Source organism: Anolis carolinensis, chromosome 1, assembly GCF_035594765.1.
Source record: "Anolis carolinensis isolate JA03-04 chromosome 1, rAnoCar3.1.pri, whole genome shotgun sequence".
NCBI lineage: Eukaryota > Metazoa > Chordata > Lepidosauria > Squamata > Dactyloidae > Anolis > Anolis carolinensis.
Window position 1 is genome coordinate 30,418,684 of NC_085841.1, and position 60,948 is coordinate 30,479,631.

At 39.8% G+C, this 60,948-nt stretch overlaps 1 protein-coding gene across 1 annotated transcript; it reads right to left on the reverse strand.

Moving 5' to 3' along the window:
• Positions 1-24,825: 24,825 nt before the first annotated feature.
• Positions 24,826-36,797, reverse strand: slc30a1 (solute carrier family 30 member 1). Its single transcript, XM_008125816.3, has 2 exons — positions 35,973-36,797; positions 24,826-30,135 (listed from the first exon to the last, which is right to left on the reverse strand). Exons 1-2 carry the CDS (start codon positions 36,625-36,627, stop codon positions 29,210-29,212), a joined length of 1,581 nt encoding a protein of 526 aa, XP_008124023.1. The 5' UTR covers positions 36,628-36,797; the 3' UTR covers positions 24,826-29,209.
• Positions 36,798-60,948: the final 24,151 nt, after the last annotated feature.

Genomic DNA, 60,948 nt, shown 5'->3' on the forward strand with positions numbered 1-60,948 from the left:
TTACACTATAAATAAGATATGTACACTGTGCATAGGAATTTGTTCATTTTTTTTCAAACTATAGTCCTCTCCCCCCTTCCCCCCCAAAAAAAAGGCTTACAAAGGGACCATGCCCAAACAATATAAAAATACAACAGTTAAAACAAATCCAAACACAGCAATAAATACATCAAAAAAAGCATACAACAACAACAATTTAAAAACAATTAAAACATGTTCAATGCCTTGGAGCGGTATAGTTGGTACTTCAAGAAAAGAGATTCTACCTAAACAATAGGTAGAACTTCCTTACTTTAAGAGCAGTAAAATGGTGGGATATGCTGCCTCGGAATGTAGTGGAATCTTTTTCTCTGGAGGTTTATAAGCAGAGGCTGGATGGCCATCTTTCAGGAGTGCTTTGATTGTGTATTCCAGCGTGCCAGAATGGAGTTGGACTGGATGACGCTTGTCATCTCTTCCAACTCTTGATTCTATGATCCTTGGAACAGTAAAAGGAAACATTTATTCTGGCAATAACTCACAGAAGTGAATTTAAACCTGAAGAAAATTGATCCTGAACGAAATTGCTTTGACCTAGTTATGGATATGAGGCAACAACTAAAGTTTTATCCCTTATAGTCATGCTGTGGTTGATTTTTATCACAATCCCTGCTGAAGAATGGGGCTGGAGAGCAGAATAAGTCTGTCCACATGTGAGACAATTCCAGATTAAATTGGGAAAAGTGCTCTATAAAATATTATTAAAATATCCCATTTTATATCCAAAGGTCTTGGGTGCATAGGATAAAATCAATTTAAATGATGTAAAATGGAAACCAATACATTTCTTCACTTACATTTAAAAAAACAGAAGTAGTTCCTAATGCCACCTTAAGCATCATGCGTATTATTGACATATTTCCTCCAAGGATCTCCTGGCAGCAGCATCTCCCGCCTGGCGTTTAGGAAACAGTTTAAAATCTGACTGCGCAAGCAGTCATTCCACGAATAATAGCAATACGCAAGCAGCTGCAGGAAACCACAGGATCGATGCAATGTTTAAATGTCTTAATATTTAAAGTTTTAATGTTTATGGTATCTTTGATGATTTATATAGTTTTAATGAGTTAATTTATGGTTGTATGTGATTGTTTTTATATGGAAGTGAGGCATTGAATCTTTGCCATTTTACTATGTTGTAAACCGCTCTGAGTCCCCTTATGGGTGAGAAAAAGTGGTCTATAAATAAATAAATAAATAAATAAATAAATAAATAATCTCCTCCATGTTTTGTTCTCACAACAATCTTGCAAGGTTGGTCAGGCCAAGAAAGAGCACTGGATTTCATGGTTGGAAGGGAAGCAGAAGTCCCAGTGAAACCCAACCTAACTATTGTTTCACACCAGTTTTCCCTTAAACAAACTCTATTGTAGTTTAGCCCTAAAATTATCTAATTGTGCCACTTTGTACAACACGGCTGGGTCACCTGTAATTCTCCAAATGTCAATGAACATCATTCCTCATTGCTGATCAAGCCGATGGAGGCAGATGAAAACTAGGGTTCTAACATTATTGTGAGAGGCTGCAAGCCTACCCAAATCCTGACACAGCAAATAGGAAGGTAAGAAAATCTTTTCCTCAAGCATTGTACTGGCAGAAGCATTTTCCAATCACACGCTGGCTGATCTGTTTAACTGAGAATCAAACCTGGGACTTTCCCTGTGAGTCATTTTTCTTTGCACTCGGCTCCTATCAGTCAGATGAGGATACACAAAGACCGTGATTCATGGAAAACATCTTTTCGTGGTGGGGGTTGCGGTCCTTTGTGGGTCAGTGAAACCTTCCACAGGTATAAATGAATTGTAGGCATCAAATTCTAATGCAAATATCAAGAATTTAGAGAGCTCAGATGTATACCTTTTGAAAGACTGAAGTACCAGAAAGTTCAATTTGCATAACACTGCCTATATTTCTGTGAATAAACAAGCGTTACCAGCCTGTCTTTGAACCCAACCAGGAAGTGTTGCCAGAAAATCATATGAGCTCATGTTATGTGGATTGCGACTTATTCAGAAACCACAGGCTTCCCCTTTTGTGCATTAGCCTCTGAAAAAGCTGGCTATCACGTCCAACAGGCAAGTCAGATTATTTCAGTTGCAGTGTTTTCATCCATTTAGAAACAATTCCATTCAATCCATATAGACAGAGCCTGTGAAAGTAACTTTTGAAGGGCTGATCACCAAGAATCTACAGCCAGTTAATTGTATTCTTGTTGATCTGTAAATTTTTGTATATTGTTGTACAGTAGAGTCTCACTTATCCAACACTCGCTTATCCAACGTTCTGGATTATCAAACGCATTTTTGTAGTTAATGTTTTCAATACATCATGATATTTTGGTGCTACATTCATAAATACAGTAATTACAACATAGCATTACTGCGTATTGAACTACTTTTTCTGTCAGGTTTGTTGTAAAACATGTTTTGGTGCTTAATTTGTAAAATCATAACCTAATTTGATGTTTAATAGGCTTTTCCTTAATCCCTCCTTATTATCAAACATATTCGCTTATGCAACATTCTGCCGGCCCGTTTATGTTGGATAAGTGAGACTCTACTGTATTTGTATATTATTGCACTATTGAGTGCTTTCTGTGAGCTGCCCCAAGTCCTTCGTGGAGATGGTGGTGGGATACAAATAAAGTTGTTCGTTGTTGTTGTAAGACAATTACCTTCAAAGGGTCCTGGCTCAGGAGGGAAATCAGACAGAGAAACTTAGTCTCGTGAGAGATGCAAAAAGTAAAGTTTATTTTCACCACAACTGTGAGAAGGCGAACAGCCATACATACTCCAGAGGGCAGTACAATGCAAATGGCTGCCGCAAAGCATGTCGTAGCAAACAAAGAATTTATACCTTTTGTTTATCTAAAATTGACCAATGGCTAAGGGTCTTCCTCACCTTCCACACCTACTTGGCATAAGTGATACCAATGACCTAACTTGTTTACTCTGAGCTTTCTTCTCTCTCTGGAACTTCCTGAAGGAAGGCACCATCCCACAGGAAGGGAGGGGTATATGCAGGGGCAAAACTACATAGGCAATAGTTTACTACCTTCTGGCTTATGGTCCCTTCATTATTATTATAGTCCCAAAATGACACCACTCTGGGGAGTTATAGTTCAAGGTGTGTGCCAAGGTGTGAAATAGACAGAAATAGGTATAAAAATGCCACAGTAAAACCTAAACAATATACCTTTTCACGCTCCATTGTAACAGGACTCAGTGCTGGTCCTGTCATTGGACAGATTAAGCATTTGCCTCTGAGAAATAGTATACAAGGGAAGGACAAGAGGAGGTTATTCCTAGAGCAGTGGTTCTCAACCTCTGCATCCCCAGATGTTTTGGCCTTCAACTCCCAGAAATCCTAACTGCTGGTAAACTGGCTGGGATTTCTGGGAGTTGTAGGCCAAAACACCTGGGGACCCACAGGTTGAGAACCACTGTCCTAGAGACTAGGACATGGAACAATGTATTCAAATGTCAGGAAAAGAGATTACACCTAAACATTAGGAAGAATTTACTGATGATAAAAGCTGTTTGGCAGGGGAATATACTGCCCAGAAGTGTAGTGAAGTCTCCTTCTTTGGAGGCTTTTAAGCAGAGGCTGGATAGCCATTTGTTGGGAATGCCCTGATTGTGTATTCCATATGGTTGCAGACAAAACTGGATAGCCTTTGTGGTCTCTTCCCACCCTAGGATTCTATTATTCTAATTACAAATCCTCCTCCCAGTTTAATGTCCCACTGCAAAAATGTAATGCTTTGGTTAAACTTTCCAAATTCAGATTTAAACATGCAAGGAAAAAAGAGCGGGCACAGAAGATAGATTTCTAGGTTTGAACAGTTTTCAGTGTTCCTGGAATGCTATAAATCTAAGGGGAAATTACCTGCATGGAGCAGGATTCTTAGGTAAAGGTTTGCCCCTGACATTAATTCTAGTTATGTCCAACTCTGGGAATTGGTGCTCACCATTTGTAAGCCGAAGAGCCAGCGTTGTCCGTAGACACCTCCAAGGTCATGTGGTCAGCATGACTGTATGGAGTGCTGTTACCTTCCTGCCGAAGCGGTACCTATTGATCTACTCACATTTGCATATTTTTGAACTGCTAGATTGGCAGAAGCTAAGGCTAACAGTGGGAGCTCACCCTGTTCACCTCATGCAAACTGCCAACTTTTCAGTCAGCAAGTTCAGCAGCTCAGAAAAATGCTTACTTGGTAGAGGATCTTGTCTCATAGTCAATGTCCTGAAGCAAGAGTAAAGAAACCAGCTTTTGCACTTTCCCCAGATTAAATAAGGGAGGAAATCATATTGATCTTCAAATCAAATTCTTGAATTTTCTCTTAACTGTACAAAGTAACATTAAATCCAGTAGCCTAAACTGTGTTTGTTGTGTCTGGGCATGGCCCCATGTGAGCCGCCCCGAGTCCCTTCGGGGAGATGGGGCGGGATATAAGAATAAAATTATTATTATTATTATTATTATTATTATTATTATTATTATTATTATTATTATTATTAAACACAATCACTGATCTCAAGTAGAACACACCCATTGGATCAATGAAATTTAATGTGTAGCTAAAGTGTAGAATTAATGCAGTTTGACCCTACTTTACCTGCCACAGCACAATGCTGTGGAATCATGGAAGTTTGGTAAGGCATCCACACACTTCAGCAGAGAAGGGAAAACACTTTATAAAATCATTACTTTCAGGGTTCCCTAGCATTGAACCGTGGCAATTAAAGTGGAGTCAAAGCCCTATGAGGAGTGGCTTAAAGAGCTGGGCATGTTTAGCTTGCAGAAGAGAGGGCTGAGAGGAGACATGATAGCCATGTATAAATATGTGAGGAGAAAATCATAAGGAGGAGGGAGCAAGCTTGTTTTCTGCTGCCCTGGAGACATGGAGACATGGAACAATGGCTTTAAACTACAGGAAAAGTGATTCCATCTGAACATTAGGAAGAACTTCCTCACTGTGAGAGCTGTTCAGCAGTGGAACACTCTGCCACAGAGTGTGTGGAGGCTTCTTCTTTAGAGGTTTTTAAGCAGAGACTGGATGGGCATCTGTTGGGGGTGCTTGAATGTGGTTTTCCTGCTTCTTGGCAGGGGATTGGACAGGATGGCCCATGAGGTCTCTCTATGATTCTATTACTCTAAATGCATTCAATTTATAGTGTGCAGATTCACCCATAGGGCCCTTTCATACAGCCATATAACCCAGAATATCAAGGCAGAAAATCCTGCAATATCTGTTTTGAACTAGGTTATCTGAGTCCACACTGCTATATATTCCAATTCAAAGCAGATAATGTGGGATTTTATTCAGCTCTATGGAAGGAGCCCCAGATAACTCTTGATTTGCCAGGTTCCTTTTGTTCCATTGCAGCTTCTCTGTTTTGGTCTAACAGGTGGATTTAAGCCAGTGGGACTTACTCCCAGGTGAGCACCAAAGAACCCAAGTTGTTTCCTTTTCAAAAGAAAAATGAAAACAGGACAACAAAACGAAGCATTCAAAGAACAGGAAATACCAAGACTGTCTCATGCTGCAATTAGAGTGTCGTGTGACGGAAATAGCCAAGATTTAACACACCCAATCTAGTGATTTCATTATAAGCACAATCTGCTATTTAAAAGTGCAAAATGATAAAGATGATTACAGTAGAGTCTCGCTTATCCAAGCCTCGCTTATCCAAGCCTCTGGATTATCCAAGCCATTTTGGTAGTCAATGTTTTCAATATATCGTGATATTTTGGTGCTAAATTCGTAAATACAGCAACTACAACATAACATTACTGCGTATTGAACTACTTTTTTCTGTCAAATTTGTTGCATAACATGATGTTCTGGTGCTTAATTTGTAAAATCATAACCTAATTTGATGTTTAATAGGCTTTTCCTTAATCCCTCCTTATTATCCAAGATATTTGCTTATCCAAGCTTCTGCCGGCCCGCTTAGCTTGGATAAGTGAGACTCTGCTGTATATATGAAGCTGTATATACGGAGTTGAGACATTGGCCCATCTTGCTCACTGTTGGTCACAGCTCTTCAAGGCCATAGGTATCTGGGATAATGTTTTTCTGGAGTGGTGTGTAAGATATATATTCACTCATTGAGCCTATGCCCAATTAAAATGGGAAATATTAAGGATATTGAAGTGTACTGGCATCAGACTTGGGCACAAGTGACATGAGCTGTACTGTAGTGTCACTGGAGGTGGTGCATCTACACCAGGCATGGGCAAACTTGGGCCCTCCGTCCAGGTGTTTTGGACTTCAACTCCCACCATTCCTAACAGCCTCAGGCCCTTTCCTTTTCCACCTCAGCCACTTAAGCGGCTGAGGGGGAAAAGGAAGGGGCCTGAGTCTGTTAGGAATGGTGGGAGTTGAAGTCCAAAACACCTGGACGTGTTATCGACCGCGTTTCTAGGGGATCGGGCCCCTTAAGGAGAGAGCCGATCCGGTCCTGAGAGAACGGACCTTGGCGGAGCCGATAAGAGAATATGAGCCGCAATACAACCTGGAGCCGAAATGAAGAAGGTCCGCCAAAGATGAAGGAAAATCCGCCAAGGAGTCTTTATTGAGCGATTCAGCTGAAAAGGACACTAGTACCGATCATTCAGTCTACTAGCGTATCATATGTTTCAAATAAAGCCATATTTATACAATGTTTCGGTCTGACAGCCCTTTGAATTTCCCGCCCCGCTCCCCCGCCCATCTGATCGCGGATAGGCTAGAAGGTTGAACGAGGCGGGCTTTCGTTTCCCGCCTTGCTCTGCTGGCCCAATGGGGAGCCGCTTTTTTGTCCCCACTCGGGCCAATCAGAGAGGAGGAGGCGGGAGCTATTGAAACAATGAAGTGACAGGGCAGGAAATATCAGATTAGTCCTTGCCCGGCCGACTTCTAAAGGGATTAATGACAGTCATCAGGGGTTCCTGTCATGTACACTGATTTCAGATATGCCTTAAGGTGTCAGGGGGAAGTGGTGATGGGTGTTGATGAGCCAAAATTGATAGGCTCCACAGGGCGCCCAGCGTCCTGGAATTTCCTGAGATATGACAATGTTTGCCCTGGGGGCTGAATCACCTTTTAGGACTATACTCCGAATTTGGTGACTCAAGCCTTATATTGTCCATGCCATCTGAATTAGATTGGGTTAAGCTGTAGCAGATTATCCTTTTGTTTTTTTGGGAAGGGAGACCTGGGTCATAGGGGCTAGGGTTCATGTTGGGGTCAAAATATTTCCCATTTGATTTCATGATTTGACAATTATATGAGATAAAAATGAAAAATAAAATAAAGTTGGAGCGTAAACCCAGCTAGGAAAAACACATAATTTCCGGGGATCCCAAAGAGTACAAATACATATAGGCAGATAGACAGATTTCAAGGAAGTAAGGGGGGAATCCATAGAGGGGGGTTACATTGCATAAAGGGGAATCATGAATGATATAAACAATTGAAAACATTTGATAAGAACGAAGTTCACAACATCTGGGGAACCCAATATGGAAATTCATAAAAGTGGAGTTTTAGCAGCATGATCTTACAATTCATGAAGTTGTTATCTCTTGCCTCAGAGTGCCGGGATAATCCACAGTAAACTCCAGTAAAAAGGTCTCAATCACCTTCTACTATAAATATATGGAATATAGAACATAAAGTCTTGGTTTTTGAACTATCTTTTACAAAGTCCTGGGGGGGGAGGGTGGTCACCTCGATCACAGACGGAGGGCCCAAGTTTGCCCATGCCTGATCTACACTGCAGAATTGATGCAGTTAATTAATGACACTACTTTAATTGCCGTGGGACAAAGCTATGGAATCATAGGAGTTATAGTTTAACAAGGAGAGGATTACCAATAAACTACGTCAGATAGTTTGAGAAGGACTATCTTAAGGTATCCACCCACACTATCTTTGCTCATGAGTCTTGACGTCGCTTCCTTACTCCTGGATATAAAAATATAGTGACCACCAATGAAATAATTACCAGTTTCCTGGCTTTCGTGACACCTGAAATCTGCTCAAGGCAGCCACTTTGCATTGCAAAATAGTGGGTCTGGTCCTGAGAAGAAATAAATTGAAACATTTTGGGAGGTTTGCTTTAATGTTAGTTCTACTATATTTTAGTACTGTTTTAAGGCTCTGCTCCTGGTGGCACCGTGTGTTAAAGCACTGAGCTGCTGAACTTGCGGACCAAAAGGTCCCAGGTTCAAATCCCGGGAGCGGAATGAGCGCCCGCTGTCAGCCCCATCTCCTGCCAACCTAGCAGGTCGAAAACATGCAAATGTGAGTAGATCAATAGGTACCGCTCCGGCGGGAAGGTAACGGCGCTCCATGCAGTCATGACGACTACATGACCTGGAGATGTCTATGGACAACGCTGGCTCTTCGGTTTAGAAATAGAGATGAGCACCAACCCCCAGAGTCGGTCACGACTGGACTTAACGTCAGGGGAAACCTTACCTTTCTGACTTATCTTTTTGACTTCTTGCATTTTGGTGTTCTTTCACTCCCCACTCCTTCCCCCAGCCAATATTTAAAGCTGATTTCCCATCTTGGCCCTTGTGCCTTCTCTGTCTTGACGTTGATAGCTGCTTAGTAAATGATTTCATCATTCTTTGAAAAGATTGCAATCTAGATCCCAGTCTTGGTGTCAGCAACATGTGAGTTGATTCAGAAGCTGCACCTCTTTTTTAAACATTTTGTTGTTAGATGTATTGCCAGCTTCAAAGCTAGATAGAACTTCAAACACCTATAAATCGTCTTATTAAAACTGACTTTTCTTGTATTTTCTAGAGTCATCCGTATATGCCTCATGAACTTGAATGCATACTGTAGTTGTTTTTTCTTAATCTGTTTATCCTATTATGCTTATATTATTGATGTGCTGTGATTGTTGTTTATGTGATTTTAATATGTTGTAAGCAGCTTTGGGTCCCGTGAGGGAGAAAAGCGGGATATAAATCAAGATTTATTATTATTATTATTATTATTATTATTATTATTATTATTATTATTATTTTGCAATGCGATGCACATAGATTGCAACCTTGGAAGAAATACCCATTGCAGTGAATAAAATCTTCACTAAAGTTAAATCTGTAGAGTATTCCAACATGTTTAAGAACATGAAAATTTTCTTTTCAGGTGCAATTGTTTCAAGTTCTAGTTCCAAGAGATTCCAAAGTAGTTAGTTGTCCTAAACTGGTGACATAGATGGACTATGAGTTACATACGGTTCCCAGATCTGGTTCATCCATGTACTTTCTGTTGGAGTTCAACCCCATACTGCCCAAGTCTGTAGTCCTCAATGAGTTAGTTAGCTTAGAATAGACTGAGGGAAATCCCTTCCCTCTGTCTCCCGAACGACAGTTGGAATGTATCTATTTCTTCTCTTCTCTCTGTTTCTGCTCTCATTCTGTGCTTGGAGGTTTTTTCCCTCCCTTTGAACCCTACAGAGATAGAGTTCAAGACTAGCTCAGACCCACTTATTTACTATTAAGAAATGTAGTTCTTTATTTTTGTAAATAAACCTTGTGTAATCTTAAAGACTGAACTCTGGATCTTTGCCTCCTAAGCTCTACATTCTTTACAGCCGCACGGCACTTCACGCTCTGCTTGCTGTGAGCTGAATGCTCAACTATAAGTATCCTTGTTCTGTATTTTTGGGTGCTCTGCTGTTTTTGGGAGTTTTCCCTAACAAGAAAATCCTAACACTTTCTTTATTGTTATTATTTAATCATATTTAAAAATCTGCATTTAGCAAATTTATTTTAATCAGTTGCAAGCTTCCTTGAGTCCCAAGTGGGAGGAAAGGCAGGACATAAATATTACTACTATTACCAGTGATAATATAGTCACTATTTTAAAAATAATCCCTTTAGTTAATTTTGGGGGAACTATTTTAATATAGCAACATATGGCACACTTGAACCATGTGACTTCCCCATTCCACCATATATAGCGTGATCATATTCTCAAACCATAACATCAAATAAAAAGTTACAGTTTCACTGCAAATGGTGTAAAATTATTCCTCTTTGAGCTGCAATTGTAGCTTTAGTTATATCTTCATTTTTGGAGGGAAAAAAGAACTAATGGGAGGCAATTTATATGACATCGCAGCTCTGAACCTATTTCATATGAGTGTCCCGTAAAATCAGTGGAGCTTGGCTTTTAGGGTAAACATTATCTACAATCCAACTTATTGGCCTTAAGGCAATTCAGCTCATAGTCTTCAGATTAATTGTCCCAGTTTTGAGTTGTACAGAATTCTTAAACAAATTTCCTGTAGTAAAACATACTCTCTGGTTGCGTCTAATGTACAATTAAGCATTGAAACATGGGAGTTGTAGTTTTACAACTCTTTTGCCTTCTTTGCCAGAGCGTTGGTGCCTCACCAAACTACAGCTCCCACGATTCCATAGCATTGAGCCCTGGCAATAAAGTGGTGTCAAGCTCATTTAGTTTTATAGTGGAAATGCATTCTAAGTTGAGTTTTCCCAAATAAATAAAATATTTTCATGTTTGCTTCCCTGCCCTGCTTGCAAAACAGGCAGACGTTTCTAAAGAGAGGCTGGATCATTTCAAAATAGTGTTACAGCACAAAATTTTCTTGCTTCTATTTCTTGCTACTTCTTCATTTTCTCCACTTCTTCTTTAGCTTTTGTTTTCTCACACATCTTGTGCTGTGCTGTTTATTAAAATCAAGGAAGTTGCACAGATTTACAGCAGGAGCAGCAGATCTGGCAATGGCCTTTTATTATTGTTGTTTAAGGTCAGGGCAGCTTAAAGTTCCAAACAAAGGCTTGGTCCTCATGTCATGACATGCCGGATCCAGTCGGATTGCAGGTTGCCAGGGAAGAGTTTCCACTTTCTGGTTGCTCTCCTGCTTGTTTTTCATGGAGCCTGGATGTGGCGTGCTTTGTGAGTGCTCTACCTTGTTTCTTTCCCAACAAAGCTCATAAAAGAACCTCAGGTATACCTTTGATGTGTTTGTTTGGCTTGTTGGGGAAGAAATAAGTTGTAGCGCCGTTGGCTCTTGATCAAATATGCAGTAGACCCACTTATGATCATTGAATGCAGCTCCATTTGTATACAAAGAGCTTTGAATTCCAGAGAATTACTCTGGAGGACCAAGAAAATGCCTAGAGTATTGTTTTCTCTAGGCTCCCAGCACAATTCTATGGTCAATTTCCACTGGAAGTTCCTCCTAAAGTTGACCATAGAATCACCCTGGAAGGCTAGGATGCATGTGTACTGTAGAGATAATGCAGTTTGACACCACTTTAACTACTATAGTTTAATGCTATGAAATCCTGGGATTTGTAGTTTGATGAGACACCAGCGCTCTGGCAGAGAAGGGTCAAGACTTTGTCAAACTACAACTCCCAGGATTCCATAACATGATGCAAAGGTGGTCAAAATGGAGTCAAACTGTATTCATTCTGTTGTCGAAGGCTTTCATGGCCAGAATCACTGGGTTGCTGTGAGTTTTCCGGGCTGGGTGGCCATGTTCCAGAAGCATTCTCTCCTGACATTTCACCCACATCTATGATAGGCATCCATAGAGGTTGTGAGGTTTGTTGGAAACTCTTGTTTGTCTGAGGCAAGTGTTAGTGTTGCAACTGGCCAGCTTGATTAGCATTGAATGCCCTTGCAGCTTCAAAGCCTGGCTGCTTCTTGCCTGGGGGAATCCTTTATTGGGAACAGCACTCAGGAGACAGGGTAATTCCAGATATGAAACAATCAGGGCCAGTTAACACCTCCCAACAAAGGATTCCCCCAATTGCAACATTCACACTTGTCTCAGGCAGACAAGAGTTCTTTCTCCTTTCCTGTAATTTGAACACATTGCTCCAAGTCCTAGTCTCCAGGACAGCTGAAAATAAGCACCCTCTTCCTTATGACTTCCCCTCACATATTTATACATGGCTATCATGTCTCCTCTCAACCTTCTCTTCTGCAGGCTGAACATTTCCAACTCTTTAAGACACTCCTCATAGGGTGTGGTCTCCAGACCTTTGATCATTTTAGTTTCCCCCCTAATAAAGAAAAGTATTTGTAAAGATGGTCCCCAGAAGCAACTTGCAGTATGTTAACTTCTGACACAATTTTAAAAAAAAAACCCCGAGGCTATAGTTGCCATATTCCGGTTCCGCAAACCTTGGTGGCCTAATCCGCCCATCAGAGAGTTCCAGTGCCACAACAAACTACAAATCTCAGGATTCCATAGCACTGAGTGATGGCTGTTAAAGCAGTGTCAAACTGCTATAAATTCTGCAGTACGGTTGGTCTCTGGGTCATATGGCAGTATCAGCTGAAGTCCTCTTTTCACCATGTATAATAACGGTATTGCCCCTGTCTGTATGCGTAGCTGACTGTTCATAATAAATGGCTTTCTGCTACCCACTCAATTTCATTGTACACCTATTCTGATGCAACTTTATTGAAATCTATCATTCAAACCAGGAGTGTGAAACATCAGGCTCTGAGATAGCAACTGGCTTTCCTGGACACCCAATTTAGCCATCTTATGTTCCCCAGAAAGCCACATCTCCTTGCCCATGACATCCTCTTATACACAAAAAAAGCTTTACATGCCTCTTCTATGCTTAGTTACTAGTAGTAAGAACTTCAGGCTAAAATAGGTTTGATTTCAGTCTCAACCTCTTGCCTTTGGCCCTGCCTCTCGCTGGAATGCAATCTCTCTCAACAACCTCTCCGCAGCTGATTTTGGTGCTTGAAAGAGGTTCTCCACCCTCGGTTTAAACAAATAATATTCTGATTCTACACTGCGCAATTTTCTAAATAGCCTCTGTAAGTTAAATCTGAAAAACTGCTCTTGAAATGTTGTCATATCCCCACTGAAAACTGTTTATGGGAGAACATGGACCAATAATGGCATTGACGGAGAGTTTCACTATTTCATTAAAACACAATGAAGTATAAATTCTGTATTATTAATTCATCAGAAATAAAGTGACTAGTAGTTAGTTACCCATGAGTGTACATATTCGTATAAGCCCTTACTTGCTCTGATTCATAGACATCTTGAATGTGGTCCACAGTTTGCCTGTTTAAAATAAATACTGGTTGTCTTTTTATTCAGATACCATCCTGCCTGATCACACAAGTCAATGGTACAGTTGGCTCTCTTTAGCCATGGATTCTATATCCACAGATTCCACCGTCCATCAAATGAAATATTATCTCCCCCCCCCCCCCAAATTTCCAAAAAGTAAACCTTGATTTTTCCCATTTTATATAAGAAACTCCCTTTTAGAATGCTGCTGTATATTATGGGAGTTGAGCACACAGATTTTGGTATCCTGGAACCAAACTCCAAGGGATATCCAGAGCTTACTGTATTACCAATTTATTTGCATTTTTATCTGCCATTCTTCTCTAAGGCCCCTTCCACACTGCTCCATATCACAGGATCTGATTCTAGATTATCTGCTTATCCCAGATTATCTGGCAGCGTAGACTCATATAAACCAGTTCAAAGCAGATAATCTGGGATCAAATCCTGTTATATAGGGCAGTGTAGATCCATCCTCAGGCACTTAAGACAACACATACACTATGGCCCAAAACAATTTTTAAAAGCCAAATTTTTAAAACTCTTCAAAGCCTAGAAAGAACCATCTACGAAATGTAAATATAGCTCTTGTTAGCAGTGATGGCATCATATCTGCTACAAATGATGGGACTGGGAGGAACAACTAAATTTTAAGAGTTAGTCAGAATAAAGGTATTTTCAGTAGCTGTCAGAAAATGATGAGAAATGAAATCAGACATCCTAGAAATGTTACTATTTGTGCTGAAATGGTTGTCATTCCCTTAATCAGAAAGACTTCTGAGGAAGGAGTTCCAGAATCTGGGGACTACTGTGACGTCATATCATGTGAAATAATAGCAAATAAGAAGAAGAATTGACAAAATTACGATCTGCCAACTGCAAAAAGCCACCTTACTGGGATCTACGCGCATCATCCGAAAATACATCACGCAGTCCTAAACACTTGGGAAGCGTTCGACTTGTGATTCTGTGGTACGAAATCCAACATATATATCTTGTTTGCTGTGTCATACTCTGTCTTTGTGTCAATAATAATTGCAGATAATAATAATAATAATTGCTGTTGCAATATTGTGTTATTATTGTTATTATTGCTGCCACTGTTGCTACAGAAAAGTAAATTTAGTAGGATGTTCCACTTCTGTTCTCAACTTGCACGTTCAGATCAAGCAAATTTCTATTACTTTCCAACCAGAAAATAGAGACCACCCTTCCTAATCTAACCCCCTATTTATTTTTAAATCCCCTTAATAGATTATTATAGGAGCCCCCAGAAATGCAGTGGGTTAAACCGCTGAGTTGCTGAACTTGCTGACCAAAAGGTTGGCGGTTCAAATCAAGGGAGCGGGGGCAGCTCCCACTGTTAGCCCCAGCTTCTGCCAACCAGCAGTTCAAAAACATGCAAATGTGAGTAGATCAATAAGTACCGCTCTGGCGGGAAGGTAATAGCACTCCATGCAGTCATGCCAGCCACATAACCTTGGAGACATCTATGGACTCTTTGGCTTAGAAATAGAGATGAGCACCAACTTCCAGAGTCGGACACGACTAGACTTAATGTCAGAGAAAACCTTTACCTTTACCTTTAATAAATTATTATGTCCGCATTTTTGCAACCCATGGACTGTTGTTGGAATCCCATGTTTTGCAACTGCAGGTGGATGTTGTGGGAATACAGATGACATGAATCGAGCTCATGATCTCATAATCTAGAAGATGTGATAAAAACTTTAACCTGAATGGTTTTTATGTGGTGATTGCAACATTGCTTGCTTATTGTATCCAGCACAAATGCTTATATGTTCAGGTCTAGCCAGATCCTTGGCTTATTAAAATGAGGCACAGGTTGTGGAAATTCCCTGCCACTCTCTTGAAGACAATGGATTTTTCATTGTCTCCATGCATTTTGCTATTAGAGATGTTGAGCTACTTGGAACGATTTAGTTGTTATTAATCATTTATTTAAATGTGCGTATATATACTTCTATTCATTCTGCGATACAGCTTGTGATATATATTAGAATGAGAAGCTGCAAAAAAGCTACCAACAGCCAATATTCCCCAGACAGAATGGCCAATTGCTCCTCTGGTCAAAACGTGCTGGGAGATTTAACCTAAGAAAGCAGCTTTTTCACACTGTTTATAGCAAGTTAGCTTTAACAAGATAAAAGGACTGCTTCCTTCAGGTCAGCTATATCTCCAGGTAGGTGAGAGGTAGTGAGAACTCCGGAAACCATGGCTATTTATTTATTTATCATGTCAGATCGTTTATTTACATCCTGCAAGTTGCTTCTGGTGTGAGAGAATCAGCCTTCTACAAAGACGTACCATGGCTATGAACAATGATTAAAAGAGCTGGGAGTGTTTTGCTTAAAAAATGAAGGTAACAGCCAGATGACATTGGCTTTCAAGTGCCTTAAAAATTGTGTCAAAGATGGAGCTTTTACTTTGGATGTCTATGGCTTGCATATATTCTTTGGCATATACAGCAAATGACCTTTTTTCTATGTTGGTTTGTCTCCTCTTGATCCATGTGTTCATTCTTTTCTTTGATAACCAGCATTGTTTTGGAATTGCAGTTATCAACACACCTTTCTGTAACGATATCGGCTATGCATTGGTTTTTCTTTGGCTGGTTTTGGTTTTTGTTTTATATGCAAAAATGTTGCATTTTGTGCCACTGGTTTTATATTCTGCATTGTCAGTAAGGAAATCCATGTACAGACATAGACTTCCTATGGTTGGGAATACTCCAGTTTTTTTTTTTTCAAAGTGGGGTCACTCTGTTTCTGATTAAATTCTCATAGAGATTCAGATTTTGGTTGCCATGTGCCTTCAAGCTGATTCCTAACTAATGAAACCCTATCAACGTTGAGATGGCATTCAGCTTGGCTGTTGTTTTGTGCCTTCCAGTCACTTCCGACTTACAGTGACCCTAAGGCAAATGTATAACATATTTTCTTGGCAAGATTTATTTGGAAGGTGGCTTGCCTCCACCTTTCTCTGAGGCTGAGAGAGTGTGACTTAAGGCCATCCACTGGGTTTCCATGCCTGAGTGGGGAGGTAAACCTGGTATCCCACAGTCCAGACTCCAAACTTAAACCATTGCACCATGCTTTTTATTCTACTTTTGGGGAAATTCCCATTGGTTTACATTCTTTCAAAGTGGTAATAGTTATGGCCATGAATAATTCTGTCTGTGCCACTTACTGCTACTTTATAATGTTGCTATCCTAAAAAAAGATCTGATGCCAGCAACCTTTTTTGTATCCCCACCATCCAAAACAATAAAGGAAAAGGAAAAGCAAAGAAAAACATTGCTCCCAGACTAGAGTCCCCAAAAACAACTTCCTAAAGCATTCAACTCATTGAGGAAGCCTGTCTCGAACCCATCTTTTGGATAAAAGAACATCAAAAGCAGACACATGCACACACCCTTCTCCTAAAGAAACCCCCTTGCACTAAATCCTACACATTGTGTAGAAGTTTATGTGTTGGACTAAGATTTAGGGTTGGTGCTCATCTCCATTTCTAAGCCAAAGAGCCGGCATTGTCCGTAGACACCTCCAAGGTCATGTGACCAGCAAGACTGCATGGAGCGCCGTTACCTTCCCCCCAGAGCGGTACCTATTGATCTACTCACATTGGCATGTTTTCAAATTGCTAGGTTGGCAGAAGCTGGAGCAACAGCAGGCGCTCACTCCGCTCCCGGGATTTGAACCTGGAACCTTTCGATCTGCAAGTTCAGCAGCTCAGTGCTTTAACACACTTCGCCACCGGGGCTCCTTAGAGAGAAAAGCGGGATATAATTTTTTTAAAAAAAATAGTATTTATCTTCTTCTTATTATTATTATTATTAAAAATTCCATGATAGGTTCATCTGAGGGTTATTAGTTGTCAGAAATGACTTGAAGGCACACAAGGATAACAACAAAGCAACGCCTCTAAGTACAAATGCAGAGAAGCCTTAACCTTTGCCTCAGGCAGCAAAGTTCCTTGTGATGGCCCTGCTCATGTGTGTGTGGAGCCATTTAGCACTTTAATTGTTCATTCATTCCTTTAACACGATAGAGAGAAACTTATCAGACATTGTTTCATGGGAAAAAGAGGTACTTCTTCAACTGACACATGGGGTAGCCATTAAATTCTGTACATGGCCTCTGTAGCTCCAAAGAAACCCAGTTCTCCTGATTTAGGTAATGTAATGAATGTATTGATATCGAGAAATCAGATCCCAGATTATGAATTATTTGGATCCATTGGAAAACATGGTAATTTAAATTACCCTAACAAGTAACCTTTCTATGAAATTCCTTGGAAATTCCCCAAAATGTGAATTCACCTTGCCCTTGCTTCACCCTTACCCAGAGAAAAACCACCATAATCTCCATACAATAAATTAGAAAGAATGGAAGAGGGTCATAAAATAAATTTGAGCCAGAGCATTTTGGGTTTCCTTTCTCTATCTGGCATGCTATGTTCTAGGCTAGCGCTCAGAACCTTGCCTCACCTATAGCACCTACCTGGACCTCTTTTGTGAATCCTCTCTGCACCTTAAACACCTTTTGTCCATCGGTCAGCACCTCTTTTGTCCAGCTGGCATTGGACCATCAGGCCCCATCAACCATCCATCAAACTGCATTCCACCAGATGCACCCAGTTTCTGGGAAGGACTCAAAACACACATGTGACTTCAACTTCATAAATGACAGTTTATTACATTTCCCGCCTCACCGCTGATTGGCTCAGAAGCAGACTCGTGCCTCCTCCAATGAGACTGTGGATCCTAGCCGGCACCCTCCAGGACAGACAGTAAACAAATGTCGCAATTTTCAATTATTCTGTACTGCTTCGTCTTTCTGTCAAGCGTACTATAAATAAACCCATGTGTTCACAGTTGGGGTATATCAGTACTTTGGAGTTCTTTCTCTGCTGACATCCTCTTTGACCATTGAGAATAAACCTCTAGTTTTGCCTTCTAATCTGTCTGTGTCCGATTGGCCTTCTGAATTAGCTAGATATGCCAGGCTTTCGAACCTGCAGTTTTGCAGTAGCTGAAATCATTCAACGATATTGCCCTCATGAACTCACCATAAAATATTAAAATAATGTGGACCATAGTGGTGTAATTGGTTAAACCATTGATCTGCTGAACTTTCTGACTAGAAGGCTAGCGGTTCAAATCTGTGGGGTGGAGTGAGCTCCCACTGTTAGCCCCAGCTCCTGCCAACCTAGCAGTTAGAAAACATACAAATGTGAGTAGATCAATAAGTACCCGCCTTGGCAGGAAGGTAAAAGGCTCTTCATGCAGTCATGTCAGCCACATGACCAGGAGGTGTCTTTGAACAACACAAGCTCTTTGGTTTAGAAATGGAGATGAGTACTACTCACAGAGTAGTGAGCACTACTCACAAAGCTTTTACAATTTGTGTGTCTGTGTTTCATTGTTTCGAGGCATTTAATGTTTGCCTTGTGTCTCTGTATGTGTTGGAATCTGCCTTGAGTCCCCTCGAGGAGATAGGGCAGTATACAAATGAATTACTATTATCATTATATGAATTACTATTATTATTATTATTATATGAATTACTATTATTATATTATTATTATTATTATTATTATTATTATTATTATTATTATTATTATTATTATTATTATGCTGTCTCACCTTTGCAGCATTGGATTCTCATGCCCAGCCTCCCGGAAATTTTCGCTAACATTCTCTATGCTCTATATTCCAATTTATACCGCAGAATGAATGCAGTTCCACACCACTTTAACTGCTGTGGTTCAATACTATGGAATCATGGGAGTTGTAATTTTACACGGTCTTTAGCATTCTCTGCCAAAAAGTGGTAGTGACTCACCAAACTACAAGTCCCAGGATTCCATAGCATTGCACAGCTAAAGTGATGTCAAACTGTGTTAATTCTACAGTGTAGATGCACCCTAACAGTGCAATCCAATATATGCTTACTTGGAAGTCAATTGTTTTCTGTAATGGGACTTAATCCCAGTTCTGACCAAAGTACAAGAGCAAGGTTCATGTGGAAGAAGATATTCACTAAGGTACTTGAAAGCACAAGGCTCTTGATCTCAGAAAAGTGTTTATTTGCATTGAGCAATCGCAGTAGCTTAGAAATGCCTGATTCTTGAGAGCAAAAAGGTCAGGCAAGGCGCCATCATTTTCAGGCAGAAAATATTGTCTGCAACAATCAGCAGCTACTCGAATGAGCAAAGTATAGCTCCAAAAAGGAGCAAAGCAATTCTGAAAATTGTAAGCAACTATCTGATTGATGTCTGTTAGAGGGGAGCCAAGAAGAAAGCATTACCTTATTATGAACCAAACTGGAAAATCACAAAATAGCAAGCGATTGTATGAATTTGCCAGAGCTCTTCCTCAGAATGATCAAAGCAAAACAAACAAATACTCGGGTCACTCCCTGACACTGGAATTCCCTGCGCTTTTCTTTCTGTTGGCAGGCAAAGACTTCTTTATTCTGGTATCGCTTTGGCAAGTCAGCTGGTTTGTGATAGAAAGGGCTTTGGTTCTGTTTTATTCTGTTTTAATAAATAGCTTGTTGTATTTCGATCAAGTTTCTCTTTTAAAATCTGCAACTGTAGCATTGTTAGCTGTCTTTGAAGAAAGGTAATGTCCATTTAAAAAAAAAAGGATAGGAAAAAGTGCCAACCTTGTTGAACCCCTCTATCAATGGGGAAATAGAGAAGACACATTTCAGTCTTATTCAACTTTGATTTAATTCACTGCTATGAAGTCTCACTTAATGAACCGCCTAAAATTCATATCCAGTATTTTAAATGTAAGATCTGTGCCTCATTCTTACCAAGGACTCATGGCAATCATAACCTTATTGAAAAGGAAAAATGATGTCATATCCGTTTGGCAAATGTGAATCTCTATGAACATGTGGAGACTACCTTTTGAAAACCACTGGTCAAGAAAAGCATGATCTTGTTAGAAGTCAACCCTTTGAACAAGTGATATTCATAAGCATTCATGGCACACAGGTAACCTTTTCAATAAGGTTATGATTGCCATTGATTTCCAAAGGGATATGTGCCCAGAGACTGGGTGCAGTTCTTTCCAAGAGGCAGAAGTTCATCCAAATAGTTTGAGAGGAAGAAAATGTAATGCAAATTTCCACAATAAGATCATAATGTAAAGAAAGAAAACCTATTGGCCACTTCAGGACTTCATATCATGGTGTACGACTGATTCAATTTTGTATTTTGCATTTCCATCACATCTGCTGTTCATGCTTTACTTTCGCAAGAGGCCGAATGACTAGGCCAACTAAGCCTGCAGTCTCACACCCTCTTCTCAGAAAGTAAATCAAAATGAACTTAACGAACCTCCTCCTTCGAAGGTGACATTTATAAGATTGCATACGAGCCTATAAAGCTGCTTGTTTTCCATCTTACAACCTTATCTTTCAAAGAGGGAAGCTTTTCTATCCAGCTCCTCAACATTATACCTCTCCCCCATACACATAACATACATTTCATTTGTTTAACATACAGTCTGAATAAGAGTTTTATTAACCTGAACGCTCCCTCGCCACTTTACAGTGTCTCAGCTGGTCCTAATGGAAGGTTTCTGCTGGTATTTGGTCCCGGGGTTCTCTGTAGATAGTAGATATCAAAATCTGTGGATGCTTAAGTACCATTATATACAATGGCATAGTACGTCCCTTACGTAAAATGGCCAAATCAAGGTGAGATTTTTGGAGATAGATAGATAGATATATTTCAAGCAGTGGATGCATCTATGGATGCAGAATGTGTAGATATCGAGGGCCGACTATATTACACTACTGCTGCTTATGGCTATAATTATTTTCCAGCTGTGGGGATGTCTCTCTTTTTCATTACCTTTAAAAATGAAGTCTTGTGTTTGCCTTCCAACAGATATATAGTAATAAAAGAAAAACAGCAGTATATACATTACCACCCATTCATCAAGTCTACATCATGGGAAGAGAACCTCTGCCCACCTCAAACCTAAGCTGGCCCACACAGATTCATTGTCTCTACTACAGAGTAAAGCCAGTCCTCCACTTTTGCTGCTTTTAGGAGCATAGGACCCCTATGAAAGTGAAAAAAAGTGAATGGCTATTTATTTTTACCTGAGAGAACACCAGGAATGTCTAGGAAAGTCTTCAAGAGTGAACATTTTTATTAAATCCGTGAATAATCAAATCCACAAAAGTCTAACCCACAAATGTGGATGGCCATCTGTATTTGGGAGTGTTTATTCTCCTCTCCTGGTCCAAATTGCACTCCAAACTCTGAAGCCATGCAGTTCACAGGGGAGTCCTAATCTTCAAAATGCCCTTGCTATTTTCACTCTCATTGCTACAAACTCTTAATTTTGAGAGTAATACTTCTACAGAAGGCAGATAAATCCTCCATCTTCCTTTGCATTCCCCGGGATGAATTCTGCCACTGCTTTCATGTACATTGTGTTTCAAAGTCCCGAACATTTTAGCCCCGTTTTTCCTGTTCTCCCTTGGCTTATACTGTGCAAGGTCTTGTACTGTTTTCTTTACACACCTGGGTATTTGGGTGTGCTTATGGGTTACGGTGAGCGAGAACCCCACTTCTACTGGCCTTTGCTGCCAAAGACATCCAGTGTGGTGTTGACAAAGTGCTACAGGCTTAAGAGGAGAATTGCTGAGTCTGCCACATTGCCTCGCCTTTAGACCTTGTACCTGCTCACTCAGCATCTAAGTCAACCTGTGTTAGACAAGGAAAAATGTGTTCAAACAGCAGCAAGGAAAGGCTATGCTATTTTCCAAAAAGAATCTGGCTCATGTTAAAGGATTGGCTGCTTCCAAATCATTGTTTCCCTGCTGATTCAGTTTGTTCACATATGCTGAGACATGGGCAGCCCAAGACACATTTCATTGGAGATGTGCTTCTGCTGAAGAGAGACCATATTTATCAAGCAAACGTGCTCATAATTAACTGTGGCGGACAAGAAAGGACAACAACATCCTTCTGTATCGAAATCACTTCTTCAAGTGTCCCACTCATCTAACAACTGCTCCTGGGAGTGGCAGCGGAGGAGGAAGGAAGTATCTTTCTGCACCTATTTGCCACTTAGAGAATATTGTGCCAGGGAGGCTGGAAAATGTAGTTATGTCACATTGCTTGACGTCCTTAGCATCGAAAGTTACTCTATACACCCTGGGAAAATTACAAGGCATCATAGCAGTTGCAGCACTGCAGCAGGAAAATTATGAGGAATCCAAGTTGTAGAAAAACTACTGTGGGAGAGGATGCATGGTATGGAATAAAAGAATTCTTTACATCTGTACGAAATCCCTATATTTCAAATTAGGTGATTACAATGTACTCTGTGCACCTAAAGAAGTAACTTTAGAGTTCATCTGCACTGTAGAATTAATGCAGCTTGATACTACTTTAACTGCCATGGCTCAATGCTATGAGATCATGGGAGTTTACCCTTTGGCAAAAAAGGACAAAGTCCTTGTAAAGCAACTACTCCTATAATCCCATAGCATTGAGCCATTTAAAGTGGTGTCAAATGGCATTAATTCCATGGTGCAGCACAAGAACTTCCATCTCTCAGCTAGTCTTTGTGTTACAAGATGCATATGGCTCATTATAAGTTCTTATGCTATCAAAATCCAGAAAAAAAGAAAAAAACACAAGTTATAATTTTCTGTACGCTTAGAATACAGCCACTGATGTACGTAAAGATACATAAACATATCTAGATGTACTAAGACAATTGTCTCTGAAGGACTATCACACAAAGAAAGTGATGCTTCCAAGTCCAAATGCTTCTATTTTGCAATCACTTTCTCATTTAGAAAATTTGATTGGAGGAGAAATTTTGCTGGAAGAGAAGAAGTCTAATGCTTCAATTTTTTTCATTATTAATGCTAGAAAGCATCAATCTAGAAGCTTTTTCAACTATGTCTTTGCTTAATTGTCAGTCTACAATAGCAATCTTCCATTCAGGTTTAGTTGTCTGGACTTTATAATCTATTGTTTACAATAAGTGTATACAAATAATATACAAATAATATAAATCCTATTAATAGTGCAACCGCTTCAAAGTGTCTTCGGATCATGCCTGTGGTTTTGGCAGCATCCCTATGGCATTTTAAAAAGCTTTGTTGAAAGGGGCTCCAAGTACATAATGTGTTCCGGTCATACAGCTTCAACTGTTATCAGCCCAAAGAGCTTGCCTGGTTAAGATATTTACACCTGAAGAATTTTGTTGACATAAAAGTAGACACAGAAGCCACATGAAACACAATGAGACTGGAGCTCTGCTTAAACACTGGCCTATGTCATTTCATACCTTGAAATGGGCAAACCAGTTTGGAATTTTCACTAATACAAACAAATCCAGTGCAATGAAAAATGACATGGTAAGAAAATAAAAGGGTTTTTCTTTTATACATGATCAAGATCTGGTATCCCAGTAAATGCACAAAATGCTTTAGTTAGCACAAATTTTTGGTTTTAGCTAACGCAACCATGGGAAAACTTTGGCCCTCCAGATGTTTCGGACTTCAACTGCCACAATTTCTAACAGCCTACCGGCTGTTAGGAATTGTGGGAGCTAAAGTCCAAAACACCTGGTGGGCCAACGTTTGCCCATGCCTGGGCTAAAGCATACCTTTGTACTTTACCTGAAATGTTGTATGCATTGATATTTATTCTCAGAGCCATTGGAGCAAGACAACTACCTGAGGTGGTGAATGCTGGGGGATAGAGGTGGTTTTGCCATTCCTGTATTTGGGAAGACAGAGCTGTATGTGCCTCAAGGCATTTCTTGGAGCCTCCTGAGGTCACCTACTGCCTTCATGCATCGTGGAGGACAACATCCCTTTGCTGGTGTTGAAAGACATTTAATTACCAATCCAGCTTGCTTCTGTAGGAGGAGTGAAAAGTGCCATCTTGTTCTTTGCCTCCAGAAGCAAAACATCTTGAGCTGACTCTAGTCTCATAGTTTAAGAAAGCCCACTGGGTAAGGGTAGGATCTTTTTAAAAAAATATAACCTGTAGGTAAACTCAAATCAAATGAAAACCTAACCAGGAAGGGACAAAGTAAGCTGTAACTGCTTTTACAACTCTCTTGTTATTTCAAGAATACTTTGGATTAGAGTAAGAGAAGGAAGTGCTATTGAGAAATCAAAATATCTTTGGGTCCATTGGCCAAGTTGATCAATAATAGTTCAGTGGCCACTACCTATTGTAAAATCCTCTCATTTAAAACAGGATGTACCAACCAGGGCATTACAAGAGTTGCTTTCAGAGTGAAAGTAAAGTCTTCAGTTATCTCATAGGTTGTTTTATATGCAACCTGGAGAAAAGTCATAGTAGCATGCGGATGTAATAGACTACATGGTATATAACCTCAATGTAAGGATAGAAAGGAAGAATGGAAAGATATAATTTAGCTTCTATATTTTTGGACTGGACCAAGCAGCTAAATTAGTCTGTGGAGTGAATGTCTTTGTCTAAGAGATATGAGCATAGAAGTCAGTTCTACACATTTGGATTGGTGTTTGAGGTATATTGAAACCTTTTTACCCAAACACCATCTAATTCTGCATCATGCTACGTGTGACTTGGCCTCTAAAATCATTTCAATAAATGAATGGGAGGAAAAAAACAAAGTACCATTTCCAGGTTTCATAGTTTATATAGCAACATTTATTTCCTTCTCAGTCTTTAGTGTATATGTAAAGAAACACAGTAGCATCACTGATTTAACAGAAGCCCATTGTCACTGGTACGATGTCACCAGATACAGATATGCCATTATGTCCCCTAGACATTGGTTTCAAACACAACCCTTATGAAGCAAGAGGCGAGGCCTCTCTAGCTACCACAAAGCAGATGGATTTGGAGACGAAGCTCAAGAACACTTAAATACATACATACAGCAAGTGGGGTGGGGAATAAAACAGGCCCACACATTTGTAAGACATGGAAGTGTTCTTAAACACAGGCAGTTTAATGACACAAACCCAAGATCGCACAAAGGAATGAAAGCTCCTGTTATAAGTAAGGCTGCATTTGGCTTACAAAAAAAATCAAATAGGTATTTCAGGCACATGAAGCATTAGTACCTTTCAGTCCCTCAAGAGCTGAAAAGATGGTGCCAAATAGAACCAAAACAGAATATTTCTTGCAATATTCAGTAATTGTTATGTAAACATAAGCCAGAGTCCCAGAAGGCTACATTGATGCTGTTATGAAATTAAAGCAGCATAGTTAAATATTGTACTCAATATCCTTAAATATGTAATACTCCTTTCACAAGAAAACTAACCAGTCAAAAAGTAGGGGATGCAGTGCCAAAGCAGTTTCCTCCTCCTTTGCAGTCAACGAGAAAGCCGGAAAGTGCATTGAAGTCAAAACAAATAAGTTTCCCATTAACTGAATGGAGGCCATGCTCATCCATGGTTTGATCTTCAAGGCTCCAGACTGCAACTTCATTTGCAGATGGCAAGAGCCACAACCCAGGAGAGACAAAAGAGAATGCACACCTTAACAAAACGTCCTGAGCACTACTTGCCTCTATAGCAGAAAGTGGTTTCAAAACATTCACCAGAACTTTAGGTGACATTTTTAAAAACACCATTTTACTCTAAAAAAGAGTGCCCCCCCCCCCCAATTCAAATCCTTGAGTAATGCAACCACCATCTGTTCCCTTGGAACTGCTTCACATAACCCCTGAGTTGATGTTAGAGGACAGAAAGTTACTTTTTTTGAACTAAAGCTCACAAATTACTCCAAAGAAAAACTTTTTCAAGATCTGCACTTGCTCAGCTGTGTGCAAACAGTGAAACATGAAGATTTTCAGTTGGCAACACACATTTTTTTTCCTAATGTATTTACTGCAGTTTCCCAGAAAGCCCCGAGCACAACTTTTGCTGGGAAACAAATTCCCATCTCCAACTCAGGCCCATTAAAAGAGTCCGCCACAAATGCCCATGCTGAGCACAGTGTGTGATCATTACCTCTGGCCTGAATGGAAAGCCCTCCACAACAATGTTGGTGCCGAGGAGAAAAGGACAGTGTTTACCCTATACAGGTTTTTGCAAAGCCAACATCAATATTCATGTCATCAAGTAAAAAAACGCCTCCTGGAATTGGGAGTTATTCAAGGTGTTCAGTTCTGTTCCAAACATATACAAGAAATTAGCTAGCTGACATTTCCAAAAACTATACTTAAGTTTACAAAGAAAATTGATACAACATATTCTGCCATAAAAGCAAGCTGTTGCATAACAAATATAATCAGGATTACACCTGGCATAAAATTAACTGCTTTTCTCTCTTATCACTGCAGTGCACACTCAAAATGAGACCTGAAATTTGCGCTTTAAAGAGAGATGCAGCAATTTTGGAGGGGAAAGGAAAACAATTTATAATATTCCTAAATATATACCCAAGAAAAAATCCAAATAAAGAAAGGGTCCCATTAACTATTAGACAGGGTTAAAGAGGAGAATGTCTTGGTCAAGCATGTTATATAGGATACGGAAATCACACTTTTCAACAAAAAGGAGTTAGTTCATCCTTATAAGCACTGAAGTTGCTATGCCTTGCTTGGCATCAAGTCCTGAAATGTATAGTTGTAGCCTTTTTGGCCTGTTTCTTAATACTCTTAATAGTTGAAACTTTTAAAACTATTATATTGTCCCAATTTAAATTATAACTGCATCAAATTTTTACAGCAGAGCTACTGCATGTTTGCAATAATCTATGGAAGCCAAATTATTAGGATGAACTAACTGGCAACCTCTATAATAAAAGGAACCCCAAAAAGCATTGCCAACTCTACTTGATCATTTTACAAGTACAGGTTTATCACACTTCATGCTAGTTATAGAATGGGTTTCTATTGCAAAAACAAGGTCTGAATGCAATACTATTGGGGCAAGGGACATGACATCCGCTGCTCGCTGACTCACTTTTTTCTTAAGTTCCATGCTAATAAAGACAAGAGCAAATTAGTTAAGTTTTTCTTTGCATTTTTAGAGGGAGGAAATAAACCTCAGTTTCCACTGACTGAGACATTCATTATCAAAGAGCCTGCATTTAAATAATGCAAGATAACTCCCAGAAGTACAGGAGAAAATAAATTAATGAAGTTGACTAAAGTCTTCTGTTCCTCTGATAGTACTTGGTACTACAGTAACTGTAGTTAGTGCTCAGACCACAGCTAGAATAATGTTTTGCTATCCTGCAGTCATCAAACTTGGGCTTTCAAAAATGCTTTAGAATCCATTACATTAATGCCACCACAGTCAAGTGTTTACTCTGGTCTTTTTTAGAACAGCAACGCGATTCTGAAAAAAATTCACCTAGCAGCTTTGCATTCAACACTGGGTTACTCCCCACAAAGTTTCTTGTTTTTAAAGAGGCTTGGGCAAGCGGCTTGAGTGCAATCCATAAATGTATACAACAAGTGACTATTAGAAAGGAGAAGCCACTTCCTCCCACTACTTCATTCACTAAAGATTTGGCATTGTGACAATCAATTGCATGCAACAAGATTGAACTGGGCTAGGACTTGGCTCCATACTGCATCTTCAAGCTGTTGCAAGCAAAAGAAAAATGCCCGTTTTGGACATCGCACCATTCCCTCAGTGCAGTGAGAAGACCCAAGGCTTCTGCTTCTTTTTTCCCATTTACCACAATGGCTTGCTTCATCTCAAGCTGACAAACAATGGTTTAATTTTAACTTGGGTTGGCTTAAAACCCATTAACTTCAAAGCATGGGTTGTGAAGGTGGTTTGTTTCAAACACATCAGAATGAAAATTAACCTCAGAAGAATCTAGACAGAAAGTTAAATTCATTTTTTAACCCAGAGACAATAAACATTGAATCTTATCCTCATGGTTTGCCAGATGGGGGAATGCAAAGCCAGGCTCGCTGCAGCTCATTCCCATGATGACAAATGGAGGGTTTTACTGTAACACTCATGTCAGCTCAATATGTTGTTCCAGAGGTGGCTCCCTGCATTTTTTAAACATATGAAGCATTTCAACTGCCCTTTGCTTTACTTAATTGCAAAATGGCTCAGAATGAAACATAAATACTTTGAAAGAAAAATATATTAATTTTTCGACCGTATATAATGAGGAATTCTATTTGCCAGATTTCTTTAAGACTTGAAAAATCCTCTAGTAACCCATTCATCCTACCAAGGTAGAAAACATTGCCAGGATGGAGACCAACTCTAGTTTGCTAGTCCCAGCATGAGTCTATGTCAGTTCTATTAAACTATAATTATATATGCAACAACAAAAGTTGTTTAAAAGAAAAAGAGAAAGGGGAAGGAATAACAACTAATAAACCCCAAGAAAAGTGTGTCCAACATCCATCTGAAGAGTCAACCTTGCAACCCAAAAGAAATGTGCATCTATTTCTTCACAATTCCTATTTTCAAAGCAGCCAGGTTTCATTATATCACAGGCCCAAAAACAACACGACTGACATTTTTGTTGTTTTTGTCAACAAGTATTGGATATGTTTTAGGATGCTACCACTAATGCTACATGGTATATCTCTTTGAAATAGCATTCACTTTTGCATTTAAGAAGAAAGTCTGAATTTCCTCATTAAAAATCCTACCAACTTTGGTTTCTTCTCCTTCTTATGGTTTGTAAAATATTGAGAAAGACAACATATACACACAGCAAAAAGAGCAATTGCAACAAGAAGTCTATCACGGAACAGCTTCCATGTCTGAGGGTGTAGGGGGCTATTGGAATAATGTAATTTTAATTTGAAACTAAACTAAAGTTGGCTCTGCAGAGTTATTGCAGCATCTGCAAAATGTTCTGTGCTACTCAACAAAAAGTTAACATAAGCAAACGTTGGATCAGGACAGCACTACAATGTTCTTCCCAGCAGACAGTCTAGATTTAAGTTTTGTGACAAGAACAGGGACTTCAGCAATTACATTATTTTGCAACTTGTGTCTTTTAATGCTAGTCTGTCTTCTCACAGTCAACCTGTGATTGAATCCAAACTTCGCTCAGCACAACTTTCGGAATTACAAAGAAGATTCAAACTGTTTGTTGGGGTCAGATCCCATCTCTAGCTTTACGACAGGGATGCACTCTGATTTAGTCCTCCGGGTTTTGTGGTGTGGAGAGTCAATGACTATTTCTGAGCAAGAAATACTAATTGAGGGGGACTTTTCAGTCTTCTTTGCGGAAGTCTTTTCAGCAGCCTCACAACACTGCTTGAGAGCACACTGGGTTCGGCAGGGAAGCTCACATTTGCTGCTCACAGCCTCAAAATCCACACCTGAGCCCACAATGGCAAATTCTGGCTGAATGGTGGTTGCATGTATCCCTTCATCATGAAAGATCTCCTTTATATCCTTTGCCACTTTCATGTAAGTTTCTGGGTCTTTACATTTTATATGAGCGGTCCCAATGATCCTGCTTCCTGCTAGCTGCCAAACATGCAATTCATGAACCGCTTCAACTTCTTCCAGCTTGCGGAGTTTCTCGTTTAAAGAGCGGATATCAATTTGTTTGGGAACAGTTTGCAAAAGGATGAGAGCCGATTCTTTAAGAAGTGGATATGTTGTGTAGAGCAGAATGCAAACCATTATCAGACACAGGGCAGGATCTAAATATAGAACCCAGCAGGGACCAGCAATGGTAACTTCGTCTAGAACCATTGCATCCATTCGAGCAGACATCCGAGTACCATTTTCGGCACAGTGGTCGTTGATACATGGATTGATGCAAAGCCCATCATCCGGGCATGGAGTCCAATAAGCATAAAATACTAAGGCATTCACTACTACTATTACTGAACCCAAAGCATCTCCAAGGACATGAAGAAATACTCCACGCATGTTAAGTTGACCGCTAGTATCTACATCAACCTCCATATCAAGAGAGGAATGATTGCTAACATTCCCATTTGGCTGTAGTTCCATTTGGCTTTCTTTCGACGAATCACCTGCAAAAACAAGAACATTGTTAAACCAACAGGAAGCCTTGGTGGATGGTTTAACCAACTGCTAACAATATTTAGACAACAGAAGCATGGAAAACTAAACCCTCCCCCCTTGTGTGCATATCACATTGTGTGTATAAGTACGTACAAATCACCTCTCAACTTATGCCAACGCTATGAATTTCATAAGGTCTTCTTAGGCAAGGAATATTCAAAAATAGTTTTGCCAGTTCCTTCCTCTGAAATATAGCCCACAACACCAGGTACACAATGGTGGTCACCCATCCAAGTGCTTACCAGGCAGAATCTGGTGCCTTTAGGGTGTTTATATCATTAGCATGTGTCCACAGTATGCTGTATCACAGAGAAATGGCTTCTACGATCATCCAGATCAGTTTTCTTCAAAAACTATGGAGCTGATTACAACTGCTTCAAAGGTACCTTTGACAGCAGCATGTAATGTTTTTACTACATGTGCATTTTTCTCCTTGATTTCTATCTTAAAAGACGGGGGAAACAGCAACAAAGGGGTAGCATTGCTGCAAGTGGTACTGCTGCCAGGCTGGGCACATATATAACTCTCACTTCCTAAAGATCAACACTTGAGAATGTTCAAAGAATGTCATGTTCAATATCCCTTACGATAACTCTGTAAAAGTAGGTCACTATTACAAGAGAATGAATAGTCCATGCTGCAAAAGAAGAGCCTTGTTTATAGCACAAGCAAAAATTCAATATAGACTTCAAGGCTCATAACTCATTTCTGAGCCAAAATGCTACTCAACTTCTCCTGTTCTTTCTTAAGCATGGCGATGCAATGTTAAGATCCTAATAATTAAATGTGCAGAAACAAAAGGGAGGAGTAAGAGAACAAGCAGCTGTGTGTTGCAAGATTTGGGGAAAGAGAATTGAGAAATGGCATGTTATTGGGTTTTTTAAAATGCTCAACTTCCCTCCTCACACCACACAAGTCAAAGTTCATTACAGTAAACAGAAAACCTCTAAAGCAGCTTATGTGTGACCACGCTGCATGGAGCCAGGAAAGTGTATCAAAAAGACATGAAGTCAAACGCAGCTACTGTATTCAGTTTTACTAGTACTGCTCTCAATTTTAATTGTCATTCCATAATTGCATTTTATATTTTAAAATGTAATATGCACTAATCAACTCTCCATTATATTCTAGAGCAGGCATGGGCAAACACTGCCCCTCCAGGTGTTTTGGACTTCAACTCCCACAATTCCTAACAGCCTCAGGCCCCTTACTTTTTGCTTAAGCAGCTGAGGGAGAAAAGAAAAAAGCCTGAGGCTGTTAGGAATTGTGAGAGTTGGAGTCCAAAACACCTGGAGGGCCAATGTTTGCCCATGTTCTAGAGGGTCCTTCAATCTTTTGGAGCAGATGGGACTCCATATAAACCTGGATAAGGAGAGGAAATTGGTGAACACCTCCCCCCCCCTTTCCCATTCTACAAGCAGGAATACTTTACTAGAGGAGTCCTTCCATCAATGACAGACAGGTTCTGGATGCAATGCAGGTTGAGACACACCAAATAACCATGAGCTTTGAGAAACAGCAATGTAACCCCTTGATATGAAAACAGTTCTCTCACTGAAAAGCCACAAAGGGATTGCTAACCAAGACTTTATAGAAGGAGACTATTTTTTCTTTGAACTATATATAAAAAGGGGTTTGGAATATTTAATATACAGATATCTTTGATGAGTTAAATGCCACTTGCCCGGTGGTTTCAACAACACAACCGGTAGAACTTGAACCATCCCAACTCCTACATTTGTTTCACTAAGTTACACTCCACCTATATAATGAGTTTTACAAATGCAAGTGATGCCATCCTCAAAATAGAGATCAAGAATTAAGTTTGCATGTGCTGGAAAAAACAGCAGCAGCATGAAAACATTAGGCTGATGAATGTTCAACCGTGTGCTTTTAGGTGTCCAACATTTAAGTAAAAAACTTTCAGGCACCACTACAACAGCAGAATAGGAAGCCCCTCTTCTAATTTTGAACTAAAAATAAAACTCAATGTGCTAGCCTGGATGAATGGGCTAGCCATGATTACATTGGACTTCTTTTATCTATAGCTAAAGTTTCACTGCCTGGTGTAATATACACAATTATGATTCGAACACTCTGGCTAAACATTATAATATGAAATAACCAAGCTCACTGGCATAAATTAAAAGTGTATAATGCAAGATACTATCATAAGTTGAGGTGCATCTGTATTATAGAGAACACGTTCTTCGTTTAAGGTGTATCTAATACATGAAAGACCAATTATGTGTTCTAGTGGCCTGAAATTAAAAGATGGTTATTCAGATAACCTCACCTTTGATTTAAAAAAACCTGCTGACAAGGAAACAAAAGCTCAAATGACAATAGAGTTACAGATATATTGAAGCAAGGAGGGCAGATAACTTAGCAGAACAATAGCACTTGTACCACTTAGTTTTTTTATTTTCATGTGATCCCAGAAAACTGTCTTGAACTCAATAGGCTGCATAAATATTTTAAGTATATGAAAGTAGTGCAAGGCATGTAACCAAATAAAAGTAATGCCTAATATTATTGCATATTTGGAAAGATAAAAATATTGCCTTTGTTAAAAAAAAAAGACAGCATCCCAGAGCTAACTTAAAGATGGTTGTCATTTTGGGGTGAGATAATTCCTTTAATTTCTAGATTTAATTTAAAGTCCTGGTTACAGAAATTCTTCAAGAAATTAGAACATACTAGAGTGTAGAGCAGGCATGTTGCTGAGTTCATTTAGCTCCACAAGGACACCAGATTTCATGCAGAAAGCAGATAACCTGTAGCATAAACTCTCATTTTGTGGAATTACATTGAAGGGTCATGTTATGCATGATAAGAAAAGAGCTTGCCTGCTTTACAGAGTATCTTCAACTTCCTATAGTGGGAAGGAGAAACTTGTGGTCTTTCTAATGTTCCTGAAATTCAGCATCCCTCAATATTACCTATGCTGACTCAAACTAATACAAGCAATTATCCCAAAAGAGCTGAAGGATCACAATTGCCTGTCTCTGTCCTCCAAAAAAGCTATCAACTCTTTCCCCATAATCTTTACTGGTGATCCTCCAGAGAATGCAAGGAAGGGAAATGTTTTCCAAACTTCTTTTTGAGCAACTCTTCCCCAAGAGATTTGTCAAGAAAATCATACCTGTCAACTATGGAACCCTAATACCTTACAATACTTTCTGGTGCATGACCTATAAATTAAAGCACCACCTAGATACCTGAAGCATGGCTGCTTCCCCACTTTGACTGAAAGAGGCGCACAAGTCCCTGCAACTATGCATCACAGGCAGTCTTCCACAGAAAGTTACCGAAATGCCTTACCATGGAGAAGCCTCTGGACTCCTTACAACACCACTTGATCATCAAAACCTGGACACCCGCTTTCTGTCTTCCTTCCCCTTTTTATGACTCAGCGAAAAGGCAGTTTCAACTCCTTTTAATCACAGCGTTCATTATGCAAGAAGTAACTAGTGGACAGGGTGCACCCATAATAAACCAGAAATGCTTCAAATGTGTGCAAGAAGATACATGAGGAGATAACAGTAACCAGGGTATGGGGTCAGCAGGAGAGTAAATTGGGAGTAGCATGACACAACCTCAGATCATATCCCTGAAGATGTCTTTTCCAGAAGGTGAGATAATAGCCAGTGGAAGGTAAGAGGTGCTCAGCATGCCATTTCCTTGCCAGATATACCTACAATGAAGCCCAGAGTCACTTTCTGCAGCACTTGAGCTGGTCAACGCAGGAGATGAAATAAAACAAGGCATCTGTCCCTCAACCCCATCTGAATAAACTGGGGATAGCATGACAACCATGAAGATGTCACATTCAGAAGGAGAAAAAAGACTCAGGACAGGTGCTTAGCATACAGTTTTGATACCAGGCATATCCAGACCTAAGCCAAGTGGATCCAATGAAGGAGACAAGACACCTGTCACCTGTCTCAACTTGAGGCCCTGGTATCTCTTATTTTAGGAGAAGTTAGCAAATCACTAGTTGCTATTCCTCACACACTTCCAGATCTCACCTAGCTTCTCCATGTTGAGCCTGTCAAAGCTGCTTCAGCTGGTACAGTAACCAGGGCAGAGGGTTAGCAGAGGTGAAAACTGGGGGTATCATGGCATAATCTCAACTCAAGGACAGGTGCCTGAAAGCACTTCAGTCCAGAGGGAGAGATAAGAGCCAGTGGAGGGTGAGAGGTGCTTAGCAGGTGTTTTTCCTACCAGGTGTATATACCTGAGCTGATCCAATATGGAGGATGAAACGAAACGCTTGACAAGGTACCTGTCCCTTAACCCAACTTGAGGCTGTGGTCTCTCTTATTTTAGGTGGGGAAAAGGAGGGAGAAAGTTAGCAGGTCTCCAGCTGCTTCCTCTCTGCTCTCATCCAGGACTCACCTAGCTTCTCCATGGAGCTGCCAAGTATGTTCTAGTAAGATAGATGGGGTGGTAACAGGGCAGGGGTCTACAAGAGAGTAAATTGAGGACAACCACAGGTCAGCCCCTTGAAGACGTCCCATCCAGAAAGAGAGAAGCCAGCAGCTACCTACAATGAAGCCCAGGGCCACTTTTTCCAGCCAAGTTGACCAAATGCAGAGGATGAAAAAGAACACTTGACAAGACATTGATCACTTAACCCAACCTGTGACCCTGATATGTCTTATTTTAGGTAAGGAGAAGGTAGAGCTTCCCATTCCTTTCCCAGAAAAAAATGGGAGTGATAACAGTAACCGGGATAGGGGGTTGTTAGGAGAGCAAATTAAGGATGACACAACCTCAACTCAAGAACAGATATAGGAAAATACCTCAATCCAGAGGGAGACATAAGAGCCAGTGAAGGGTGAGAGGACTTTATTAGGTGTAACTACACTGAAATTTTGGGCCACTTTCCTCAGCAGACTTTGGCTCTCCTAGTGTTTTGGACTTCAATTCCCACAATTCCTAACAGCCTACCGACTGTTAGAAATTGTGGGAGTTGAAATCCAAAACACCCAGAGGGCCGAAGTTTCCCCATGCCTGGTGTAAACCTTGAAGATGTCCACCAAGAGCTGAAACTGAAAGCCGCTATCCCCAGCAACCTTATGAAATAAAACACCTGTCAAAATACCTTATTCCTCAATCCAACCACAAGCCCTGATCTCTCTTATTTTAGGTGAGAAAAAGGCAGAGCCTGCCAACTGTTATGAATGATAAATGTTGAAGTCCAAAACACCAGAAAAGCTGAAGTTTCCCATGCCTGGCGTAAACTCAGGCCAGAACTTTGAAGATGCTCACCAAGAGCTGAAGCCGAAGTCCACTATTCCCAGTATCTAATGAAATAAAACACCTGTCAAAATACCTTATACTGATAGGAATTGTAGAAGTTGAAGTCCAAAACCTCTTATCCCAGCCTGAAGCCCTGATCTCTCTTACTTTAGCTTAGGAAAAGGAGCTGCTCCTTATTCTCCCAGCTTCTCCTTGCTGACCACACTGTCTGTGTGCTGAGAGGAAGATGAGGAGATAACAGTAACCAAGACAATGGGTTGCCAGGGGAGTACATTGGGTGACAGGGCACACAGCATGGGTAAACTTGGGGCCTTCCAGGTGTTTTGGACTTCAACTCCCACCATTCCTCGCAGCCTCAAGCCCCTTCCTTTTCCCCCTCAGCCGCTTAAGCGGCTGAGAGGGAAAAGGAAGGGGCCTGAGGCTGCGAGGAATGGTGGGAGTTGAAGTCCAAAACACCTGGAGGCAGGGCCCAAGTCTTCTCCATGTACTCTCAGGTATCTTCTCCATGTTCCCTCACCTATCTTCTCCATGCCGACCCCATTGGATCCGCTGTAGCTGTCCACCAGGGTGTTGGTCTCCTCTTGCTGATGGAGCTGCTGCTGTTGGCCGTCCTTCCCCCGCTGGGCCTGTCCCTGGTGCCGGCGCCCGCGGTGCGAGTGCCCGTGCCCGCCGTCCCCTCCGCCGCCGCCGCCTCCGTGCTGGTGGAAGAGGCAGAGCCCGAGCAGGTTGACGAGGAGCCCGGCGGCGCCGACGCCGATGACGACGAGGGGCTGCTGGATCTCGTGGGGCTCTGTGAAGCGCTCGACGGCCTCGAGCAGGATGGTGAAGCAGAGCGCGGTGAGGAAGACGGCGTTGACGAGGGCGCCCATGACCTCGGCGCGGACCCAGCCGAAGGTGTTCTTGGAGGTGGCGCGCGTCCGCTGGGCGAAGCGCACGGCCACCAGGGCCACCACCAGCGCCATCACGTCGGAGAGCATGTGGAAGGAGTCTGAGAGCATGGCCAGCGAGGAGGTGAGGCGGCTCACGGCCACCTCGACGAGGAAGAACACGAAGGTCAGCGCCAGCATGCACATCAGCCGGGCCCGGCGGCATCCGCGGCGGCGGCGACGGTGATGGGGAGCAGCAGTCCCGTGGCGCCGGCTAGGGTCGAGGCCCGCACCCTCGGTGCCCATGGCTGCGGCGGCTGCTGCTTCTCAGTGCGCTTCTCCCCCTTCGCCGATCCCTTCTTATCCTTCGCCTCAGCCTCAGCCGCCGCTCTTTGCAGACGGTTTGAAACTAAACTTTGCACCCGAACCCCCTCCTCCTCCTTTCCCTCACACACTCCTTTTCCACACGGAACCCCAGAACGCGCCCCGCCCACCTCGAGGCGCGCCATTGGCGGCCGCCACGGCGACAGGCCACGCCCCGCGAGGCGCCATTGGCCGCGTCGGAGAAGCACTCCGCCAGCCAATCCCACACGCCTCGCAGGCCGCGTTCTGATTGGCTCTCCGGCTCGGCTTCGAGGATGCGGTAGGCGTGGCCATGGGGAGAGAAAGGGGCGGGGGAAGCTGAGCTGTCATGGCTTGTGGGCGTCCAATCCGAGCCCTGCCTCTTCTTGGCCACGCCTCCCTGCTTGGGAGGGAGGGAGGGGGAGCTGTCACGGTGTAAAGATGTCCAATCAGAGTCTCGTCCTCTTCTCAGCCCCGCCTCTGATATGGACCTTTTTTTGTGTTGTCTTGTGGGCATCCAATCCGAGCCCTGCCTCTTCTTGGCCACGCCTCTCTCCGTGTTTTAAGTTTATATCAGAGGCGGGGCGGTGAGAAGAGTGCGAGACTCTGATTGGACACTTTTACGCCGTGACAGCTCTCTCTCTCTCTCTCTCCCTCCCTCTGATATAATCTTTTTTTTTCCCTTTCGGGTTTGTATGGAAGGAATGGTAAGTGAAGGAGGGCAACGAGAGAGAGGCGCGAGGACCCGCCCCTGTGTTTTCCACACGGCCCTCCCCTCGCGGCCTTTGTGGGCGTGGCCAAGGAGCTGTCAGGACTTCAGGGCGCCCAATCAGAATCCGCGCCTTTCTCGGCCCCGCCTCCGAAAGAACTGGCGCAAAAGGTGGTGGTGTGGAAGGGAAGGCACGCAGGCAGGCGGAGAGGTGGCGGCCCCGCTTTTCCACACGGCCCTCCTCGGCTCGCCTTCTTTCCTTTCCACCCGGCACCTGCTCCCCCCTCGCCGCGCCTTGGAATCGCGGAAGGAAAGAAGGTAGGCGCGTGTAGACACCTCCAGGCCCCGCCGAAGCAGAGCAGCCAAAGGTACCTCACAGCACACGCAGGCAGGGACTTCCCTCACGTGAGGCAAAAAAAGGCACACAAGCATTCCCTTCACTGTGATGGTGAGGATGATTTTCACTCATATCCCAACTTGCTCCCTAATCAATGCTCTCTCTCAACACATATTAAACTATTACATATCTATAAATATGTAATATATTAATATATTATATTAATATTACATATTTAATATATTTATTATCACCATATTGCAACCCCTATTACTGTTATTATATTATACATTTATATCCCATCATGCTCTTGGCACATTAAATACCATAAATATAGCAACTATGCTTATTAGCATCTTGAAACCAATATTATTTTATACATTTGTATCCCATCTTGCTCCTGGCATTTTAAATATCACAAATAGATTAAATGTATTTATTATCAATACAGTAGAGTCTCACTTATCCAACATAAACGGGCCAGCAGAATGTTGGATAAGCGAATATGTTGGATAATAAGGAGGGATTAAGGAAAAGCCTATTAAACATCAAATTAGGTTATTATTTTACAAATTAATCACCAAAACATCAGGTTATACAACAAATTTGACAGAAAAAGTAGTTCAATACGCAGTAATGCTATGTAGTATTTGCCGTATTTACGAATTTAGCAACAAAATATCACAATGTATTGAAAACATTGACTACAAATATGCGTTGGATAATCCAGAATGTTGGATAAGCGATTGTTGGATAAGTGAGACTCTACTGTATTGTTAAACAAATATCATTATTGTTGAAGGCTTTCGTAGCTGGAATCACTGGGTGCAAAAAGAATCTGCGAACCCCACCTCCTCCAAGGTGAACTGAACCACCTAAATGGGGCTCTACAGGCCAATGGATCCTCCACCACAGACATCAGAAGAGCTGCAAGACCAAGAACAAGCCTGGAGAGAAAAGACAAGGATCCATCCAGAGGATGCATGAAGGGAACCATGCATGAAGGGAACCACTGACTGCATAGGAAAACTGACAAAGAAACACAACCTACAAGCTATCTACACCAAGAAAATCCAACAAATATTACATTCAGCAAAGGACAAGAGGGATCCTCTCACCTCTGCAGGAGTCTACCATATACCATGCAGCTGTGGACAAGTCTACATAGGGACCTCCAAATGCAGCATTGCCCAAATAATATAATAATAATAATAATAATAATAATAATAAAACTTTATTTATACCCCGCCACCATGTCCCCGACGGGGACTCGGGGCGGCTTACATGGGGCCATGCCCAGAACAATACAATATAACAGAATATAAAAGAACAACACATCATAATACATTGAACAATACAATAAATAATAATATACATTACAACATATCAAAGAACATGAAAGGCACTCCAGACTAACTCAACCAGAGAAGTCGGCCATAGCAGAGTACTTCATGAACCAACCTGGACGCAGCATATTATTTGAAAACACAGAAATGCTGGACCACTTTAACAAGCACCATGCCAAACTACACAGAGAAGCCATTGAAATCCATAAGCATGTGGACAATTTCAACAGAAAGGAGGTAACCATGAACATGAACAAAATCTGACTACCAGTATTTAAAAACTAAAATCAGAACAGTAAATAAAGAACAACACTCTGAAAATTGGAAATTTCAGACAGGAATCAATAAAAACAGACAGACAGCTAACACCTCCCAACGAAGTATTCCTCCAGGCAGGAATCAGCCAGGCTTTGAAGCTACAAGGCTATTCAGTGCTAATCAAAGTGGCCAGTTGCAACATGCCCACTTGCCTCCATCAGACAAGGGTTCTTTCTCCCACCCTGGACCTTCCACAGTTTCCAACATACCTCACAACCACTGAGAATGCCTTCCATAGATGTGGGTGAAATGTCAGGAGAGAATGCTTCTGGAATATGGCCATACAGCCACCCAGTGATTCCGGCCATGAAAGCCTTTGACAACCCATTTTATACATTTATATCCCATTTTGCTCCTGGCTTGTTAAATGCCATCAGTAGAATTAATATATTTATTTTCAATATCGTAAGGAGCTGCTGGTGGTGCAGTGAGTTAAACCCTTGTGCCACCAGGACTGATAACTTCAAGGTTGGGTTGCTGACCTGACTGTTGCCAGTTCGATTCCAGCTCAGCGAGAGCGTGGATGAGCTTCCTCTATCAGCTCCATCTCCATGCGTGTACATGAGAAAAGCCTCCCACAAGCATTTTAAAAACATCAAAACATCCAGGCATCCCCTGGGCAACGTCCTTGCAAACGGCCAATTCTCTCACACCAGAAGCGGCTTGCAGTTTCTCAAGTTGCTCCTGACACAAAAAAAAAAAATCAATATCGTGAAACCAATATTAGTGTTATTTTATACATTTATATCCCATCTTGCTTCTTGCATATTAAATATAAATATAGTAAATATGCTCATTAACATATTGAACCAATATTACTGTTTTTTTTAATACATTTCAATCCAAACTTTCTCCAGATCATGGTTCTCTCAAGGCAGCTATCATGAAGTCACTCAAAATAGCTATTAACATATTAAAAACATTGCAAAAACCAGAATAGTACATAGATTCAACCACCCACAGCTTGAAAATAGACCAAAATTCTAAAAAAAATCTCCCTAGCATTATTCTTGTTGTAATTACTATTATTTTATTCATTTATATCCCACATTTCTTTAAACCATATGTCTCCCAAAGCAGCTGTCAACATGTTTAAAATCATACAAGAACAATATAAAAACCACAATAAAAGTACAGTCAGCCCTCCATAGATTCTGTGTCCATTGATTCATCTATTCATAGTTTGAAAATATCGAAAATTCTCAAAATTCCTTATTATTGCTGCTGCTGCTATTATTACTGTTTTATTCATTTATATCCCACCTTTCTCCAGATCATATGACTCTCAAGGCAGCTATCAACATACTGAAAATAATACTACTATTTGATTAATTTATATTCCAGCTTTCTCCTGATCATAAGTCTCTCAAAGTAGTTATTGACATATTCAAAAGAATATGTTAAAAACCATACAAAAATCAGAATAAAAGTACAGTAAGCCCTCCATGGATTTGATATCCATAGATTCAACCAACCACAGCTCGAAAGTATTTCCTTCAAAAAATTCCAAAGCTCATAATTAGTGTTATGAATACTATTATTATTTTATTCAGTTATAGTCCACCTTTCTCTTGATCATAGGTCTCTTAAGGTGGCTAACACCATATTCAAAACAATTCAATACAAAAATCAAAATAGAAGCACAGTCGGCCCTCTGTGGATTCTGTATCCATAGATTCAACTCGCTGTGGCTCGATGCAGCATCATCACACTTGGATAAAGAAGGACGAAGACCGTGTAAACTACAACTCCCAACTATTCCATAGCAGTGAAAGTAGTGTCAAACAGAATCCATTCTACAGTGTAGATGCAGCCTTAGGGCAAAGGTGGCTCTCTAGATATTGTTGGACTGAGCTGCTATCATCACTAGTCACTCATCATAGCCCTTGGTGAGAGATAACAGGAACTGCAGAGATAACAGGAACTAGAATAGTGGAATACTGTGTCCAATTCTGGGCACTGCAGCTGAAGGGAGATGTTGACAAGCTGGAATGTGTCCAGAGGAGGGCAACTAAAATGATCAATGGTCTGGAGAACAAGCCCTATGAGGAGCGGCTTAAAGAACTGGGCATGTTTAGCCTGCAGAAGAGAAGGCTGAGAGGAGGCATGGTAGCTATGTATAAATATGTGAGGGGAAGTCATAGGGAGGAGGGAGCAAGCTTGTTTTCTCCTGCTCTGGAGACTAGGATGCGGAACAATGGCTTTAAACTACAGGAAAGGAGATTCCACCTGAACATCAGGAAGAACTTCCTAACTGTGAGAGCTGTTCGGCAGTGGAACTCTCTCCCATGGACTGTGGTGGAGGCTCCTTCTTTGGAGGCTTTTAAGCAGAGGCTGGATGGCCATCTGTCTGGGGTGCTTTGCAATTTCTGCTTCTTGGCAGGGGGTTGGACTTGATGGCCCATGAGATTTCTTCCAACTCTATTATTCTATTCTATGATTCGATGCAGTCCAACAACATCTGGAAGTTACAAATTCTTCATGTTTAAATGTGTCTCCAAATACAGTTAATATGGCTGCATTAATTCTACAGTGTAGATGGACCCCCAATCTCTTTTAAAACCATGGAATAACAGACTATGAACTCTGTCTGATTTTGCTATATATATAGTTACTAATTACTGAACCAGCTTGTAATCAGGGGCAGGGTGAGTGTGGGATATAATTAAAATCAACATATGGGTTTAAAACATTAAAATCATTCCTAAACTCTGGGCAGAAACAACTGCAGTATTTAAAGTATTGACTTAATCATCACAAAAAAGCACCTGAATTACAGTACTCCCTCCCAAGGGAGTTTTTCATAGATTACTTTAGAAGCCCTAATGGGCAGTAAAGTAATTCATAAATAGTAATGCCTGTAGTAACGTGAGAGCTATATAGCTTACCCTAACAGAGCTAGGCATTATGATGTGGTTTTTTAAATGAAAGACAAAATTAAACTTTAATGCCGTTAATCAACTAGCCAGTTAGTGAAACGCTTCTTAACAAGACCATTATTGTACAATTTCTCTGCCTCCTTCTCATTTTACAGAAAACTCGACATCATCTTCCATAAGTGGAAAGGCAAATTATGTGGATGGGTCCAAAATCCAATTGTATTGGATCCATACATTCACATATTTGTCATAATTTTTCAGTATGTCAGTTCTTAAGTCACAATAAGGAAGTGTAAGTAAGTGTAAGGATCAAGTCCAACTATATTGTAAGCATTAAGAATCAAGCTACTTGGTTAGGGTGGAGTAGCTGTAAAAGGTACTAAAGTAGCAAAAAGCTTCCCTACTGTCGAGGGTTGGTGTTGAAGGAGTTGTGTTGATGAGTTGCTGTTGAAGAGAAAGTTACAAAGATACTGAAGAATTGGAGAACAAGACCAGTGAGAGCCTTTTGTAAGAAGGTTTCAACTACTGTACCTGGGAGTGTCTGGAAGGAGAACTTGAGAAGAGTCCCAGTCTTCTGCTATACTGTAAATATTCCTTGTATAAAGTCATGTCTACTACAAAGACAAGTTGTATATGTATTCTCCTTAACTGGAGGAAGATCTTTCTGCTACAAAGTGAGTTGTTTCTGTTGCTTCATACAGAACCCCATTAATTTCATTGTGATAATATTGACATACAAAGTTTTCATTGACTGAACAAGTACACTCGTTGCTACTAAAAATTATATTAATTCGAATGATGGGGGTTATGCAGACCTCCAAATGCCATTGTACTGCATCTCCCAGGAGTCCCCACTCATGCTTATGCTAGCTATGGATCCTGGTACAAAGGAATAAAAACATAACTCTCCCTGATTGGGCCAGTTTCTGTGATTGGTTGCAATAGGAACTATCTGTTAGAAAGCAGCCTCAGTCAATCATTCAGCCATGTTCGTCTTCACAGAGCTGAAACCATCCAAAACACAAGTTTAAATTTGTTATGCTCAATTGTGCCTGGAAGATACTTACGGTGCTTTCTGGAAAAATATTATGAAATTACTTGAGTATCTCTGTCATAAGAGGGCAAAAAAACCATGCTTCACTTTATTGTTGCAGCCAGTCGTAATTATCCTTATTTCCTAAATGCCATTATTCTTTAGCAGTCTTGATAGGTCAGATACTTGCCAGGGAATAGTCTACATGTGAATTGCGGAAATTGATTCCAGTACCAACTAGCACTAGAAACTTCTGATTCTAGATATTCCAACTATTCATTTGATAATGAAATGACATTTAAACCAGCTGAAATAATTGCAGTATCAGATAAGAAAGCAAGATTACAACAGTTAGATGTTTAAAATGTATTATTCTCAAGTAATCTAATTTATTTTATTTGAGCTATTTCAGACTAAATTGCTTGAGGATGGGATCATCCATTCTTGCTGTTAGGAATTGTCAATGACCAGGTATTCTGGGAAATCTTTTGCTATCTGCTGAAGTTACTGTGTCGCAGTATAATAACATGACTTTCAACTAAACAACACAGTAGCTACTTCTATAGTCTGTGAGTGCTCTTCTGATTTAACTCTGCTTTCTGTTGCCCCAGAATTTGTCAATTTTCTGTTTTTGGCTTAATGGTAAACATTTCAGGGTTCACGTTCAGGTTCCAAATCTTCACACAATGACAACCTTGTGTGTGTTTTACTATGAAGTGTATTCTTGTTGGGAGATACATTCAGTTGTAGACTCCAGATGAATATATATTTATTAAAGGTTTCAGCTCATCCTGATTATAAATTATTTTTATATATAGAAAGAGAGAGGAAGAGTATTTTTTTACTTAAGAAAACCATATGAAATCCATGAGGTTGCCATAAATTCACAGACAACTTGAAGCCACACATGTACTCTCACACATACATTGTATAATATCGATGGCAGTTCCTATTGTTATTGTTGTAAGGAATTAAATTCCATATGATGAGATATGAATTCAGTTAAAATTGGGTTAGTTGTGTCTATCCACCAGGACATAATTCCTTTCAGATGTAATGCATAATAATATCCTATATAACTAAGTAATGTCTCTTGGTCAGATTCCCCAAATTCATCTTTATAGCCATCAGCTGCAAGGAGGAGCTGCAATGGGGACCCAGCTTCTGATTGTTGCAACTTCTCTCGCTGTTGGGAAGATCCTGGAAATGTTGTCCTCTTTATGCCTTGATCAACATCTGAACTTTACTTAGATGATTTGCTAGCTGTTAAGGTGGCTTTGGAAATATATTTACAATGGTGAATGATCTAAATGATCTAAACCAGTGGTGTCACTAGGATTGACGTCAGTGTAGTAACTCATTGTGTTACCCCTATGAACCCCCTCCTGTACCAGATGAAACCACAATATTTTAACTAAAATATTAGATTTTTCAAGTATCTGTATCCTTGACTCTGTTGCATCCTGAAATCGTGCTTGTGTGTATATGTACACAAATAGAGAGAGAGAGCACCTAATTCCTTGCTCCTGGTACTGCCCAGTGACTTTAGCAGAGGCAGTGAAGGATGGCTGGGCCAAAAAAGATCCGGAAATTAGAAGTGTTAACCCATTCAGTAGCAGGAAATGCATTTCTCAACAATCAGAATAGCAAATTAGGCCTATATTTACCTTCACAAACAAAAGTATATGCTTTGGCGTTCAGTGGAGAAAATACAAGCAGCTGTTGTTGGAGTCAAAAGTCATTTTGGCTGCTGAGGAGTGATTGGATGTATAGTGAGGAGGAACAGAGCAGCTGGAAAGTGAATTCGGGGAGGATTTTTAAAAGTTTGTTTAACGAAAAGAAGGCTATCGAAGAGAAATCTCTGTATAAAGGTGTAGGAAAGGAGGTGGTGTGGCAAGAGCTAGTTGAATTGCTGTAAAGAAATTCAGTCGAGAGGAAGGGCAAAATTCTTCTACAGTGTAAATGCACCCAAGTTACAAACCCATAAGTGTAATTCAAAATGTCAGCCAACATCAAAACTTTGAGATAGGCTCAGCACCCAAATGGTCCCTTTAAAGTTTAGATTGAAACATGGAATGAACAAATTTCCCTAATAATATGGAAGACACCATTGCTTCCACCTATATTCAATTATGCAACCAGTAAATTTTAGACATACAATTGATTAGCTCATTGATATATTTCTCTCATAGTCACTATCCATTATATCATTAATATGAGTTAATAAGTGGGTGATTTGCCTTACTATGGAAGTTGATAGTTAATTAGTCAAAAGGTCTGGCTCTTTACACATCCTTCCTTTGCTGGAAACTGAGTGGGATGTGAAACAGAACATTTCTGAAAAAAGAACTAAAATTGTGAAATACGAGAATTAACCCCCATGTTTCCGAGTCAGCATAAACAGGGAGGATTGACTTATGAATTTAGTGAATCCAAGGCTAATGGGAGTTCAACTGGGAATTTTGTTGATTCATAACAGTATCATTCTTTCTCTTTTCTGGAAACGGTTTCATAACAAAGCAAACCCTGTCCTTAAGACACATGGATTGCTTTCTTTTGAGAAGAATCTCTTCCATTTATTTGCTCCATGCCTTGTTGCAGACCGAGCATAGTTTCCCATCCTCTAGGGTGCATCTGTACTGTAGAATTAATGCAGTTTGACATCAGTTCAACTGCCATGGCTCAATGCTATGGAATCATGAGAGTTGTAGTCTTCTTTGCGAACGAGTGCGGATGCCTTACCAAACTACACATTCCAGGAGTCCATAACACTGAGCTATGGCAGTCAAATGATGTCAAACTGCATTAATTCTATAGTACAGGTGTTTTGGATCATTTCTGTAACTGCACACAAATCTAGACAGAACCATACAAGATCCATGGGCTTAATCTGTGTGTATAAAGATACATTGTTTTGTTGTGTATCTCCCAAGTGTTTCTGACTTACGTTGACCCTAAGGCAAACCTCTCAGAGTTTTCTGGGGCTGAGAATGGGTTTCCATGGATGAGCGTGGATTTGAACCCTGGTTTCCAGAGTCTTCGTCTCAAACCACTACACCACACTGGCTCTGAACTACATACATACACACACACACACACGCACACATACATACATATTACATGTATAAATATATACAGTAGAGTCTCACTTATCCAAGATAAATGGACTGGCAGAACATTGGATAAGTGAAAATCTTGGATAATAAGGAGGGATTAAGAAAAAAGCCTATTAAACATAAAATTACCTTATGATTTTACAAATTAAGCACCAAAACATCATGTTTTACAAAAAATTGACAGAAAAAGCAGTTCAATACACAGTAATGTTATGTAGTAATTACTGTATTTACAAATTTAGCACCAAAACATTGCAAAATTTACTACAAAAACAATGACTACTAAAAGGCAGACTGCCTTGGATAATAACAGAACCTTGGAAAAGTGAAACTTGGATAAGTGAGACTCATGACAGCTTCATTTTCAGTCTTCTTCTAGAGTGCACCAATCCTTATTTTTCCAGTTCTGCCCCTCTGGTCAAATTGATACAATCCCTACAGTAATACTATATCTTATAATAGAAGAGTATATTGGCTGAGATCTAGGTGAGAAGAGAAGGAATGTGTCCTAAATTTGACACTTGGCAAAGTATGTGGATAGTGTCATTATACAACTTAGTCACTAGGTAGCATTCAGTGATACCAGAAGACATTTTACTGCGTGAGGAGGAGCAGAAAATTGCATCCACCTCCACTTGTGCCCAAAATGAATTTCATTTAACCGAATGCCTGTCACAGTAGTTTTGACATGTGAGACAGAACAATCTCACAAATGCCTTCCCACTTGCACATCAGTGAAAAAGACAAGAACAACAACCCACAACTTCCTCATTACATCACCTTCATGGGCCACTGGTCACTGCTGGGAACAATTCATAGTGATATATGTGACCTATAAAACTCGTTATCCAAGTCATCTGAAAGGTGCTCAGGTTTTATGACTCTTAGGGAGACTTTTCCCTTCATCCTGAAGCCTTCAGAAACATGATTGGAGATGATGTGAGACAGGACCTTCTTGGTGGCTGAGAAAACCAAGCTAACCCTCTTGTCCTCCACCAGCAGGCAATGAACCTTTTATTTAGGCAGACTTCTAGCAATTGAATTGTTGATGAAGAAGAGGCTTTTAATGGGAGAGGTGCTGATCCAGTTATGTTTTGATATTACTGTATACTTCAAGTTTTTAAAATTATCTTTTAAAGTTAATCTCTTTATAAGCTGCCTTGAATTGCAGACATGGGGAAAAGAAGGGATAGACATCAACTGTCTCAGTTACAGCAGAGTCTTGCTTATCCAACATAAACGGGCCAGCAGAACGTTGGATAAGCAAAAATGCTGGATAATAAGGAGGGATTAAGGAAAAGCTTATTAGACATCAAATTACAAATTTTACAAATTAAGCACCAAAACATCATGTTTTACAACAAATCAACAGAAAAAAACAGTTCAATACACAGTAACGTTATGTAGTAATTGCTGTATTTATTAATTTAGCACTGAAATATCGCAATGTATTGAAAACATTGACTGCAAATAACATTGACTACCAAAAGATTGGCTACAAATAAAAATAGAATTGCCAAAAATGAACTTACAGTAACAACATTGTCAGAAATTAAATCCATTAAAAGTTCAGTCTTTGCTGCCTAGAGAAATAGCTGTGGATCCAGGCGGGAGGCAGATTGCGTTGGATAATCCAGAATGTTGGCTAAGTGAATGTTGGATAAGTGGGACTCTACTGTACCAGCACCCATGGGGATTTCTAGATGCAGGATAAATGTGGTTTCTGGTTGCTAAACAGTTACTATTAAAAATAAACCTAACTAATACTATACCCCAAACTATACTATACCATAAACTCTGTAATGACTTGACAATAATATCGACATACATTAATTAAAATAAAAACTAACAACTCAATGCAATGCAGTTTTACTGTATTTTTTATGTATTTTGATTTTAAACAATATTTCTTCATATTTTTGCTGGTTGCTTGAGAGTTCTGGTTAACTGAGATTTGACTGTATGTATATTTGCACCAATAATAATAATAATAATTAATAATACGTTGTCACCTTCATTGAAAACATGATGGAGCACTGGAAAACTGAACTGTTTGTTGGAAATGAAAGCTATGGACTTGTCAACATCAGGAGAGGAATTTTCCAGGGAGACTCATTGTCCCCTCTGCTTTTCATTATTGCCATGATCCCTCTGTCAACAATCTTACAAAAAACAAATCTCGGCTATCAAACATCTAAGAATTCTCACAAAATTTTGCATCTGATGTACATGGATGACCTGAAGCTGTATGGAAAAACGGAAACTGAAATCCAGTCTCTGACTAACACTGTCCGAATTTTTAGCACTGATATCAGCATGGAGTTTGGCTTGGACAAATGTTCGACAGTGGCATTGAAGAAGGGAAAAATCATTGAAAGTGAGGGCATAAATATGCCTAATGGCCAAACAATAAAGTGTCACCAGCCAGAGGCCTATAAATATCTGGGCATATTACAGCTGGACAACATCAAGCATGAACATGTGAAAACTGTGGTCAGCAAAGAATACACACAAAGGGTCAGAAAAATTCTCAAAAGCAAGCTCAATGGAGGTAACACCATCAAGGCCATAAACACCTGGGCCATACCTGTCATAAGATATACTGCTGGCATCATAAACTGGACACAGGTGGAACTGGACAATTTGGACAGAAAAACAAGAAAACTCATGACCATTCATCATTCACTGCATCCTCGCAGTGATGTTGACCAGCTATATCTGCCTAGAAGATCAGGGGGCAGAGGACTCTTACAAGTAAAACAAGCAGTCAAAGAAGAAGAACATGCCCTGGCAGAATATATAAAGCAAAGTGAAGAACCTGCTTTGATTGAAGTCAAAAATCAGAAACTCCTCAAAGCACAGCAGACAAAAAACCAGTACAAGAAAGCCACACTACAAACTAGAGCTGACAGCTGGCACAACAAAACATTGCATGGAAAGTTCCTTGACAAAATTGAAGGAAAAGCTGATAAGGAGAAGACCTGGCTCTGGCTCACGAATGGGACCCTGAAGAAGGAGACAGAAGGCCTGATCCTTGCAGCCCAGGAGCAAGCCATAAGAACAAACGCAATTAAGGCCAAGATTGAAAAATCAGCTGATGACCCAAAATGCAGACTGTGCAAGGAAACTGATGAAACCATTGATCATATCCTCAGCTGCTGTAAGAAAATTGCACAGACAGACTACAAACAGAGGCACAACTATGTGGCCCAAATGATTCATTAGAATTTATGCCTCAAGTACCACCTCCCAGCAGCAAAGAACTGGTGGGATCACAAACCTGCAAAAGTATTGGAGAATGAGCATGCAAAAATACTGTGGGACTTTCAAATTCAGACTGACAAAGTTCTGGAACACAACACACCAGACATCACAGTTGTGGAAAAGAAAAAGGTCTGGATCATTGATGTTGCCATCCCAGGTGACAGTCGCATTGACGAAAAACAACAGGAAAAACTCAGCCGCTATCAGGACCTCAAAGACTCTGGCAGAAACCAGTGCAGGTGGTCCCGGTGGTGAACGGCACATTGGGTGCCGTGCCAAAAGATCTCAGCCGGCATTTGGAAACAATAGACACTGACAAAATTACGATCTGCCAGCTGCAAAAGGCCACCCTGCTGGGATCTGCACGCATCATCCGAAAATACATCACACAGTCTTAGACACTTGGGAAGTGTTCGACTTGTGATTTTGTGATATGAAATCCAGCATATCTATCTTGTTTGCTGTGTCATAATAAAATAAAATAATAATAATAATAATAATAATAATAATAATAATAATAATAATTTTAATTGAAAGCCAGCATGTCTATCTTGTTTGCTGTGTCATACAATAAAATAATTTTATTTATATTACACCCTATCTCCCCGGAGAGACTCACATACATATAATCACAATTAACACCCTTGTGGTGTTTGTTTCTCTGTCTGTGCCCCTGTTCAGAAGATTTCACCTCACTTTCTGTGTCTGTAACAATAGACTTTGAAAAATTTGGCTTTTTGTGGAAACCCAGATTGGTGATAAAGCTTCAGTTGAGACACCTTTACCCCATGATAACTCTTTCAGGAATGAATTTCCCTTCCAAAGGGTAGATTTCTCTCACTTACTGTTGTCCTATCCCATTCTTAACTATGAGTCGTTTATAAGTTGCATGTTTGTAACTTGGGGGCTACCTGTATTGGACTCGTTTATATCTTGCTGAAGTCAGGAATTTTCTCCTTCTCTTCTTTGTTTTGAGAAAGACAGTGGGCTCTGCCAGATACAATAAAGCTTTGCAGAATTTTATTATTTGTTGTTGCCACTATAGATATTCTTCAGGTGCCGTTGGTATCGGTTTCTTGCATCTATACTAGGACTCTTCTTAAAAGTCAAGGCATGATTTGCTGAAATAGTCCAATCACCAAAGGCAAATCTTCTACTCTCTGAATTGGGGAAAAAATGGAAATAGTTGTGCCATTTCATGGATGCATACCTTTCAACTACTTTGTCTCATTTCAGCATAAGTAGTCCTGATTAATCTTCTGTCACCACTCTTTTAAATCTGCTTTAAAAATGTCACAGTTTCTTCTCCCGCAATACTCTTTTGTCTTCAGCTTACTTCAGTTGCTGCAAACAGAATTTGAAGTGCAAAAGTGAATTGCATTAAACTCAGCTGGGTGGGGCAAAGGGGCAAAATCTTGCTTTCCCAATCAATCTGTGACAGCCTCTCCTAAATTGTCCCTTCTTTCTCATTAGTAACTTTTGACCACACTGATATTGCTTGGCCCGGTGTGCCTTGGTTTTCATCTATGAAATGTTAGAGCACATGCTGGTATGCTATAGCACTATAATTGTTTGGGAGAAGTAGAGAGATGAGCATTGTTTTGAAATTCCTCAGAATAAAAACAAAAAGTAAAATAGATTATTCCATGTATAGTTCATCATTTATTCTAAAATAAATAACTTCTGACAAACCCTTTTGCTTTTATACTGGTTGCAACAGAACCACTGCGCTACATATAAGTGCCATTTTAAATTTATATTTCATCATGTCCTTACTGTCTTGAACCATTCAATATAATTAGATTGCAGTCCTATACGCACTAAACTGTGAGTTAATGTTAGTGAACTCCACAGTGAGAAGATATGTTATAAAATTGCACTGTTATTAGTTATAGGACCATAAAAATAGTAACTAACTGAGACAGGAAATCCTTAGGAAGTTAGAAATGACAGCCCCAGTGCTAAAATACTCATAATTTTGAACTGATCTTCAGAACCAGCAGATGGTCTGTAGGTGTTGCATTCTGGTATTTGCAACTTTCCCCCAAAGATAAGCAAAACGTGGGAAGTGCAAAAGAAAAACAGATAGAAACTATTTTGAAGAAAGAGAAGATGGAACTATTAGGTTTATTTTTTAAAAAAAATATTGAATTGCTTCAGGTGGCAAAATTATTCCTGTTGCTTCCCTGTTCTTGCCGAATATGAGTCAAATCACTAGTCCATCTAGCTGAAAACCTTGTTCTCAGCTATGGGCAGCAAAATTTACCTATAAACTTGTATTTAGGAATTTTGACCTAGATGTTGAATTCTAACGTCTGTCAGCTCTAGAACCAAGACCAGGAATCAGGGATAATGTAGTCCACCAATACCTGGTGAGTTGTATGTATGCAATCCCTTGGAAGAGTTGCATGAAGGGATTACAAGAGAAATGTATGGGAAAATACTTGTTTGGGATCCGCTTTCAGGTAGATGTGGAAAGACATTAGGCAGTCATGAGCAACAACCTACTAATTCCAGGTGTATATTTTAGGTGTGTTTGTGGTTGTAATCTCATGTTAATATTATTTTATGTTTATGTATTGTTTATTTGATGTGTGGCACTTCAGGGTGCTTTGTGAGCTGTCCAGAGTCCCTTCGGGAAGATGGTGGCAAAATACAAATAATTTATTATTATTATTATTATTATTATTATTATTATTATTATTATTATTATTATTATTATATACACACACCTGATGAGGTGTAGCCAAGACCTAAATAGAGTTGGATAACATAAGAAACCCTGAGCAGGCCATCATCATATTATGATCATGATACTTTGCACAGCGAGATCAGAGTCTCATCTCATTCCTGCAGCAGAATAAATATTGTTTCAAATTCTACATGATACAGTCAGCCTTCTATGTTTTTAGGGATAGCGGCACAGAAAAGCTATGAATGGAAAAACATTGATTTTTTTTTTTTACCTGAGAGAACGCCTCTCTAGAAATCTCTAGGTCCTCCACCTCAACTGGTAGACATTGACCACACAGAGGAGAAACTAAAGATTTCAGAGAGTAGTTTCTCTCTAAAAATCTCTAGGTCCTCCAGTGTTGACAATGGAGGATCTTGAGCAGGCATGCGCAAACCTCGGCTCTCCAGGTGTTTTGGACTTTAACTCCCACAATTCTTGACAGCCAATAAGTCCAAAATACCTGGAGGGCCAAAGTTTGCCCATGCCTGACCTAGAGATTCCTAGTCATATCATTTTAATCAAATTCACAAATAATCAAATCCATAGAAGTCAAACCACATATGTAGACAGCCAATTGTACTATTATTTTCGTTAATTCTAGTTTTTCCAGTATTTTACCACAACGATTTTTGGAATTATTCTATTTGATCCGCTTTTTTCCCCTAAATCAAAATGCATTTGAAAATTAGTTATGAATCTTAAAAAGTATGATAAAATTGGAGGTATAATTAGTTTTAATGTATGGAAATATAATATTCATGCCGAATAGATGGTTCAGATGTAGTAGGAAGACAGTTTCTTCCATGATAGCAAGTCCCAGAGAGCCAGTGGGCTTCTTTTCCCCACTTCTTTCTTCTATTTGCCAACTGAGAGAAGATCAAATACTTTTGCTTTAAGTTTTAACTTTGATGTACTTTGATTTTTAAAAATTGCATTCAGTCAGTTACAGAATATGTTCTGGCTTCAATGAGAATTCCAATGTATGAAGACCAGAGTCAGGATTAGGATTGTGCCCATGGTTTAATGTGACTTTGTGTGTGTGTGTGTGGTGTACCTTCAAGTCACCCATCAATTTATGAAGAACCCATAAGGACCTATGATAACCCACAAGGTTATCATAAGTCCCATCTACACTGCCATATAATGCAGTTTGAAACTACAGTATATTGTCAGTGTACTCATATAATGCAGTTTAATAGCATTGAACTACATTATACGAATTGCACTGACTATATAATACAATTTGAAACTGCATTATATGGCAGTGTAGCTGCAGCCATAGCCAAGGACTACTCAAAAATGGTTTGGCCAGTTCCTTCCTCTGCAATATAGTTTATGTGGCATTCATTGGTGGCCTCCCATCCAAGTACTAACAAGAACTGACCCTGTTTAGCTTCCAAGATCAGATGGTTATTTCATGATCCATGCCCTCCATGAAAGTAGTTTATTTTTCTTCTAATTGGGGCAACCTATTGATCACCATAATGCTTTAGTTCTGCCTTGCTGCATTATGGTTTGCTGAAAAACAGTGTGGGGCATTTCTTTGTCCCTATAAATCCCATTAGCTGAAAGAGAAAGGTATCCCAAAGTTAAAAAGAAAACAATTTATTAGGATATTTTTCTGACAACTTTTGGCAACTTGGCTGAAATTTAGGGAGTTACAAATAATTCAGGTGACAATGGCACTGAATACCTAAATAGCACATCTAATCCTGTCTTGTTTCTGTAACAAAACATTTCCCCAAGGAACTAAAATGTCACATCCTAGTTTTTCAAAGCTATAGTAATCACAGTTTGCTGTGGTGTCTGAACATAGGAAATTTGATTTTTCTATGTATGCTTATAATGGCATCACTAGGATTGGTGTCACCCAGTGCAGTAACTCATGGCGTCACCCTCACAGACCTCTTCCCTTACCAGACCAGACCAGACCACAAGATTATAAATAAAATACCAGCAACTACAAGAAATACCCACCAACAATGAAACACAACAGTGTGTTCTTGTAGTGCCTGCAGACAAAACCATGTGATTAGAAGCATCATTGTGTAATAATGCCTCTGTTGACTGTTTATTGCCTGTGTTTTGTTTTGCACTAATTGTACTTTGTGTTACACCTTGAGTGTTTTGTGAGCCGCACAGGATATACAGTAGAGTCTCACTTATCCAACGTTCTGGATTATCCAACGCATTTTTGTAGTCAATGTTTTCAATATAGCGTGATATTTTGGTGCTAAATTCGTAAATACAGTAATTACTACATAGTATTAATGTGTAATGAACTACTTTTTCTGTCAAATTTGTTGTATAACATGATGTTTTGGTGCTTAATTTGTAAAATCATAACCTATTTTGATGTTTAATAGGCTTTTTCTTAATCCTTATTATCCAACATACTCGCTTATCCAACGTTCTGCCGGCCCGTTTATGTTGGATAAGTGAGACTCTACAATAAATAAAGATGATGATGATGATGATGATTATTATTATTATCATAATGACAGCTTTGACTGGCGCACATGCTCATTAGAAAGTTCCAAAAGTACATTATCATAGAATCCCAGTGGAAGAGACCCCAGGGGCCATCCAGTCCAACCCACTGTCATGTAGGAACACCGAAAAGGGATTATTTTTATGAAGATACATTTTTATAGACAATCATGTGATGTCACCTCCTTTGATAGCGTCACCTGGTATAGTTTGCACCCTCTGAATTCCCAAGTAAAATACTACCATATGCCTAAGAGATAAACTAAAATCTTGAAACCATGTTTTTGAACTTGGTTTGTGACCAATATAAATGACGAGGGATGGGGAACAGGAGAGTCTAAACGAAATTCAAATGTGCTGCATCTCATTTTTGTAGTGGAAATCAAGAATATCTGAATCAAAGCAATATATAGTGTTTCACACCTGTCACATGAGACAAGACAAGTATCAGGATTTTAAGAGAAAATGCATCCAATACTCATGTCTGGGAGAAAATGGTGTTGGCTATTATCCAAAAATCATCTTTATTTTTTATCTTTCCATGGAATCTTCTGTTCTTTGGAAAGCAAGTGATAATGATTCAGTGAAAGGAAAAATTCTAAAAATAATGAATTCCAGAGAGAGACAGAACGTAGCAACTATCTTTTCATCTCTTCCGATTACTAAAATTGCTCTGTGGATGGCTAATTAACAAGCTATTTAAATTAATTTTCTCATATAGAAACATTTCTGCTATAGATATAGCAAAGATTCAGAAGTATTTGTTCTAAGTCACTATTTAAAACTAGATGCTGAATTTCTCTGTTTGACTTTGAACCTTTTTTTTATTTTAGCCAGCAGCCATAACAAAGTTGATAAACAGAACAGGAGTTCAAATTCCAAAATCCCCCTTATGTATCAAAGGTACAGTATTACAATTAATAGCCACACTTCCCAAAATCATGATAATTATCATAAGCATCAACTACAAATATTGCATTTCTTCAAGAAAAACTTCATGTGAAGTGCAAAGAGATCAATAATAATAACACATTTTATTTCTTACCTATCTCTCCTCAAGGCATAGTGCACCATAACTCTTTGAAGAAAGGTGAAATATAAATATAATTAATCAATAAATCATACTAACAGTGAATTCCGTTATGAAATCAGTGTAGCAAACATGTCATTTAGGAGAGCCTAAAGCTTTTGAAAACCAGAGTTTGGATAAGTACACTACAGTTCCCATAATCCTCAGCAAGCAGCGTTTACAGAACTCTGTGAATTATAGTCTTAAAACAACTTCCCCAAGTTCTGTTAAGAGGTGCAAAACATGAAGGGGAGAAAAACACTCAAAATAGTTCAATGGTAACTATTCACAGTTAATAATAAAAAATGCGAGTAGTTTTTCATATGCTAATACTTCTGATGCAATGGCTATGTTATGAGTGAGTGTAGTTATGTTATAATTTCCCAAATCTTCATGAGCTATTGGAAGTAAGCTTGCATAATTTTGAATTTTTCCACCTTCTCATCAACTACTTTCTACTACAAGTGGCAGTTATTGATGTATGAATATCAAGCATGTCATATTGTGTGTTATTAAAGTTTCTGTTTTTCTTCTGACTGTAATCTATGCTAATTATGGCTTGTGGCCACAAAATGAGAATTAATATACTAAAATATAAGGGGAAATCACTGTTAGTATTACGTTGTATTTTCTGTCAGTTGTAAAAACAACTCATTTGGATAATTATGGGTAGTTATAACATCTAAACATGCATTTCATCACAATTTGAGCAGTAGGGTTGTACTTGCTCAATTAATTCAGGTTTTGTGAAAGGGACACAAAACATGGAAGGTTGCTTTTTGAAGTGATCCAATCCTGTTACCCATTTGTTGTTGCTGTTATTTCTGTGGTATCTCTAAGGTATCTCTACAGTTCCATATAAAATGAGACAATCTATATCAGGGGTCCCCAAACTTTTAAAACAGGAGGCCAGTTCACGGTCCCTCAGACCGTTAGAGGGCCGGACTATCGTTTTAAAAAAAAAACTATGAACAAATTCCCATGCACACTGCACATATTTTATTTTGAAGTAAAAAAACGAAACGGGAACAAATAAAGCCTCAATGTTATAGTAATAATAATAATAATAATAATAATAATAATAATAATAGCATTTGGAAACAATAGACATTGACAAAATTACGATCTGCCAACTGCAAAAGGCCACCCTACTGGGATCTTCACACATCATCCGAAAATACATCACACAGTCCTAGACACTTGGGAAGTGTTCGAATGTGATTTTGTGAAACGAAATCTAGCATATCTATCTTGTTTGCTGTGTCATAAAATATAATAATAATAATAATAATAATAATAATAATAATAATAATAATAATAAATAGGGTTGGAAGAGACCCCTGGGCCATTTAGTCCAACCCCCTTCTTCCTTTGTGCACCAAAAGCACAAGCAAAGCACCCCTGACAGATGGTCATCCAGCCTCAATGTTGTTAATAATAATAATAATAATAATAATAATAATAATAATAATAATAAATCACACAGTCCTAACTGCTTGGGAAGTGTTCAACTTGTGATTTTGTGATACAAAATCCAGCATATATATCTCATTTGCTATGTATGTGTCCTTCTGTCAATAATAATAATAATAATAATAATAATAATAATAATAATAATAAAGAGGGTTGGAAGAGACCCCTTGGGCCATTTAGTCCAATCCCCTTCTGCCTTTGTGCACCAAAAGCACTAGAAAAGCACCCCTTAATAATTAATAATTAATTAAATAATAATTAAAATACTATTATAAACAAGCACCACCAGGCGAGGGAGGAGGAGGAGGAGGAGGAGGAACGAGCTGCCACCATGGGGGCCGGATAAATGGCTTCCATGGGCCGCATGTGGCCCCCGGGCCTTAGTTTGGGGACCCCTGATCTATATTATCTGCTTTGAACTAGATTATATGAATCTACATATAAATCAGAAGAACTAATTAAAAAGAGAGAACTGACTGATGGGACTGTCTGAAAGAAATACGATGTGCAGAAGGACAAGGTATTCACTTACACCCTTTGGACAGGAATATCAACTGAACCAGAAAGAAGATATGAAAATCTAGCAGTAAGATTCAGTGTTGGTTGGAAGGTGGGATTACCAAAAGAATAGGAGTAAGAACTGCAAAAGTTTGTTACTAGACTCCAGGTTCCAATGATTCAAGGAGTCATTGTCCGAAGATACATATTTGAAAGATTCTGTTTCAGGAGGATGTGTTATGTGATTAAAAACAAGATCATAAGATGAAGCAGAAAGACAAAAATTCAGTTGATAAATGAAATTGAAGAAATACTGAACCTTGCACAAGACTTCCAGAACAAGACACAATAAGCTCAGCAACCAGGAAGCAACTAATGAGAACAAGACACTGGTCTATTTTAAAAGGATTAGATTAATAACTCATTAATGCTCCTGGAGCTGTCCTGTCATTATACAACAATGTGGCAGTATCTGCTATTAACACTTAGAATTTGCTTAGGCCTTCCCTATCTAATAAGGCAACATACATACCATGGAAGTCTCACAAACCATAATAGCAATGCTACCATCTCCGCTCTGGTTTTGCATGCCAAAAATGCTCCATGGTTATTCTCTGATACTTACGTGTCCAATTTGAATCCAAGCCAAGTATATTTAGAAAGAACTCCATCTAGCAAAGAGAATTAAAGATATGAATAATACAGTTCCTAAAACTGGAAAATAACATGTATCTGAAAAGTGTTCTTCCCCAAAACCTTTCATTTTATCTTTTTTTTTTCAAAAATGTTCTCCACTGAGGTAAACAACTACTATTTTTCCTTTGTTGTAGATATCTTTATATGCAAGCTTTTGGGTGTGTCAGGACTATGTTATCTCTTGAGACCATTGAAGGCCCATTGAACACTTTGTGACATCAGAAGAGCTAATAATTAAACCCAATGTTTTATGTTTTGCTGCTCGAACAAAGAGCAGCTACCAGAAAGGGGAAAATGTTATTCTACTATATATATTAAGGCCAAAAGATTACACGCTTAAAAAAAAAAACGGTTTTCAAATGCATGTTCAATCTTTTATTTTCTTGCTTAAAGCTTCCGCCTAAGTTACAGCCTGATCAAAGCTAGGTTGCAAAATAGCTCAATTGTATGTCAGTGAATCCACTGGTAAATCTAAGTGATCTGAAGTAGGTCAGCAAAGGTTTCTGACTCTCACTGGTTTAACAATGAGGACAACAAAATACCTTCACAACAAATATATGAAGAATTTGGAACTCCATTTAGTTCTAGCATTCAAAATGAATTCTAGGTTCAGAAATCTTTTATTCTCAATAAGAACCTTTAGCGTTAGAGATGTAGGTTTGTTGTTTTCCTGAAGAAACATTCAAAACAACGAGTTCTCTCCGGATCTCTCAATATTGGCAATATAATGATCAACTCTCAACCAGAGCTTGGAAAAGTTCCTATTTTGGGGTTACTGGTTGGGATGCCTGGAGAATACTGTGAGTGGTCAGCTCTAAAGGACCTTTTTCAGGATGTGGTATAGATTTCACGGTTTAGGGAAGGCATCTTTTGAAATGCTAACATCATTATTTCTATATTCTGGATTGAATTATTTTAAGGGGAAAGCAGGGAATTCTTAATCACAATGTGCATAAATGCCAAACTCTGAAATCCAGTCCAGTTGTGGGTCCTTCCTGCTCCTTTGGCTCCCCTAATGCCACGTCCTCTTCCCCACATCCAGTTTTAATTCTATCATCTCAGTTTCCCATTTCAGTGTGGAACACTCCCAGCATTTTCCTTCTTTGGTTAGTTCAAAGGTGGATGACAGTCAGGGTTATTAGGGGGGATAGAGCCAATGAATGGAGAAGGGCAATGGGCTCACACATAGAGAGGGCCACTGAGAGCAAACCCTGCTCAAGGCACTCCCTTAATGTAAAGCCACATCCAAATTAAGATTGGGTACATTCCTGGCTACAACAAGATGTCACGATTGCTCCTTTTTAAAAATAGAACAGATTAAGGGCTCATTCCCCAGCTGGCATCTGTTTATCCTTCCAGATATTGTGCATTCGTTGTCCAATTCATTTCTAGATACACCCCATTCAGCCCATAAATGCACGTTCAAGGAATATGCAGCATAGAGGTCATGTCTCCCATAGTGGAATGTGTAGATATTTGTTTTAACACCTTAACAGAACTCAGATACATGTCACTTACATATGTTTTGTTAAAGAACCCAATTGATACAGTGCAGAATATGTATCATATTCTGCCCTGTATCTAATATCAAAATTAAGTGGTATTTCATAACCTTCAACATTTCACGGGTGAAACAGGCTGAAACCAAACAAATCAAAATGTGGTCAAGAATTAACCAACTAACCAGGGGCTGTATCAGCTTGCTTTTGCCTATGTGTACTGGCAGGAGAAAGATCAGCAATTGAAGTCAGCTAAAGACAAAGGGGGAAAGTGGGAGGAGAGAGAAAGTGGGATATTTCAAAAACAGCTTAAAATTGGATGACCGAAGATTAACCAGGGGTGAATCTCCACTGTAGATTTAATGCAGTTTGACATTGCTTTGACTGACATGACTCAATACTATAGAATCCTGGGATATGTAATTTGGTGAGGCACCAGCACTCTTTGGCAGAGATAGCAAAAGACTATAACTCCCATGATTTCATAGTATTGATCCATGACAGTTAGGATGGATCTACACTTCCATATAATCCAGATTACCAAATCAGAGAATCTACATTATCTGCTTTGAACTGGATTATATGTCTACACAGCCATATAATCCAGGACCCATCCACATTTCCATATAAAATCCAGATTATCTGCTTTGAACTGGATCCTCTGAAGATACCAGTCACAGAGGCAGGCGGAACATCAGGAGAAAATGCTGCTGGAACATAACCATACAGCCCGGAAACCCCACAACTCCCCAGTGATTCCCCCAGTGAAAGCCTTCAATAATACATCCTTCCACCATGGAGCCCCCGATGGCGTAGTGGGTTAA

Bases quoted from the DNA above. Each gene is read 5' to 3' on its own strand.
- slc30a1 (XM_008125816.3), bottom strand. From the start codon at position 36,627: ATGGGCACCGAGGGTGCGGGCCTCGACCCTAGCCGGCGCCACGGGACT. The intron at 30,136-35,972 runs GTGAGGGAACAT...TTGTTTTTGCAG, and splicing joins GGTCGGCATGGAGAAGATAG to GTGATTCGTCGAAAGAAAGC.